This window comes from Haliotis rufescens, unplaced genomic scaffold, assembly GCF_023055435.1.
Source record: "Haliotis rufescens isolate VD_foot unplaced genomic scaffold, xgHalRufe1.0.p SCAF_19, whole genome shotgun sequence".
NCBI classification, from domain to species: domain Eukaryota; kingdom Metazoa; phylum Mollusca; class Gastropoda; order Lepetellida; family Haliotidae; genus Haliotis; species Haliotis rufescens.
In genome coordinates this window covers 20,293,749-20,365,837 of record NW_025963879.1, presented here as the reverse complement: position 1 = coordinate 20,365,837, position 72,089 = coordinate 20,293,749, and the positions used below count along the sequence as shown (strand labels likewise).

General features: G+C 40.4%; 4 protein-coding genes across 5 annotated transcripts in view; 2 read left to right on the top strand and 2 right to left on the bottom strand.

Annotated features, from left to right (window-relative positions):
* The first annotated feature begins 12,500 nt into the window (after positions 1-12,500).
* On the top strand, positions 12,501-17,157 carry LOC124112839. The gene is made up of 3 exons (XM_048398706.1): positions 12,501-12,575; positions 14,096-14,194; positions 16,567-17,157. Exons 2-3 carry the CDS (start codon positions 14,174-14,176, stop codon positions 17,155-17,157), a joined length of 612 nt encoding a protein of 203 aa, XP_048254663.1. The 5' UTR covers positions 12,501-12,575; positions 14,096-14,173.
* Positions 17,158-25,396: 8,239 nt separating this feature from the next.
* Positions 25,397-27,673, bottom strand: LOC124137546. Of its 2 annotated transcripts, XM_048398750.1 has the most exons (3): positions 27,585-27,673; positions 26,816-27,088; positions 25,397-26,490 (listed from the first exon to the last, which is right to left on the bottom strand). In XM_048398750.1, exons 2-3 carry the CDS (start codon positions 26,863-26,865, stop codon positions 25,557-25,559), a joined length of 984 nt encoding a protein of 327 aa, XP_048254707.1. In that variant the 5' UTR covers positions 26,866-27,088; positions 27,585-27,673; the 3' UTR covers positions 25,397-25,556. The 2 variants fall into 2 exon arrangements, with proteins under 2 accessions (XP_048254707.1, XP_046359850.2); XM_046503894.2 differs by having other exon boundaries at positions 25,397-27,088.
* Positions 27,674-45,350: 17,677 nt separating this feature from the next.
* On the top strand, positions 45,351-61,753 carry LOC124112862 (cathepsin Z-like). Its single transcript, XM_046473031.2, has 8 exons — positions 45,351-45,441; positions 45,934-46,059; positions 46,577-46,695; positions 55,597-55,821; positions 56,555-56,705; positions 57,894-57,969; positions 58,724-58,816; positions 61,566-61,753. The coding sequence occupies exons 2-8, from the start codon at positions 45,944-45,946 to the stop codon at positions 61,668-61,670; spliced, it is 885 nt and encodes a 294-aa protein (XP_046328987.2). The 5' UTR covers positions 45,351-45,441; positions 45,934-45,943; the 3' UTR covers positions 61,671-61,753.
* A 1,968-nt stretch (positions 61,754-63,721) lies between these two features.
* Positions 63,722-72,089, bottom strand: part of LOC124112863 (cathepsin Z-like) — a 10,011-nt gene continuing 1,643 nt past the window's right edge. Inside the window, exons 2-7 of the mRNA XM_046473032.2 lie at positions 69,132-69,250; positions 67,558-67,782; positions 66,216-66,366; positions 65,363-65,438; positions 64,610-64,702; positions 63,722-64,015 (exon numbers count right to left, since the gene is read on the bottom strand). Of these exons, the coding sequence (XP_046328988.1) occupies positions 63,902-64,015; positions 64,610-64,702; positions 65,363-65,438; positions 66,216-66,366; positions 67,558-67,782; positions 69,132-69,250 (778 nt within the window). The 3' untranslated portion in view covers positions 63,722-63,901. The remainder of the gene's footprint in view (positions 64,016-64,609; positions 64,703-65,362; positions 65,439-66,215; positions 66,367-67,557; positions 67,783-69,131; positions 69,251-72,089) is intronic.

Sequence of the window (72,089 nt, the reverse complement as noted above, 5' to 3'; positions counted from 1 at the left end):
AAACCGCATGTGGGCCTTTTCGATGAAAACAAGGAATCACCATTGGTCTCAGAATCTCATCCCCGAAGCGAACAGTATTCAAATTCCCGTTGATGATCTACAGAGTGGTTCTGGGATGAAATGAGAAGGCGACCCACACCATGAAAAACGTTCCCCACGCCGTCTGTAGACAACAACACGACCGCCATTATGCTGCAGTGAGAACCGAGATTCGTCAGAAAAAAGAACTGCTGACCACGGTTGCCTTGTCCACTGTCGGTGTTGCCGTGCCCATGCGTCTCTGGCTGCTCTGTGACGCGGAAGAAGAAGCGGTCTAACGGCTTGACGTCGGGGCCTGATGTTTCTTTCCCTCATACGGTTTCTTATGGCTTGGTCACTGACATTTGTTCCTGTAGCAGCCTTCAGTTGCCTTCAAAGATGGTTTGCTGTGACTGTTCTCCTCCTCAATGCTTCAACAACGACGTACCGGTCTTCTCTTCCTGTTGTCACACGAGAGCGTCCTCACCTTGGTCTATCACGTACTGTCTGTGTTTGTTGGAATCGCTGACGTAATCTGCAAATGACGGATGGACTAACATTCAACCTTCGAGCAGCTTCCCGCTGTGAAACATTCTCATTTAGCCACCCAATAACCCTGGCTCGTTCTTCAATCGTGAGGTGTCGACGTTGTGGCATGTTGAACACAGTGATGCAGTTTCATAGCGACCTGCCTTTATCAACCCAAATTTCGCACAAAAATTCCTTGTAACTCGTGCTTCATGAGAATAAGTGAGCAAATGCACGATCTCCATTTTTTATGGAAGCTGTGAGGAGGAGATTACAACAAAAATTTCCATGAAAATGAGTGCTGGTCAAAAATGAACGTTCACGAGTCCAGTATGATTCAAATTCTTTGTTCTGGTCATGAAGTCACTCGAGTAAGGGTAGTCTTCAATATCAGTACGTTAGCCGCCGATCAGGAGGCCATATACCAAATTTGAAAGGAATCGAATGAACTGTGCTACAAAATATCAGTGTTCCCTAAATTGTTTTGACGAGCATATATCAGAATCGTTTATAGGTAGTCATTTACATATATACAAGGGCCCTGAAAAACTATTCGTTACATAGATACAAGCATTGTGGAACCATTTTTACATCTGTACAGGTTTATTTACATATATACAATCTGCTCTGCTGGTTGCTGAAATAGATTCTCGCTGAAGAAAAGAAGTGATTAGAATTCAAGGTAAAAAGGACACATACCGGCTGAAAGGGAAAGAAAAGGAGTGGCAAGCTGGGTGGGGAGGGTGGGAAAGTGATTAGATACAGCGAAACACGTGTGTATTTGAAGAGAGACGGTGCAAGAATGGTGGACTGTAGGAAGTAACAAACGAGGGATGACGCTTGTGCGGGAACTATTGCCCCGGGCACGGTGCAGGGTGCTGACCCGGGGGTGATTCAGTTACAAGGGTTGATTAAGTTACGGACGTAATTAGCCAATGGTTTGGATACTTGTACTGAATGCAAGTATCTATGTCAAACGAACCTAACAAAACAACAGAAATTTGTACATGTGTATGTACGTATAGTGACCCGTGATTTGAATTAGAATAGGTCTTCAGCAACCCATGCTTGCCGTAAAAGGCGACTACTGTGCTTGTCGTAAGAGGCGAAGAACGGAATCGGGTGGTCAGGCTCGGTGGCTTTGTTGATGCATGTCATCTTATCCCAAATACGTAGATCGCTGATCATGATGTCAATCACTGGATTGTCTGGTCCAGACTCGAATATTTATAGAACCTGACGTTAAACAACAATAAAACAAAACATGTGAGACAAAGGTAAAGTTTCCATTAAACGTTTGATGGCATCTTTCCAACGATTACCCATCATGTAGTTTCTCAAACCCATAACAAATAAGGCACGTCGCCGTGCAATGACTAAGATACATGCGTGATTGATCACTGTATGAATTAATTGCCAAAAACGTTTCACTATTTGTCGCAGAAGTAGCTTTCACAAGTGTGGCCACGACATCTAAACGTGAGTCGACGCCATATTGTAACCAAATTGTGCCAAAATCGGTTTCACATGTTGTACCACTGTCCCCTGGATATGTATAGGTGTGTCACTGTCACCTGGATATGGTTGGCGTGTCACTTGTCACGGGGATATGGATAGGTGTGTCACTGTCACATAGATATGGATAGGTGTGTCACTGTCACCTGGATATGGTTGGTGTGTCACTGTCACCTGGATATGTATAGGCGTGTCACTGTCACCTGGATATGTATAGGCGTGTCACTGTCCCCTGGATATGAATAGGCGTGTCACTGTCACCTGGATATGTAAAGACATGTCACTGTCACCTGGATATGTACAGGTGTGTCACTGTCACCAGGATATGGATAGGCGTGTCACTGTCACCTGGATATGGATAGGCGTGTCACTGTCACCTGGATATGTATAGGCGTGTCACTGTCACCTAGATATGTATAGGCGTGTCACTGTCACAGGGATATGGATAGGCGTGTCACTGTCACCTGGATATGTATAGGCGTGTCACTGTCCCCTGGATATGTAAAGACATGTCACTGTGACCTGCATATGTATAGGCATGTCACTGTCACCTGGATATGTAAAGACATGTCACTGTGACATGCATATGTATAGGTGTGTCACTGTCACCTGGATATCGTTCGTGTGTCACTGTCACCTGGATATGTATAGGCGTGTCACTGTCACCTGGATATGTATAGGCGTGTCACTGTCACCTGGATATGAATAGGCGTGTCACTGTCACCTGGATATGTATAGGCGTGTCACTGTCACCTGGATATGTATAGGTGTGTCACTGTCACCGGGATATGGATAGGCGTGTCACTGTCACCTGGATATGTATAGGCGTGTCACTGTCACCTGGATATGTAAAGACATGTCACTGTGACCTGCATATGTATAGGCGTGTCACTGTCACCTGGATATGTATAGGCGTGTCACTGTCACCTGGATATGTATAGGCGTGTCACTGTCACCGGGATATGTATAGGCGTGTCACTGTCACCTGGATATGTATAGGCGTGTCACTGTCACCTGGATATGTAAAGACATGTCACTGTGACCTGCATATGTATAGGCGTGTCACTGTCACCTGGATATGTATAGGCGTGTCACTGTCACCTGGATATGTATAGGCGTGTCACTGTCACCTGGATATGTATAGGCGTGTCACTGTCACCTGGATATGTAAAGGCGTGTCACTGTCACCTGGATATGTATAGGCGTGTCACTGTCACCTGGATATGTATAGGCGTGTCACTGTCACCTGGATATGTATAGGCGTGTCACTGTCACCTGGATATGTATAGGTGTGTCACTGTCACCTGCATGTATTGATAAATTGGCTGAGAGGAAGTAAAACGTACGTGAGTATAAACCTGGTGTTGCGTTTCTTTATTAGGCGAGTATGAATGCTGATGGAGACAATTTGGAGTGAGCGTCGTTTGACCAATCACTCCTTGACATAGCCTAGCCGAGGCTCACAAGGCGAGTTGCACAGTTATGGCTTAACTACACCATGATGACCAAGAACGGCAATACTTTTAGTAACTGTAGTAGGGTCGCACTGGACACCCGATAGCAGTTACGACAATATGTATATGCGTGTCACTGTAACCTGGGTATGTAAGGGCGTATCACTGTCACTCGTTCTGTATCCGCATGTCTCATGTTACCAATATTTGTATGAGAGTGTCACATACCGCATAATGTATAGGCGTCTGTCAAGATCGAAATATGTTCACCTTAATAATATGCATGATAATTAACGTGTTTTGTGACGATTTCATGGCTGTAATTTTAACATCAGTTTTTTCTGTTTATTTAAATTAACTTTTTTATCTCAAATTCAAAGTCAGAATCAAGGAGAAACAAACAAAGGAAAAGGCCTTGGCAAAGTCTCATCAACTGGAAATACAGAAACTATTCTCCCATACGACCATTATCTCTTGTCATTTAAAATAGAAAAGTAAGACTACATTTTACAATTTTATTAACTTTAAATAAATATGACGTAATATAAAACATGTGAAGAGTAATCACTCCCTTCCATGTCAATATGACACTTGGATGTATTCAGACATGGCACACGGGTACGGGTAGGTATGTCACATGAAATCAACCCAGTTATGAGTAAGGCAGTAGATGCATGTATCAAGTGATAAATATAAGAAACAGCGTTGCAACGCAATATCGTTTCATACGCGTATCTAAAAATAACGTAATGGACTAATGGTCATCCTGTCATTGTAGTATTAAATTTGATATCTACTGAGCAAGATAATATCCTTAACACTTATCGTAGTGACAAAACCTCCTTCATTTATATTTCGCCATTCTGTAACATCACTCTGCAATAGGAATTATGGAGTGCTTGAATTCATATGTAGAGTAATCTTCTTCTATCCAATACCCATATTGCATATGGATATGGTAAACAGCACACAACGGGCGAGTATAAGAACACGTCTTGTTTATTTCAATTCAGACTCAAAACTAACCGTAATACATCCGTTACTCCCTTGACAACCATACATCAATATCCTAGCAATATCCCTACAATATCTATCTCTTAGCAACTTCCGAATCCATTCATTCATCGAACTTCTATTTACATTCGATACACTTCCGGTAAATACTCTTCCGGTAATCAGAGTTACTTCCCTTAGCCCATTCGCACAATGCTAACATCACTCCCTCCTAGACAATGAATGCTTATTGCTAAACTATAAGAGTAACCTATTCTATGTACACTTCAAAAATGCAAATTAATTAGAAAATACTTAAATACAATATATACATTTAATTATCAATAACACTTTTTACAAAACACCTAATTATTCAATTTAGAGTTCATAATCTTTTTGCCATGATGGGGCATGTCTCAGTCTCCTTGAACTTCTCACTCTCCGACTAGTCTCTTCATCACATGTGGAAATACAGTCCAACGGAAACACAAACTGCTGCGCACTGTCACACTGATCACTTTCTCTTTCAGCAGTTATCTGTTTAGTTTCACTTGTCACAGTCTCTGATGGCACACACTGATCATGCTCAATAGTATCACTATCAGGTTCCTGGAGGTGGCCTGGTCGACTGAAATGTCTCTTAAGAATTCTAGGATTCACCACTCTTGTGCGACCACGCCCCTTAAGAGGTACTATCTTATATATTGTCTGTCCCAGTCTCTTGATCACTGTAAATGGCCCTGACCATCTATTACCCACTAACTTTCTAGACAGTCCATTTCCCTTATGTGGATGATACATCCACACTTTCTCCCCTCCTTCATATGGTCGGAACTTCACATTCTTACTCTGCCTTTCTTTTCTTCCCAACTGTTCTCTTACAATCCTAGACCGAACTTCTCCTCTCGTCTCTTCAATGTTATGGGTTTTGTTTGACGTGAACACACTTGCCTGGTTTCTCGGCTGAAACCCAAACAAAACTTCAAAGGGTGTCTCTTTAGTTGAAGCACTTGGAACCATTCTTATCGAAGATATTGCATAAGGCAATTTAACATCCCAGTCCTTTTGATCCCTTGCCTCGATCATCATTAATAGTCTCTGCTCAAATGTTCCGATTCATCCTTTCAACCTGCCCATTACAAGCAGGGTTGTAAGGTGCTGTGCGTGTCTGTCGAATTCCAAGTTTTTCACACAAGTCTTTCAGCACTGCAGATTCAAAATGTGTTCCTCTGTCTGAATGAATCTGTTCTGGTACTCCATACCTACTCACTATCTCCCTCACAATGACATTTGTGGTTGTTTAAAATGTTTGATCCGGAACCGGAAAAGCTTCTACCCATTTACTCAGAGGATCAGTCATAGCAAAAATATATTTGTTTCCACGTTCAGTTGTAGGAAACGGTCCCGCAAAGTCCATATGCCATGACTGGAGTGGTCTCACAGGAATGTCAAGATTTCCTACTGGTTGCTTATCCGGTTGAGTTGGATTTTTCCTTATTTGACATTTCTGACAGGACTTACACCATGAAATCACACCATTCCTCCATCCGAACCAGAAGAATTCACTTCTAACAGCATCTTCAGTTTTGTCTGGTCCAAAATGTCCCATCCTGTCATGTAATACTGTTAGTATAGTCTTTGCTTCACTCTTAGGACACACAGTTCTGTGTTTACCATCTACCGCTTCTATCACCAGCACACCCTCCAATATTTTCAGCATCTTGCCCTGTGCAGTTAGTAGACTATTCACATGTGTTGAGATATCTTTAGGTTTATTACCCGTCTCCAACCACTCTTTCGTTGCCTGTATGTCTTGGTCACTGTCTTGTAACAACACTATTTCTTCTTTTGTCCATAGACCCCCTAGGCAAATAGCATCAACCTCAACATTTTGCGGCGCACGTGACAAGGCATCCAGTACAACCATTTCTTCGCCTGGATGATGTTGAATCTTGAAATCATAGTTCTCCATAGCAACACACCATCTGGCCAACTTCCCTTTTGGTTCTTTCAACTTCAGCAAGTAGGACAATGGTTTATGGTCACTTATCACTGTAAACTTGTTTCCTTCCAAATACATGCAGAATTTATCTAGAGCCCATACTACTGCCATTCTTTTTCTGTTGCTGAATAATTTCGTTCAGGTGCCGATAATGTCCGTGAAGCATACTCGATCACTCTACCAGACTGACTAAGGACTGCCCCTAACCCGATGTTGCTAGCATATGTCTCTACCACAAATTCTTCCTCAAAGTTTGGATATACAAGCACAGGGGTACAACTCAATTTCTCACCTAACACTTCAAATGCTTTCTCACATTCATCTGTCCACACAAATATAGCATTTTTCTCTGTCAGTCTATTCAGTGGTTTAGCAATTTGAGAAAAATCACGCACAAACCTATAATAAGATCCTAAACCTAAGAACCTTCTCACTTCAGTCGCGTTAGTTTGTCGAGGAAAGTTTTTCACTGCAGATATTTTCCCTGGATCTTGTCTGATACCACTCTCATCCACTATGTGACCAAGGTATTTCACTTTCTTCTTGGCAAAGTTGCATTTCCACCCATTCAGTTTCAGACCTGCCTGTCTAAGTCTACCACACACTTTCTGAATATGTTCAAGATGTTCGTCAAAACTTCTTGAGTAAATTATAATATCGTCCAGATATATCAGCACAATTTCCCAATTGAGGTCACCCATTATATTCAGCATCATGCGTTGAAATGTTTGTGGCGCACCTTTTAGCCCAAAGGGCATCACATTAAATTCAAACAATCCTTTATGACACACAAAGCCTGTTTTTGATTTGTCATCTTCATTCATGGGAATCTGGTAATAGGCCTTATTCAAATCTAACGTTGTGAAGGTTTTGGCTTTGCCAAGGGCAGCTAGACTATCGTCGATCCTTGGTATTGGAAAGCTGTCGCCCACCGTCCGATCATTCAAACGAGTAAAGTCCACACAATAGCGCGTACTTGAATCTGCCTTCTGTACAAGCACTAAACGACTGGCCCAAGGACTGTTGCTAGGTCTAATGAGTCCCTTATCCAAACTGTCCTGAACAAATCCCTCAATATCTTTCAATCTATTGTGGGGTACCCAGCCTGGCCTCTGTGACACCGGTGTTGAATCGCCAGTTGGAATACAGTGTTCGATTACATTTGTACAGCCTAATTCCCCATTTATCGAGAACACATCAGAATTCTTCTTTATGACTTTGTAGAGTCTCTTTTGTTGATCTGAGCTTACATCAGAATCATTCGACAATTCTCTCGCCATCTTGTCAATCTTCTCTCCCGTAGATATCTCAGTTGTACTTGCTTTCTCAGGAATGCTTGCAATAACAGGATTATCAATCAAGTCAGGAGAAAATGTCCCAATCACTGTTCCAGCTGTTATCTGAACACTATCATTGTGTGGGTTAGTCATGTGCAACAATATGGTACCATTATCTCTGACCTTCTCTAACACTCTGCCACATCCAATTCCAAATCGTTCTGACCCTCGATATCCAGCCGATTCAACAAGTCCAATATTTCCAGACATTTCTTCTCCATTTGCAACAGTACCTCTCACAACTACAAACTGACGAGGTGAAAATGTCACATTACTTGTAGCATAAATCAAGTTGACTTGTAGAGATGATGAACTTTTCTCTGATACAGTTTACTGATTCGACGAGTCTCTCACTTCACAACAGTCATCACCCAGAGTATATTTCAGTCCTAGTTTAGATATGATATCCATACCAAGAATAGCTGGGTAAGCCGATTTCCTCACTACTGTAAACCGTCGTGAATCCATATAATTTGACCCAATCTTGCAGTCTGAGGTTAAATCATACACAACAGATATTCTCTCCCCATCTACAGTTCGGTGTGAAGAATGAGGTTTGTCACGTTTGCCTCTCATATGCATGTCTAACTGTTCAGTAATAACACTGATCTGAGCTCCAGTATCTAACAACCACCTACACTTTCTCCCCCCCCCCCCCCCCCCCCCCCCCCCCCCCAATATAACCAGGAATTTTAATCTTTGAATAATCACATATATTTTCAGATATTGTAGCAGATACAGTTCTTTCCCAGTTATTTGTTGGCGAAAAATCATTAGCCAGAAATGTTCGCCCATCATTTGTAGGGCTGCAACGATACACCTAAGTCACGATACGATACGTATCTCGATACTTACATCACGATTCGATACGTATCTCGATACGCTACGATACACATAGTGACAAGAGAAGACAAGAGATAAATGAATTAAACTTAGTTTATTAAAATGAAAAATTAAATGAAAGTGAATGAATGTTCATGAATCATAAAATATATACTGTAATGAGTAATTTAACTAAATGAATCATCTGCCATTTCCATGTAAGGGCTAGCAAACACAAAAGTAACAGTCCTACACATTTTGAGTTGTGAGTGAGTGAGTGAGGTAATGCTTTACGTCACATCGGCAATATTTCAGCAATATCGTGACGAGAAGTTAGACATGAAATATACAAATATTTAAACGTTATAAAAATCTGTCATCGAAGGACAGTATGAGAACTAGAATATCACAGATAAGATTTAAAACTAGTTGCGGAACATTTAAAAGTATTAAGTATTAAGGAACAACACAATATAAAAATGGGCTAGAGATCGTCAGTAACTAAAGGGAGATCACCACACCAGGGACCATGGGGACTTATTGTGAGTTGTGACCAGATGGTAGGTGTAATTACTAAATGTACCAGTGTCCAGTAACTAATGATTCGCCATTTTCATGTATAAAGGCAAAAAACAATTAAAAATAATTATAGCAACAGCCATGTTATACAATATTTGAAAGGTCTAATCCTAGTGTTTATAATTATGAAAGTTATGCTTATCACATTATTTAAATAATGCATTGACAACTTAATTAAGTTCGTTGTAAATTAAAAAAATGTGAGCGAACACATTCATAACGTCTAAATTAAGGATCAAAGAAGCGAAAATTTGACGATTTGGGGCAAATATAAGATTTTTTTATTTTATAGAAAGCTTGTTTTTTTTCATCTACACGCTCGTAACATTGCCTGGAGTCTTTTCGTAGCTATAACATAAGATTTCATTAACCTATAATATGGTATTATGAAACATATACAACAATATACCTAGTTAATCAAAAAGTTGACCACAAGTCATGTAAATATGAAAAGTGGAGTTATTTTTCAAGAAACGGTTTCAGCTGGCTGATCCAGTTTTAAATGACATTGTTGCCCTTATACACAGAGTTAAACGGTGAGGTGAGGTGAAATTGGGTTTAGCGTCGCGTCCAAGATTATTGCACTTATATAACGACGTGCATGCACGTGTGTGTGTTGCTGCTTGTACTAATCCGGACTGATGCCGATTTATAGTGCTAGCTCGCTGAGATACCATGCCGCAGTTTAACATGAATACCCCACTCAGACACAGTATACTGACTCCGAGCCGACCAGACCTTGTTTAAACCCCTTTATACCGAGCGCCAGACAGGGTAACAACAAGTACCATCTATTAGCGTCTTATGGTATGACGCGGCCGGGGATCGAACCCCGGACCTTCGGCTCTCCGGGCGGACGCTCTACCACCATACCACGGAGGTGGTCCAGCTCCATAGTGGGGCAAATATTAATGGAGAAATCATGAGAATCTGTAGTACCGGAATTTCGGATCTTCTAGGTTTACCAGTCTTGCTCAAAATGCACGGTCAGAATGACCAGTGAATTCCTGGCTCAAAATCAACTACAACAACAATAGTGTGATGTCATCATAATAGTTGTTAAATGACAGCGAACTGTCAGAAGTATTCATAAACCCGTCTATTTGCTCAACTTCATGGCTGGTTTCAAAGGTCGAGAGAACTCTTAAAGACCAATATATTCAACAGTGGCGATAATGTCTCTTATCAAGTTCAAAAGGTTTATACCACCAACATTTAAAAGAATTACCCAAATTCGAAAATTTTCTATTACTTCCCAAAACTATCTACTTGCCAATTTTACAATTTCGCACATCGAATCATCATTTGCCCATTGAAACCGGCCGATGGAGAGGGTTACTGAGAGAAGACCGTGTCTATACACTATGCAATTCATCTACTGTTGGAGACGAGTTTCACGATCTTTTTAGGTGTGAAGCACCAAAACGACTTTACATCCCAAAGAACTGTTATATCTGGTCAAATATGTGTAAACTGCGTAAAACGTTATCACCTAAAATATATATCCACTTTGAAACATCTGTCCAGATTTATTTTACATTTGAACACAACATTACGTTAATATAAAGTGTCTAAATTATTGATTAAGACATGTTACCGTCTTGATCTGCATTGAATATATATAGTCTCTGAACAAGAGTATATATATATACATATATTATTTATCAAGACATTAAGACAAGAGTATATATATGTATGTATTATTTATTAAGACATTAAGACATGTTACCGTCTTGATCTGCTTTGAATATATATATATTCAATGATCTGTGATTTTGGGGTTTTATATATATATTCAATGCAGATCAAGACGGTAACATGTCTTAATGTCTTAATAAATAATACATATATATATATACCCTTGTACCACCGTTTTTCAGAGACTAAATTGAACTCGAACTGGAACAGTCCGCAATGTTGTAACGAAGCTATGAAGTTACCTCAATGTGTACAGCTCATTATGTGAGGCCGGACACCTGGTTTAAAATGTACCCGGGCCATAGGCTATACCAAGAAGTAGCTACTTTAGGTCTTGTAAACTTGGTTTCTTATAGTTCTCGTTACTTCCCGCCTCAACTTCCTGGATCAAACCATACCTTGTAAGTAATAAGAGCTTTGTGGTCGAATTAAAGGGGGTCTACGCTCCTTTGTCCTGTGCCCTTATTAGTCTTGGTGGAAACCTCGTAGTTATAGTGCCGTGCGTGACTTCGTATCATTGCCTCTATGTAAGTGGAGTAAACACTAACTTATATTGACCTACATTATGGAATCTGAGTAAATGTGAGTGAGTGAGTGAGTGAGTTGGGTTTAACACCGCTTTTAACAGTATTCCAGTTATATCGCGGTGTGTCAGCTTAATGTGTGGGGGGCACGGGTGGCCCAGTCGTCTAAGGCGCCGCGATTCGCTGTGCAGAGTTGCGTCCCTTGGGCAGAAACCTATGATAGTGGGTTCGAATCCCGGTTCGCCCCGATTATGTTTCTAGGTTTGTCAGCACCATACCCGTGCTCGTGGGTTTCACCAAAGTGGTAAACGTCTGAGACCTGCATCACTTCGGGCTTTCCTCCCACATTAAGCTGTCACGCTGTGATATAACTGGAATTCTGTTAAAAGCGGCGTTAAACCCAACTCACTCACTCACTTAATGTGTGAGTGAGTGAGTGAGTGAGTATGGTTTTACGCCGCTTTTAGCAATATTCCAGCAATATCACGGCGGGGGACACCAGAAATGGGTTTCACCATATCGGGAATCGAACCTGGGTCTTCGACGTGACGAGCGAACGCTTTAACCACTAGGCTACCCGACCGCCCTGCTTGTGTGAGGAAAGCCGGAATCGATGCAGGTCTCAGAAGTTTACCTGAGTAAAGGATACACAGGTATGTTTGACGGACCTGAATCAATCATACCAGGCCTGCTGACTACCCTCCCGGATCTAGTGTCCTATTCAACATGCTTCTGGCATATCAGACATGCTTCCAACGAACGTAAGGAGGAGAGGGTGGGGGTGGGGGTGGGGTGGGGTGGGATTGCGCTCAAAGTGTTCTCATAATGTCACCCGAAGCAGCATTAGACATTTTCTTTTGTGTAGCCAACGTTTAATTAATGTAATTAATTTGATACAACCTTAAATAGGCCCCTAAAACTACAAGTACTGGTATAGATATGAACCTCAACACATGTGATCAAGACGAGATAATACATAGAAATGTCCCTAGTATCGTTGTCTGACTATACTGAATAATGGTTTTATAGTGTTTGGGGGTGATTTATTGTAGTGTTGTACAAACACTAGTATGTTTATCCTGTCAGGTATTCGGCGGATTAAGAAGTAATATAAGTAGTTATATGTTGATATTCATTGTTTTATTGGCATTTATACGGTTTTTAAACAATTCTTTTTAATCGGCATTTTCATTATTATATATATCATTTTCTTTGTATCAGTATTTCATGTCATGTACCAGTTCGTTCGGTATTCCCTATCGGAGTATGATTTTTTGTTTTGTTTGTTTGTTGTTTAACGCCGCACTCAGCAATATTCCAGCTATATGACGGCGGTCTGTAAATAATCGAGTCTGGACCAGACAAGCGAGTGATTAATGTCATGAGCATCGATCAACGCAATTGGGATCGATGACATGCATCAACCAAGTCAGCGAGCCTGACCACCCGATCCCGTTAGTCGCCTTTTACGACAAGCATAGTCGCCCCTTACGGCAAGCATGGGTTGCTGAAGACCTATTCTACCCCGGAATCTTCACGGGGCCTATCGAAGTATGAATGGCTGATTGTTTGATATACTCGAGGTAGTATTGGTGGTTGAGTATATTCGAGGTAGTGTATGGTTGATTGTTGAGTATACTTCAGGCAGTGACTGGCTCAAGGATGGGAATACTCAAGAGTATGAGTGGTTGATATTTCACTATACTCGAAGTGGTTAATGGTTGATTGTCAGTATAGTCAATGAATGGTTGATGATTGAGTATACTCGCGGTTGTGAATGGCTGATAGTTCAGTGAACTCGAGGGATGAATGATTGATTGGCTAAGAATACTCGAGGAGTGAATGGATTATGGTTCATAAACCTCCAGGGGGTGAATGGTTGATTGGTTCAGTGTACTCGGGTGTTGGTTGGGTAGGGTAAATGATTGATTGTTCAGTATACACGTGGGGTGGATGCATGGTTGATTGGATTTGTATATATTTGGGTGAGTAGTTAATGGTTCTGTATTCACTAGGGATGAATAGTTGGTGAACCAGAACCAGAACAGAATGTATCCCTCCTACGAAAACCTAATCATACCACTTTTGTGCCATAATTATTATTATTTTCAAATCGAGATTGTTTTAGTTATGTCAATTATTTTCTCGTTACTTCGACTTTTATCTCGTTACTTTCAATTATGTTCCTGTCACTTCGATTATGTTCTCGTTATTTCAATTATTTTCTCGAAATTTCGAGGGGTTTTTTTTGCGTTATTTCGATTATTTTCACATTCATTTCAAGTTCACCTCTGTAAAACGAGAAAACTTTCGAGAAAACAATTGAAATAGCGAGAAAATACACTTGAAATAACGAGAAAATAATCGAAATAACAAGAAAAAAATCAAGGCAACGAGTAAACAAAAATCGACATTTTCAGAAAATAATTGAAATAACGAGAAATTTCGATTTAAATAAAATACAATTATGGTACCAAAGTGGCTTTCGTACCCTTCTGTCACATTTGTGGTGTTTCTTGAGTGAACACCACCACTCAGTAATGTAAGAAGTAAATGCAAGACCAGCACCCATTACTCATAGATAAATAGTGTTGGTAATAGATATATGCATCCTCTTTGTTCCAGAAATCCGGGTTCTGTGGTGTTTCCGGGAAAGGAAGTATACATAACTAAGGTGACCCTGACCTTCGCACTTCCTGGATCATGGATCGCCAAGCAGAACTCGTACGTCAAGAATGCCCGTCTAGTGACTGCACGCAGTTGTAGCCTTCTTTTGAATTGTATAACCAGGAGGTATAGTGTGACCTTATCGTTCTTACCCCCACACAGTACAGTTGCGGATCCAGAGGGTGTTGATGGGGTGTCTCCTGTATTGACCACCCACTTTATAGACTTCTACTTAAATATGTGGACCCCCATTAACCTCAAATCCACAACATACCTTCGTTATAAGTGTAGGAGAAACCATGTCTCAGAGGGATTACTAGAGATTGTAAACCCTCACATGAGGGAACGTCCCGAGGGGGCCTACTGCGGCATAGACAACGTTTCTAATTGAATAACTGTAATAAAAACTCTCAAATGTATAACCTGTATCGGAGATGAAATATCGCCTGCAGTCGTGAACTCGGTTCAATGAAACCGGTGACCTCACCACGTGCGTCTCGCAATGGCACGAAATCTGCACGTGCGTCTCGTAGGCTGTTCGTAGTTTTTGTTCTATCAAGGGTTTACAATGATTGTAAGCCCTCCTGCGAGGTGTTACAATCGTTGTAATACCTCCTGCGAGGTGTTACCACAATTTCAAAAACTGCATATCGAGTTACACAAACAGCCAGTAGGTTTTAAATTGTCTTTTTGTTATGGGCACATATGAAGATCCGGGAAGAGAATAGGTCTTCAGCAACCCATGTTTGTCGTAAGAGGCGACTAACTGCATGGGGTGGTCCGGCTCGCTGACTTGGTTGATGCATGTCCTCGTTTCCCAATTGCGTAGATCGATGCTCATGATGTCAATCACTCGATTATTTACAGGCCGCCGGCATATAGCTGGAATATTGCTTAGTGCAGGGTTTAACAACAAACCATACAACCAACTGTTTCTTAAGGGCGTTTTCTGTCAAAATCATTTTGTGTTAATGTCATTCCGTGTATGTAGCATATTACTTTGAGCCTTAACGGACGGTATTTGAATTGAAACTGGTTAATGACAAAGCTCTTATTTCGGGGTCTTTAAAATGCGATCGCGAAATCCACAGAATGCTTGAGGGCAAAAAAATATCTTACAGAGAAAGCTAATAAAAGAGACTAATATATCAAAACAAGAAGTCTTGGAGGATCAAATTTGCATAATTTAAGAAATAAGCAAGCTTTTTAGAAATCGACATGAAAATCTTACCTGAACTGTTGTCATCACTGGATTTCTGTAGTCCAGTCATATAATAAGAGTAAATCAGTGATGACACAAGGTGTTCGCGAAAGGGGAAAGTAGTTTTTTCGCCCCTGTTTCCGTGACACTCACCCATCCCTACGTTTACACTTGTTCGTAGTTATTTCCACACGTAGTCCATCCAAGATTGTTATTCCCTACCGGTAACACCCGCAAGTTATCCGTAATTTATACCAGGATATGGTTAGTGCCCTTTTGGGGCCACAGGATCTACATAAGTTTAAAAATTAGTTTCAAAGTTATCAGATAAGTCAATATGAATGATAATTAGGCCTGAATATGTATAGGTAAGATTAAAGTGTCGAACAGGCTTTTTGAAGAAGAACAGTTCTTTGAGCCAAGCTGATTGTCTTTGGAAAGGCGATTATGACAATGAAGTAAAATATATCTTGGGTCAGGGATTTTCTCACAGTTAGATTCCCCCTGACGTATTTTTCTCTCTTTTTAACCATACTAATGTACTTTACATGTCAGAAGTTTTAAACGTGAAAGTGAAAGAGAGAGGCTAGTTGTCAGCCACTGGATCCCCGTTCGATGTTAAACAAAAAATAAAACTTTTAAGTAACTATTCAATCTGGCATTTCCCGTCGGCCGAAAAGGGCTCTTATCCTATATCGTACATTGTCATTTCCATTGCATCGGGCCAACAATGGCCCTGAATATACCTTGTCCTTTTAGGCCAGGCGTTTTATATTTTTCGAATTACGGACCCGCCGACTCTTTGAGAAAATGTAAAAAACAAAATCAGATTTCCATTTTTTCCCCCGCCGATAGCCACGTAGTCAGTTGTTTTATTTGTTATCATCACCTTTTAATAAAAAAAAACATATGAATTTACCGTTGTGAACTAGTAAAGAGATACATAATCGATCTTTGTTGATCTCGAAGCCGAACATGAATAGCCTCCCTTGACAATTGTCCGTCTTGTAAGTGGTAGAATTTTTATTGTTAAAAGTGGCTTTATCGTCACACAATGCAGTCTTTTGAACACAGAATATGTTCATAAAGTATGCCAGAGGCATTCTGCATAAAAAAATGCATCTGGCTTTTTTCCCCTCCTCCAACCCTGGACTTTGGGCTGAAAAATCCGTAATACTAAAAATAAAAAAAGCCTGGCCTTAAAGCCTGATATCTTGTCTATCCACAGAGTGCAACAATGAAAGACACGTGTGCAGCAACTGTAGAAACACCCAGTCGTCTGCTTATCTTCTACCAACCAACCCTCAACACCAGTATCTCCGCTTATCTCCCTTCTTACGTCATCAGACGACTTGTTGGAGAGAAGGTGACAATAGGTCGACGCTCGAGTGCAGACGTTTGGTTGAATGACGAGCGTATGTCAAGAATGGACGCTGAGATATGGAACGATGGTAGAGATCCGTTTGTCTTCAAAATCCGTAATATCAGCGAGAGGAAGATGGTGATAGTCGACAGCAAAGTACTGAATAAAGATGACCAAGCCTCTTTCAAAGACAACTGCACCCTTAAACTTGATTTTGTAGAACTTCTCCTAAAGGTGTGTCCTGGGGATGCCATTGCGGCGACCTACGAAGTCAGCGTTATCAAGAACGCTGTCGTTGGCAGGGGCCCTCCTTGTGACCTCGGGTCTTCCCACGGAGACACGTTCCGATCAACCGCCCTCCTGCGCTGTCTTATGCCCCACGCAGACACCGAGGGGCGTCCTGCGTCTGGGAAGGGTTATTCAAGTTCACGCCAATCCCTTCCCCCGAGCCTCTAGGTAACTGTTCAAGAAATGACCTTGACTCTAGTTGTGTCTTCGATACAAGTGGAAAGTACCGCCCAAACATTCCAGCCAATCAACATCCAGCATCCACACCACGGTGCCACACCTGCCTAAGAGCGGGTCCTGATAGAAGGCGATAATCTCCTTGCGAAAATAGTGACGTCATCAACAGACGACAATAATGCATTTTGATATCTGTGTGATGTGTGATGCTGTTAATGCGATGGAGGCTATATCATTATGTAAAGTCAAATGGTCATACTCAATAGGTAATCTCGGATTGTCTCAAGCGTGCCAGTGATTGAGTATGGTTTTACACCGCTTTTAGCAATATTCCAGCAATCTCACGGCGGGGGACACCAGAAATGGGCTTAACACATTGTACCCATGTCGGGAATCGAACACTGTCTTCGGTGTGACGAGCGAACGCTTTAACCACTAAACGCCCCTCAAGCGTCCAAGAGACGACAACATGGATGACTTCTAATGTGTACAGGATTGTTTCCCTCCCGGCTGGTATTAATACCGTAGCCAGATCGTACCATGATGGACCTCAGCTTGTGATCTCACAGAACACTGGATAAAGTCTCAACGATTTCATAATTTTAGTAAATTGTTATTTGTGAAACATGTATGCATTATCGAGTAATTGACAAATAAATTGGCTAAACTTCCAAACACAAATTGTTCCGATTTCTTTACGTTTATTAAGCTTGCATTAGTGCACCATTCGGGGGCTCGACTGGCCAAGCCGTCTAAGGCACCGCATATCGCTGTGCAGAGCTGCATCACTTGGGCACGGCAGTAACGTCTAAGACTTGCATCACTTCGGTCTTTCCTCCCACATTAAGCCGACACGCCGTGATATAGTCTGTTCAAAGATTAGATGAAGCCATGTACAGGCAGCTAAAGATTCGTCACCAAGTCGGCTTTTCTTTTCTTTTATTATACTGGAATACTTCATTAGTACTTTGTACTTTCACAAAGCCATAAACAACAGCGCTGGAAGAAGCAGCAAGCTTTTGGTGTTTTAAGCCAAAAGATGTAAATGTCTGGTCCGTGAACCAAAGAAAACACTTGAATTCGAGCTGTCACAACTAAATAACAACGACGTCAAACAGAACTTTCTAATCTTCCATACTGGTTGTCAAGCCGCACACAAAACTCGGAGAAGACACCAATGCCGACCAGCCTAGCCTAGTGGTTTAAGCGTTTGGTCGTCACGCCGAAAACCCGGGTTCGAATCCCGACATGGGTACAATGTGTGAAGCCCATTTCTGGTGTCCCTTGCCGTGATATTGCTGGAATATTGCTAAAAGCGGCGTAAAACCAAACTCACTCACTCACTCACCCAAAGCCGACCATCGTCTTTAGAGGTTGCGTTGCTTGACGAGGGTTTCAGTTTTGTCAGATGCTCTCCTGCCCATATACAAATGTATAAGTATACGCAGTTACTAGGTATAAGACCCGTGAAGATTCCGGGGTAGAAGAGGTCTTCAGCAACCCATGCTTGCCGTAAAAGGTGACTATGCTTGTCGTAAAAGGCGACTAACGGGATCGGGGGTCAGGCTCGCTGACTTGGTTGATGCATGTCATCGATCCCAATTGCAGGGATCGATAATCATGATATTAATCACTGGATTGTCTGGTCCAGACTCGATTATTTACAGACCGCCTTCATATAGCTGGAATATTGCTGAGTGCGGCGTTAAACAACAAACCAACCAACTACTAGGTATAATATGGTAGTCGCAAGAATACCGTTTGTACTCCAAGACTGTGTTTGTGAATACATTAAACTGGCTTTTTTTCCCTGTGGACAAACATGTGTTTACCTTTGGTGAGTTTTGACGATGTTTTTGAGGACTGCCACAATGAAATACATTGTACCGAAAACTCGATATTTCTTATTAGTGAAGCCTAACTTGCATGTACTCTATTTAAACACCGCATAACTAAATCAAATTTCTAACATGAAATATTGTATTATGAATAAAAAATATGTAGTAAAATACATGTAATAACAAACTGTCTGTCATCATTGTCATTATCATGTCCTAGGATTAGCCTAAGGTTTGTTACGATTGGTATGTTGGAGAAGTCCCAAACACAAGAGACGCCTTACTGTCCAGCGTGTTACTTCAGCCTATATGGAGATATCTAGGACGATGATCATGACATCAACCACCTGGTTGTATGATTCAGTTATTTACAGGTCGCCGTGACCTACCTTGCATATAGCTGACTATGGCGTAAAACAACACACAAACAAATAAACACTAAGTTACCCGAACACATTGACATGCTGCATAGTAATGCTTCATTGACTGATGGTTCGTTGAACATGCTTGATGTCCTTAAAATAATTAGATTTGACAAAATACATTTTGGCTTTTCCTTTCAGAGAAAAAATTATGTTTGACTTGAAAAACATGCTGAACAGTAGCCAATACAATTTTCTCTGTCAACCAAAAATCCCAAACTACTGCCGCTACTTCTGTACAATACATGCATGTCAACGTGACCTTCCAACTGAAAGTGTCAATCAACTGTTCGAAACAGAAAGTAGCTTTCAGGACGCAACAACAGACAAACATTCCCCGGCTGAGTCAGTTTGGGCGGGGAATTTACCCTATAACCACAGAAAATTTCAGGTAGGACCTTAATACAATATGAATATGTATACATATATTGATTATATGTTGTATATACGTTAGTATTAAGTCGGTATTGCACTCGTCATAAAGAAACCAATAACTGACATGAGGTAAATCGATACCGTAATTCGATTACTGAAATGGGCAAGCAGTGTCGCTGTGTATGACAACTGTAAGCCACTTATATAAAACATAATAACCAACATTCACACTTCGTTTCTAAATGAAATGCTATTTTCGAACAATTACAGTGATGCGTTCCAGGAAATCACGTTAGATTTCCAAGAAAACGCTCGCTGTCACAAGCCGAGGTAAGCTATCATGAGATCGTCAGTACATAATGCCACGTCACGACGACCTTGTAGGCAATACCACCTCGCTTCGTTGAAGATTGGGTTGAGTTAAAACACATCTGTGACGTCATTCTATTGTTTGAACGCTCCATTATTTTTCAGGAATGGAGAGTTGCTTGTCAACTGTACATTATCTTGAAGCAGCATTTGAATTTTTCAAATATTTTCAACTACAGAATATTTTGTGAAAGTGTAAAAGTAGGGATGAGTTTTAAGTAGGGGAATATCCTCGTAACTCTCAATTCCTTAAAAATAATGGGCCTCGGTCCCTGCGGGGCCTCTGCTCCATTATTTTTAAGGAATGGAGAGTTACTCGGACATTCCCCTCTACGTAAAACATCAGTTATCAACTTGGAACCGCACAAACGACAGCCTGGGGGATGACACGGAAGATCGAAGAAGATGATTGGCAAGATTCATCTTCAAGATGATCCAATTCCTGCCTGATGAACAGTAGATAATTCAACTCAGGCAAGCTGATCTCACACAGGACCTCCAGAAGAACCTCAGCGGGATCTCAAGGGGAGATTGACCAATGTTTCTGTGCTGTATTCAAATATAAAAGTTTGGATAGAATTTCGAAAGGTTTAAGCTTGCGAATAAGGATTTATCTCTTTTTACATTGTACTATTACCAGCTGTTGTTTTTCTTCTTGTATCGCCAATCCCAGTAATATGACAGAACATAATGGTTAAATCGTCATTTACATATTTCATTTTTCTACCACTTCGCTTTTAACATGACCCTAAAGTACTCATGGAAATGCAAACAAAAACAGGGTTTTTTTCATTTCCGTAAGTACCTTTAGTGTTTGTAATCACACTGGCTTCCTATTGTTTGAGATCACCAGACCTTGAACACATGCCCCTTGCACTTTGTGTAAACACCCCGCAGTACCGTGCTTACTCATAGCCTAAAGTCTAGTCGAGGCTTTGAAAAGTTAACAAAAGGTAAGTTCGTGCATGGCTGCTTGCTAATGCAGGGTTATCAGTTCAGTTCAGTTTATTATGTTGTTATAATGTTGGGGTTGTTGCCGGGGTGTGCCGTGATGCCGAATGACGTAACCATGTCGCTGTAAATGCACGCATATGCTATACACAATACCAGTCCAAAACCTTTTTAATACTTTGAAACATTAAAATGTTCAAACTTATGAATATACATTTAAACGTTATAACACAAACACATAAATTAGTCGTGTCAGTATATGTATAAACTTTGAAGGTTCGAACATATCACTGTGAACAGCACCGAGTTCCCTGTGTTCATAACTAGCAGAGTGACACCATGCCGCTTGAAGTGGATTTATGGCGTCACTTATGCATGCTGCATAAGCACGGTCACCTCAGAAGAAAAAACATTCACATGTATATAACTGAAAAAATACAAAACATCCTACACTTAAAACAGTAATAGGTTATTTTACTAAACCGACTGACCAGTAAAACTATATGCCAAAATAACTAAATTTATATAAAATCAAACCTATTGGAGCACATAAAGCCGTAAATCACGAGATAGTACAGCGTAGCCGATGGTCAATGTAATGCAACATTTTTCAAATAAGAGTATATTTCTAAATCAGCATGTTGTTAGTCTTTGAAAATACAACATGAATTTAAAAAGCTTTTACGACTGGCACAAGTGAAAATATCACGTTAGACCGATCAAAAGTGCGCTGTTCATGTTGAAAAGAAAAATATTTATCGCATGCATTTTCACTGGGCTAACAATTTATAGGATCACGTGGGGATTCAAGGGGAGCAGAAGGCCCTGAACATTATGCTTACCGTTCGAGGCGACTACAAAACGAATATCGGGTGGATCGTTGGTCTTGCCATCAGCTATTGGTGTGCCTTGCCCAGACTCGATAACTCACCGGCCACCATCAATAAGCTTGAATAGAGCTTCAAAACGCCATCGCCAGAGAATAATCAGTTTCTCGAATCTGCGAAAACAGACTTCAATGGCATAATACGCAAAATAGTGATGGAAATTTTATGAACTCATCAATGCAAAGCAGTGTTGACACCAGGTGTTCCCGAAAAGGGTAACCATTTCCCGTTCGACTGGTAGTACCCGCCACCCAAATGACTTTTGTCGATGATATACAATACGAAAACAATACAACTGCTGAAAAAATCAACTTTACTTCTAAATGATGACAGCAATAGAAAATGGAATATTTTATCATAACACAATAGGGTATGTACAGGCGCGTCACTGCCCACTGGATATGTATAGGTGTGTCACTGTCACCTGGATATGGTTGGTGTGTCACTGTCACCTTGATATGAATAGGTGTGTCACTGTCCCCAGGATATGGATAGGTGTGTCACTGTCACCTGGATATGTATAGGCGTGTCACTATCACCGGTATATGGATAGGTGTGTCACTGTCACCTTGGTATGTAAAGGCGTGTCTCTGTTACCTTGATATGTATATGCGTGTCACTGTAACCTGGGTATGTACAGGCGTGTCTCTGTCACCTGGATATGTATAGGCGTGTCACTGTCACCTGGATATGGATAGGTGTGCCACTGTCACCTGGATATGTATAGGCGTGTCACTGTCACCTGGATATGTAAAGGCGTGTCACTGTCACCTAGATATGTATAGGTGTGTCACTGTCACCTGGATATGTATAGGTGTGTCACTGTAACCTGGGTATGTACAGGCGTGTCTCTGTTACCTTGATATGTATATGCGTGTCACTGTAACCTGGGTATGTACAGGCGTGTCTCTGTCACCTGGATATGTATAGGCGTGTCACTGTCACCTGGATATGGATAGGTGTGCCACTGTCACCTGGATATGTATAGGCGTGTCACTGTCACCTGGATATGTAAAGGCGTGTCACTGTCACCTAGATATGTATAGGTGTGTCACTGTCACCTGGATATGTATAGGTGTGTCACTGTAACCTGGGTATGTACAGGCGTGTCTCTGTCACCTGGATATGTATAGGCGTGTCACTGTCACCAAGATATAATAGGTGTGTCACTGTCGCCTAGATTTGTATAGGCGTGTCACTATCACCTGGATATGTATAGGCGTGTCACTGTCACCTAGATATGTATAGGTGTGTCACTGTCACCTGGATATGTAAAGACATGTCACTGTGACCTGCATATGTATAGGTGTGTCACTGTCACCTAGACACCTACAGGCGTGTCACTGTCCCCTGGGCATGTAAGGGCGTGTCACTGTCCCCTGGATATGTATAGCTGTGTTACATGTTACACACACACACATATATATAAATATATATAAATTGGCTGAGAGGAAGTAAAACGTATGTGAGTATAAACCTGTTGTTGCGTTTCTTTATTATGCGAGTATGAATGCTGATGGAGACAATTTGGAGTGAGCGTCGTTTTACCAATCACTCCTTAACATAGCTGAGCCGAGGCCCACAAGGCGAGTTGCACAGTCATGGCTTAACTACACCATGATGACCATGACTGGTTTAGCAACTGTAGTAGGGTCGCACTGGACACCCGATAGCAGTTACGACAATATGTATATGCGTGTCACTGCAACCTGGGTATGTAAGGGGGTATCACTGTCACTCGTTATGTATCCGCATGTCTCATGTTACCAATATTTGTATGTGAGTGTCACATGCCACATAATGTATAGGCATCTGTCAAAATCGATGTTCACCTTAATAATATGTATGATAATTAACGTGTTTTGTGCCGATTTCATGGCTGCAATCCTAACATCACTTTTTTCTGTTTATTTAAATTAACTTTTTTATCACAAATTCAAAGTCAGAATCAAGGAGAACAACCAAACAAGGGAAAAATCCTTGGCAAAGTCTCAACTGGAAATACAGAAACTATTCGCCCGTACGAACGGTATCTCTTGTCATTCAAAACAGGAAAGTAAGACATTTTACAATTTTATTAACTTTAAATAAATATGACGTAATATAAAACATGTGAAGAGTAATCACTCCCATGTCAACATGACACTTGGATGTATTCAGATATGGCACACGGGTACGTGAAGGTATGTCACATGAAATCAACCCAGTTGTGACTAAGGCAGTAGATTCATGTATCAAGTGATAAATATAAGAAACAGCATTACAACACAATATCGTTTCATACGCGTATCTAAAAATAACGTTATGGGCATCCTGTCATTGTTGTATTAAATTTGATATCAACTGAGCCAGATAATATCCTTTACACTTATCGTAGTGACAAAACCTCATTCATTTAAATTTCGCCATTCTGTAACATCACTCTGCAATAATGGATGAAGGAGAAGGGAGTGGGAATGATGGTGTATGCTTGAATTCATATATAACAGGTAGAGTAATCTTCTTCTCTCCAATACCCATATGGCATATGGATATATTTAGATATACAAGATAGCTACGCGATACATTGCGAAAAGCAAAGAAGAACGAGGCTGATCTATTTCACGATAAAACATTGTTCTATCATGTCGTCATTTTGAGAGATTTGAATATACACTTGCAACTTGATGACGTAACATATTGGATGACAATATTATTTGAAAAGGAAGTATCTAGTGAGTCGTTCGCCATAGATGTAGCTGGGGTACGCAGATAAACGCGGTGGCCGAACAGTCGCATTCAAAAGTGAGAGAGCTATGACAATGGGTATTGGGAGAAAAGGTACAGATAATCAACATGGGGATTGTGAGAAAAAAACAAACTTAACCCACCTGTTCATAAAATGGACTTATCTGACAATGCCGAGGTCAAATTCTATTCAGGGAAGTTATCATTATTAAAGTTAAGGTAACTATTCTTAAAGCTTGCGCATTTTATCAACACGATGTTGGTATCTCATAAAAGGAAGAAACGAATAGTGGGATATTATCGTAAAATAAAATACTGCAAGGAGATTCAACCATGAGGGCGCCGTTTAATCCTTAAGTATCACAGGGATATATGTAGGTTAAAACTATGTACAAGTAATGATGCAGAATTATGGATATCGATCAGAATCACACTAACACCTCTTTTAGAATATAATATGAACATATGTTCATATATATTCAAATGTCAGTGTATGCGCACGTTCAATATATTGTAACAAATGTTATATTTGAGATAACACTTACTGAGTACAGTACAGATTCTCGTACTTTTTGGGTGGAGTCCCGTCCGGGATTCGAACCCACACTGCCAGAATGAGGCACCTAATCACCAGCACACACAGTCAGCGATATGACCCACTCAGCCACCGAGTACGAGAATCTGCACTTTACTCAGAAAGCGTTATCCCAAATATAACATTTGTTGCATTTAACCACTTTCTGAATGGCACTGTGTGTTAATCGTTCAATATATATTGTCAAACACATATTTATAGTCATATGTGACAGTGTTTTCTCTGACTATTGTTGGCATTCATTTGTAGCATGTCCTTGATCATGACACTTCCAGCATACCTGTTCTGCTTTACTGTGAGCAAACAGACATGCCTTTTGATGTCGGCAAAAAATACCTAAGACAATGTTGTTGCACATGACGGTCTTGTACTTATACAAATTGTCCTGGGTCTTATTTGTAACATATTCATTCCGCTTTTCCAAGAACAACTTTTCTTGTTCCGTGTGAGAATGTTTACATTTTCTACCACTGTCACACTGAAAATGATATTCACAAGGGGTAGTGTACCGCTGGTGCTGTTTGCGCTGTTTGCGCTTAACTTGCTCAAATGGAACCTCGGTTTGTTCGGTGAGTATGGATTGGTGGCTACTGCTTCTTGGAAGTACAGGATCCTGGTATTGTTGATGGGTCATTTTCTGTGTTGTATCGTGTTGTGTGGCCCCGCTCGGTGATATTCGACCAGAGGTACAATCGGGATTACTTTCTCCATCAGCAGGTCCGAGGACTTTGTCAGTGCCAGATATGTTGGCAGTGGCAGCGGATGGGGTTGACATTCCATCGGCATCTTCACACCCCAGAACAGTATACCTGTTAAAACATAGATCGGGAGCTGTGTCCTTGCCGGGAGTGCTCTTAATGTAGTCAAAGTATGTCAGAACTTGTTCGCATAATTTAGGTACGCATAGAGTTTCTAGTTTTGGCTTATAGAGCTTTAAGGGAGTATCGTCATCCAAAGTTTTATCTTTGGACATGAGGAACAGGATTGCTAGGTCCTGACCCATAGCAGCCTCTGATGACTTTCGAAGTAGCCAGGCATGTTGCCAAGGCCATTTGAACTTATCAAGGGTTTTCTTTAACTCCATGAGTTCTTTGTTTTTCTCACCTTGAAGCTGTCTGACGCAATTTCGTAGCACGATCCCACGACTTAACAGCTCATTTCTGAAATGTTTGGACATAGTAAACCTTTCAGTGGTAAAAGTAAAATTATCGAAATAATCTGGATGTGAAAGATCATGAGTTGTCATTAATTGAGGATTTTTATCGCGAAGACGCTTAAGGTCTCCACCTAAATTCTTTTCCAATGCCCAAACCTCTACATTCCACCTTTTCTGGATAGCCTTTTCAATGCATGGAGACATGTCATTGTCACCGCTAACTATAACAACGGTAGATCCATCTTTCCTGTTTTCAGTATCATAAACTAATGCTGTCACATCAGCAACAATTTGGGTATCAACTTTTTTCTCTTTGTTTGTCCACTCACTTCTCTTGTGTTTCTTGATTTGCCAACCCTTTTCCTCTATTTTCTTCCATACTGTGTCTATTGGCGGCGGCTCTGATCCATACAAAGTTGCATTGTTCACCACTCTTCCATTGCTTATCAAATTAGCTAACCTTCCAACATCTATTCTCAAGCGAGGGTCTTCTGTAAACATTTTGTTGAGCCTATGTCCTTTCACCTTTTTGGCTTCTATCCATAAATTGGAATCGTCCAGAAAGATCCATATGCCTTCAGCAGTCATATCGGATTAACAATCTGCAATTGCAATGAATTTATATCTATGAGGGTAAAGTTATATATGCTTCAAAGTGCTTTTAATTTCAGTTTACACCAAGTAAGACCATCCATAATACTTTCTATGTTTCTCATTTCAACTCACTTTTTGAATTTTATTTAATATTCTAAATAAGGCTGAGCTTTTAGGAGGTAAAGCTGAAGTTTGTTCGTTTGTTATTTAACGCCGCACTCAGCAATATTCCAGCTATATGACGGAGGTCTGTAAATAATCGAGTCTTGACCAAACAGTCCAGTGATTTACATCATGAGCATCGATCCAGGCAATTAGGATACGATGACATGCATCAGCCAAGTCAGCGAGCCTGACCACCCGATCCCGTTAGATCCCGTTACGACAAGCATAGTCGCCTTTTACGGCAAGCATGGGTTGCTGAAGACATATTCTACCCCAGATCTTCGAGCTGAAGATTCATATACACATATTATGTATTCATATAGGTAACAGCTTACTCACCTTAGTGCGCCTCACTATACCAGACTGTATATACCAGACTGAGTGTTGAACTTAAATATGGCTACTTGCCTTACGTCATGCCTTAACTTATGTGTTCCAGTCATAGGCATGACTGTGTGTATCAAAATAGGCATACAATAGCGTGTTATGAATGTAGGGCATTATCAAGTGACTATGTCACACTGTTTGTAATTTGACCTTCACAGCATTATGAATTCATAATCACATTTGCGCTGTATTACCTTGCTGCGCACCGTATGCCACTGTGAATGGGTCATTGTTTTTTACAAGGAAGGTTTGAATTGCGTGTTTATCTATGTAGTCGACTCGGGGTTGTATTGCGTAAATTGATGTATTTATAACCGTGAGTGGTGGGTAGGGGCAATTAGTAGGGTGTGTGTGTGTGTGTTGGGGGGGTGGGGGGGGGACCTGACGTAGTACCTACCTTTGTAGTCATATATTGCACATGCAGGTTTTGCCCTTATTTCTGTAATGAAATGAACTTTAAATTAAACTTCATTAATTTTTTTCTATAATCAGAATTTATCAACGGGCGCCTTATAGACCATTTTAGCGAAGGAAACACCAGAAAACATCTGACCTTTGCCATAAATCTATATTGTTCTGCTGACTAATGTCTGGAGTATGATTTGTGAACGCAGTTTTATGTAAGGAAATAGGATGTGGGGGAGCTAGTTAGATCATCAGCAAAACAACAAACCTCTTTTTGTCTGTCTATCCAAACTTTTCGCCTCATCGCCAAGCAATAGGGAACTTGGGACCTATGGCAGTGGAATCTGTCTAAACCGAACTTCTGTAGCAACCGAGAATTTAATCCGGCTTAGGCTTCATGATAAATCACATAGTATATTTTGGGCGCCTAACTTTAGTCCGGTATTTGCGGAGATTCGAATTAGTAAGAATTTGACAGATTCAGGTGTATTATGGATTGAATTAATTCACCGTTGAAGGAGCTTAACGCCGCTCCGAACAGTATTCCAGTAATATCCTGTTCTCCACGTTTGCGTATCAAAGTCTGGTCAAGCTGATGAAGGGATCGAACATTTGACGCTCTGTGGGTGGTTGGGATTTTATTTTGAGATTAGATTTTTAAGCTACAGGTATTTTTTATTTATAAATATGAATCTGATTTTTGTTGTTGCAGGCACTTTATTTTTTTCAACAGTCTGAAGCACAATTATTCTTTTCAAGAATTTTACCATACCCCCAACCCCAACCCCAACCCCAACCCCAACCCTCAAAACCCGACTATCCAATAGTCGGTCAATAATAGAAATGACGATCACTACTATTGATATACTTTAACGATGAACAAAGTTGTTTTGGGATGACAAGAAACAAAACTAGCACAGTCAATTGGCCCTTGAAGATATCACGCAGTCTCTGGTCATTTGCCTGTACAGTTTGAATGTGTGTAGCGCTGGATCAAACTGCGATCTGAACTGAGTGCAGCGTGACGTCATTATCGATGAAGATGAATTCAGGCTGTGCTCCCTCAATTCTCTCCGATAACCTGCACCGTCTTACATCATTGACAAACACCTGCAACAAACACAAGATAAGTATTGATACTTTTAACTATGGAATCTTGTACGTGACACCTTCCCATATTCAAGATAGTCTACCTTTGTCTTTGAATAATAGTTCCATATACACAAACGACCATATACTAACCCCTTATAGCTACTCTCCATATACTGACGCTTCATACACAACCTCCATTAACAGGCGCTGTACAATCAACGTGTACGCCCACCCTCCTGATATTTACGCTGTTTACTTACCCTCGATATACTGACGCTGTATACCAACACTCCATGTACTGACACTGTATACCCACCCTCCATATACTGACACTGTATACCCACCCTCCATATACTGACGCTGTATACCCACCCTCCATATACTGACACTGTATACCCACCCTCCATGTACTGACACTGTATACCCACACTCCATATACAGACACTGCATACCCACCCTCCATATACTGAAGCTGTATACCAACCCTCCATATACTGACACTGTATACCCACACTCCATATACTGACACTGTATACCCACACTCCATATACTGACGCCGTATACCCACACTCCATATACTGACACTGTATACCCACACTCCATACACTGACGCTGTATACCCACCCTCCATATACTGACACTGTATACCCACACTCCATATACTGACGCTGTATACTCACCCTCCATATACTGACACTGTATACTCACCCTCCATATACTGACACTGCATACCCACCCTCCATGTACTGACACTGTATACCCACCCTCCATGTACTGACACTGTATACCCACCCTCCATATACTGACACTGTATACCCACCCTCCATGTACTGACACCGTATACCCACACTCCATATACTGACGCCGTATACCCACACTCCATATACAGACACTGTATACCCACCCTCCATATACTGACACTGTATACCAACACTCCATATACTGACGCTATATACCCACACTCCATACACTGACGCTGTATACTCACCCTCCATATACAGACACTGTATACCCACACTCCATGTACTGACACTGTATACCCACCCTCCATATACTGACACTGTATACTCACCCTCCATATACTGACACTGTATACCCACACTCCATATTATGACGCTGTATACCCAACCTCCATATACTGACGCTGTATACCCACACTCCATATACTGACGCTGTATACCCACCCTCCATATACTGACACTGTATACCCACACTCCATATACTGACGCTGCATACCCACCCTACATATACTGACACTGTATACCCACCCTCCATATACTGACACTGTATACCCACCCTCCATATACTGACGCTGTATACCCACACCACATATACTGACGCTGTATACCCGCACTCCATATACTGATGCTGTATACCCGCACTCCATATACTGACGCTGTATGCCCGCCCTCCATATACTGACACTGTATGCCCGCCCTCTATCTACTGACACTGTATACCCACCCTCCATATACTGACACTGTATGCCCGCCCTCCATATACTGACACTGTATACCCGCCCTCCATCTACTGACACTGTATACCCACTCTCCATATACTGAAACTCTATACCCACACTCCATATACTGACGCTGTATACCCACCCTCCATATACTCACACTGTATACCCACCCTCCATATACTGACACTGTATACCCGCCCTCCATCTACTGACACTGTATACCCATTCTCCATATACTGAAACTCTATACCCACCCTCCATATACTGACGCTGTATGCCCACCCTCCATATACTCACCATGTATACTCCTTTTTTTAGGATGATTTGGATGTTGGATTTTTCCCCGACTTTCATTTGATGCCTTCCCCCAAGTGTCTCGCTGCCCCATGTATTGTTGATGTACGTGTTACAATGGTTACAATGTTTCTGAAATCCATACTTGAAGCGGAAATCAGCGTAGAAGATCGTGTCCTTGCCTTTTTTCACATAGACATCAAATCTGAATATGAGAAATATCTTTTTACTGATTTTCAGAATCAGACAACCATACATTATCAAAATAGTCCTCGTAACTTGAAACTTGAAGAAGTAAATTATAACGAAGATAGTCACATGTGCGATGGGTTTTAAGGGAAAACAACACTGCTCATAATTCTGCTTGAAGTGAGTGAGTGAGTATGGTTTTACGCCGCTTTTAGCAATATTCCAGCAATATAACGGCGGGGGACACCAGAAATGGGCTTCACACATTGTACCCATGTCGGGAATCGAACCCGGGTCTTCGGCGTGACGAGCGAACGCTTTAACCACTAGGCTACCCGACCGCCCCTCTGCTTGAAGAAAAACGTTCATTCAACCTCATCAATACATTGTTAACATATTTTTCTTTTACATCGCGACAACAGCGTAGTCTTTCATTTCAAATCTTTCATTTCATGATGCCATATCATGACTGTCACTGTGTCGTATCCTTGGACGAGGTTATTGACTCCATTTGTCCAGCTGTGATATAACTAAAACAGTTGTTGGCTGTGATGTGAAATGCCCTTTAAACATATCGGCTCTCTTTTTTATGAAGAAAACAATCTCAGCCTCTAAAATGAAGAGAACAAACACTCTAGACTCTACCTAAAAAACACCATTTTACAACTTTTTAGGTACAGTCGATAATGTTCTTTATCCGAACATTTCAAAGAGCTTCATATTGGTCATGCTAAATAATGTTTTTGATGAGGGTTACACATTTAAGGCCTTAGTAAAGTTTTCACGTAGTTTTATGCTAGACATGTGGAGGACATTTCCAAATTTGACGCGTCAGTGACCAAAATTATGTCTGATGAAATTCTCTACTTTCACTTTTATCCATATGTTCCCGTGCTTATTTTTTAAGTGTACAAGTGACTTGCCTTTGCATGTGTTTGTGAATGGTGATATGGGACAGGATACGCTCACATTAAAGCGAACACTTGGTATTATCACTATTTGATGGTGATTCATAAACACATACTCATGACATAGTCGGTATTTTACAATGGCCTCTGTTTTTATGCTTTTAGCAGGGATTGCATTTAATGATTGACAGGGTTTTGTCGCTTTTATTTCAGTGGAAAGTATGATCAGCGACCCTCGCCATCGGGGCCCCTTGAAAACCAATCAACCTTGTGTCACAACTCGACCTAGTGGTTTTGTCGTTACAGTTGAAACATGATTCCACGGTTTTGGTTGAAAATGAACAAACCTCGAGCGAGGAAAATGCACCAACCACGTCAGTGACATGGACTTTTACATTTTCAACCAAAACCACGGAGTCGTTCCCAAACCTGGTTTCAATAAATGCATAACCAAAACCTGATTTCAATAAATGCATAACCGAAACCTGATTTCAGCAAATGCATAACCAAAACCTGATGTGAACAAATACATATCCAAAACCTGATTTCAACAAATACATATTCCAAAACCTCATTTCAACAAATGCATATTCCAAAACCTGATTTCAATGAATGCATATCCAAAACCTGATTCCAACAAATACATATTCCAAAACCTGATTCCAACAAATACATATTCCAAAACCTGATTCCAACAAATACATATTCCAAAACCTGATTTCAACAAATACATATTCCAAACCCTGATTTCAACAAATGCATATTCCAAAACCTGATTTCAACAAATGCATATTCCAAAACCTGATTTCAATGAATGCATATCCAAAACCTGATTCCAACAAATACATATTCCAAAACCTGATTTCAACAAATACATATTCCAAAACCTGATTTCAACAAATACATATCCAAAACCTGATTTCAACAAATACATATTCCAAAACCTGATTTCAACAAATACATATCCAAAACCTGATTTCAACAAATACATATTCCATAACCTGATTTCAACAAATGCATATCCATAACCTGATTTCAACAAATACATATCCAAAATCTGATTTCAACAAATGCATAACCAAAACCTGATTTCAACAAATGCATAACCAAAACCCGATTTCAGTAAATGCATAACAAAAACCTGATTTCAACAAATACATAAACAAAACCTGATTTCAACAAATGCGTAATCAAAACCTGATTTCAACGAATGCATAGCCAAATCCCGATTCCAATAAATGCATAACAAAATCCTGATTTCAACAAATGCATTTTCACATGAGGTTTCCAATTACCCCCCTCCCGCCACCCCCACCACAACACCAACACCCCCCACCCCCACCCCCACCCCCACCCTCACCCCCCGAGGAACTCCATCTTGATTGAACATTGATTGACATTACCTTGTATTTTTGTTTGGTGTTCCGCTTATGGTGACACTGAACTTACTCAGAGAACGACATGGCAGCAAAAGAGGGTAGCGTGTGCTCTACAAAAGGAAGTGAATGATTGAATTAGTGAGTTAACCTTTAATTTACAAGCGACTGTTTGCAATATCCAAGTTATGTTACGGCACCCTGATAACAGTTTGGATGAGGCGAATAAATAAACGCAACAAAATGGCTGGATATGCTTTGTTTTGTTTGTTTCCTTGTTTGTTTAACGCTGCTTTCAGCATCATTCCAGCTTTATGACGGCGGTCTGTAAATAATCGAGCCTGGAACAGACAATCCAGTGATTGACATCATGAACATCGATCCACGCAACGGGGATACAATGACATGGATCAACCAAGTCAGCGAGCCTGACCACCCGGTACAGTCGCCTTTTACGACAAGCATAGTCACCTTTTACGGCAAGCATGGGTTGCTGAAGTCCTATTCTAACTCGGATTTTCACGGGTAGGGTTGGTTGCGGAAGTGCCTCAAATATTTGTATTCCCGTGTCAGACAGACAGTGGAAATCATTCCGAAGGAATCGCCACCTTCTATGTGGAGAAAAGCGTAAATTGAACCGAGTGTTTTTCAATTTTGGAAAGTTCTGTTAGTGGACTCATCAACATTTCAATTTTAGCAACCAACTTTGTGGAAACATTCAATGGGAACTCATGACAGCATATGAATCCAACCCCTTCTCTATCTCAAAAAGGGGGACGTACCTCGAGAACTGTCCAAACATACCAGTCACACGGACATACAGACAGTGTGACCCCTTAACGTGCTGGGGCGTACCTCGAGAACTGTCCAAACATACCAGTCACACGGACATACAGACAGTGTTACACATCAACTTACTGGGGCGTACCACGAGAACTGTCCAAACATACCAGTCACACAGACATACAGACAGTGTTACACCTTAACGTGCTGGGGCGTACCACGAGAACTGTCCACACATACCAGTCACACGGACATACAGACAGTGTTACCTCCTAATGTACTGGGGCGTACCACGAGAACTGTCCAAACATACCAGTCACACGGACAGACATACAGTGTGACCCCTTAACGTGCTGGGGTGTACCACGAGAACTGTCCAACCATACCAGTCACACGGACATACAGACAGTGTTACACATCAACTTACTGGGGCGTACCTCGAGAACTGTCCAAACATACCAGTCACACAGACATACAGACAATGTAACATATCAACTTACTGGAGCGTACCACGAGAACTGTCCAAACATACCAGTCACACGGACAGACAGACAGTGTGACCCCTTAACGTGCTGGGGCGTACCACGAGACCTGTCCAAACATACCAGTCACACGGACAGACAGACAATGTTACACCTCAACTTACCGGCTTCTTCCACTTGAACCGTTCACACATACCAGTCCAATTTTCCCACGTCCCATTACATTGGCGGACGCTGACAGTCCTTTTCAGACAGATCTTGAAGTCCGGATTTTCACACGTGTATCTAGCATCTCCATTCAACACCTGTTTCCTTGCACTTGTCAGATCTGGCGGCACAGCACACACTCGTGACTCTGCCAAGAAAAATCAGTCTCTAGAAACCGAGATCCGTGTCTTAACTATTTCAACATTTTGCTTCTTGCCAAAATCGGTCAAACAAACACATATTTTGCAGTTACAATAAGCATCATACCTAGCCGACACCCTGTCGTTCATGCCAATGAAACCAGTTCAGCTAGCTTCTAGTAATGTCTTCCCTGTACTCATTCACCCGACTCACCGAGTTCGGTCTTGGCTTCCGTCGAGTTCGGACGTCTTTTGCTTCTCAGCAACTTGTCTAGTGTTATACAACACACTTGATTGTTTATGATACTTCCTCTTTGGTTCTTTTGGCTTTTGATTTCTCATGTGTTGGAGTGCATTCCACCTTTTTAATTTCTCTTTGGTGTTTGCTGATTGTTACAGTCAGTTGTTGGGGATTGTCCTCGGCAATGGCTGACAACAGAATGGAATGTGAGGAAGGATTTAAAGTGGTGGCTTCAGGGAGAAAGCGAATCGGCCGTATTCCAGATGGTACTTCTAAAAAAGCCTGTGTTGCCAAGCAACCAAATACTGTTCCTCCTACAGCAAGGTCTTTGATGAGCTAGCGGGTCACATCAACCACTGTTATCATCATCTTATGATGATGGTTCAACAACCCTGCTTTGGCTGGAGCCTTGGCTAAGATCACTACAGAAATAGTTAGATGTTAGTGTCATTGCAAAAACCGTTGAGGCTGCCAAATCACTTTTGCAAGTCACAGAACTTGATGATCATTTTGTCACCCCTCATGAGCCTGAATCCTTACTGAGAACACGTGGAGTCATCTATGGTATTGATCTGGATATTGAGATGAATGAAATTGAGGACAAGTTGAAACCTGTGTTACCTCTAATGTGCTCTGCTGTGCGTCTGACTCGTGGGCCTGATAAAGTTCCCACCAAATCTGTTCCTCTTACATTTACTGGCCAGTCTTTACCGGATCATGTTTTCATTTTCTTCCAGAGATTTCCAATCCGGATGTATGTTCCTCCTGCTCTGCGATGCTTCAAGTGCCAGTCCTTTGGGCATGTCTCGGCTAAGTGTAGGAGCACTCATCATGTGTGCGCTAAATGTGGAGGGAAGCACAAATACGAGGAGTGCATTGAAAGTTTACTCAAATGTAAGAACTGTGGTGGTGCACACTCTGCGGCATACAAAGGTTGCATTAAATACCAGGAATCTGTCCAGATTCAGAAAGTCCGAGTGGAGGGTAAGTTGTCTTATTCTCAGACTGTTCGACAGGTGCATGGAGATTTAGATGTCAGTCCCTAAACCACCTCCTGCAGCTGAACCACTGTCCCAGGTTGTTACAATTTCAGATGTTGTGTCTTCTCCAGTCATGGTGACTGCTAGTACTCAGACTGAAACTTTGGAAGTTGAATGTCAGACTGATCCTGTTGTTGACATCATGTCTGAATCATCTTGCAAACCTATATTTAACAATGTCTCACCTGTTGATTTTCTCAACTTTGTTATTTGTATAGTTGCTAATCTTGGCTCTACTCGTGCATTCAAGTCTGATGGTCTCCAGACGATAGCGTCAGCTGCCCAATCCCTCTTGGGGTTAAACTTGTCCCCTGATGATGTGACGAGCATGGTTAAGGGTCAACAATGGAAGTCTTAATCCATCCTTCTTATGACTCTCTTGATGCTAGATCACTAAGTGCTAACGGTCCAGGATTTAAAGTTTGTATTAACAGTCTTGACCCAAAGCCAGATGTTTTGTCTTCAGGAGACATTCGTAACTCCTAATATAACCAGCAATTCCGTTGGGAAGGTTATGTCTGCCTACGTAAAGATCGTCAGTTTGGTTTTACAGGTGGTAGTGCTAAACTCACTCACTCACTGTCGTTTAGTTAAATAAGGTTCCACCATCCCAATTACAGGGGAATTGAATTCCATATCATTTGAAGGATAAAACATCAGTCTCCATTTTTCATATCTATAACAATGCTATTGCTATCTATGATGACCATAGGTCTCTGTTGAATATGTCAGCCAATCTTACAGTAGTGTGTGGTGCTGTCACTACTCTATGACCTATCTAGGTAATTAGCAAACCTTTATTATGGGCAAGGTGTAAATGGGCCTAGTTGCCCGAACACCTATCAAACTTTCTAAAAATCAATCAATCAACCCGACTCACCCACCCACGTACGCACTCACTCAATCGCCTCCGTGGTCTTGTGGTAGAACGTCCGCCCGGAGAGCGGAAGATGGGGGCTCGATCCCCGTCCGCGTCATACCAAAAGACGTTAAAAGATGGTACTTGTTGTTACCCTGTCTGGCGCTCGGCATTAAGGGGCTAAAACAAGGACTGGTCGGCTCGGAGTGAGTATGCACTGTCTGAGTGGGATATTCATGTTAAACTGCGGCATGGTATCTCAGTGAGCTAGCACTATAAATCGGCATCAGTCCGGACTAGTACAGGCAGCCACACAAACACACACACGTACATGCACGTCGCTATATAAGTGCAATAATCTTGGACGCGACGTTAAACCCCATTTCACCTCACCTCACCCACTCACACACTCACTCACTCACTCCGCCACCCACCCACCCATTCACTCACCTACTCACTCACTTCGGACTAACAAAAAAACAACAAATCTGCTCAGTCCATTCTTGTGTAAAGAATATACAAAAGTCTGGCATTGTCCAGGATGAACAGCTGTACCTTTAAATATGAAACACAGAAGAGGCAAATACATAATCTGCATTTAAAGATCCTGAAGACGTATCATTGTTAGATGCACCCAAACCATATGATGCGTGTGTATTACCTGATACGTAAGGATGACGTCGAAATACTTGATGTCTGAGGTCAAGGCCGAGTGAGCATCCGTCAGCAAGACACTGGTTAAAAGGAAATATCATATGTTAATCAAGACTTAAAGTCACTTACCTAAAGTACGTTTGCTGCAATGGCCAAAATGTCGCGTCGTCGTGCCTTTGTTCATTGTGACACTTTTTGTTTGTTTGTTTTCTTAAGAGCTATGTTGTGACGACAACACGACAATGTCCCTTCTCGGTTCCTTAGCGGTTTAAAACAATGAGTGAGTGAGTATGGTTTTACGCCGCTTTTGGCGATATTCCAGCAATATCACAGCGGGGGACACCAGAAATGGGCTTCACACATTGTACCCATGTCGGGAATCGAACCCGTTGGAAACTATGAAATACATACATGTATGTTTAGTATATTTTCAGCAGTCACATAATAAGAATTTGTCACTGCCGCCGGAAACTGTGTAAACGATATGTGCACTTTGGTTGTTGTTGTTGTTGTTGTTGTTGTTGTTGTTGTTGTTGTTGTTTAACGCTGCACTAAGTAATGATCACCATAATGTCGCTCTAAAGACCAATACAGATTGTATTGCGAAATGATGACACCAAAGGATGGAGTTGCTGTAAAATTGCTGAAATAAAGGAAAATGTAACTATTGGAAATTTATTCTTCTTGTCAAACAGTTTTGTGGAGGGTTTTTGGTCACTCTGAATCTTTGTACAGAAATCTAAACATGAAACAGATGAGGCAGCTCCACTGATCTCTTTTATTGGTAGCTCAGGTCGGGAAATCAGTTGAAGGGACAGTTTTAGACATGATATCTGATGAATTGATACCTTCATGATTCTTTTCCTAAAACGTCTCTATTTGGGAAGCAAAGTGAAAAAATAATTTCTGAATAAGAAATATTTTGAGAGAAGATGAGTGTGCATTGTTTATAAAAATAAGTATAGTCGAAATATTATTACAGAAACCTCTGATTGTGGGTTTGAATCCCAGTTCGTCCAAATTATGTTTCTAGATTTGTCAGCACCATATCCGTGCTCGTGGGTTTCACTAAAGTGGTAAACGTCTGAGGCCTGTTCACTTCAGGCTTTCCTCCCACATTTAGCTGACACGCCGTGATATAACTGGAATAATGTTAAAAGCGGCGTTGATCCCAACTCACTCATTCACTTTCCTGAAACTAAAAACATCTCCTGTGACAGGGGCCGGCGGAGCATTCTGTTGATAGTAACACACTGGTTACCATGTGCTTCCTGTCGCATTTCACTAAAATAGGACTAGAAGTGAAAAGCCATAATCACTCACCTGTCACATGGCAAATAGTTATCAGACATGATTTTTGAATGAAACTATTCTAAAAATTCACATTTTCTTTTGTTTGCAAGGTAAAACATATCTTCTCCTGGAATTTAATTAGGTGCTTTTGACTGACAAAGATACTTGGGTCAAGAACATGCAATATTCAGTTTTGAAAGTCTGAATAACTAAAGTGATTGATAAACCAGCTTATGTTGTGAGAGAAAAAAATATTAAAATTTTGGTTTGGTTTACTTTGTTGAATATGAGGCATCCGGTTAATTTTAGATAGCTACATATCAGGCACTCACTAATATCCAGTCATTAGATAAATCAGAATCATTTAATTGAAACAACAAACATTTTATTTGCCTGTTCTATATATAATAATTGATTTTAATTGTTTGGTTGACAGGTTGTCCAAATAAGAATAGAAGTGATTCCTAAAATGCATTGTCAGGTTTTTGAAACATACGAAAAATACCAATGTTTGGGGATGATATGTCAGATCGTTATTTCCCTGCCTCGCTTTGGCATTTTCTTACTGACTGAACAGATTGCGGGAATATCAGTAATTCTCAAATATTATAATTTATTCCATTCTGAGGTAAAATTTGAGTCTTGTATGTTCATAGACCAAGATAATATAAAACACCATTTACATATTTGCTGGCAGATAATATCATTAGCTTTTGGAAAAATCTGAAGAAAAAAAACATAAACATGGTGAAGATATTGAAAGTATGCTGAACCTTTTGTGACATATTTCAATAATTTGATAATTGAAATCAACTTACAATGACATATTTTCAATACTTCCTTCCAATCTCAAATTTTCTCATCATGAAAATTGATGATATACATGTATGATATGGTACGTATGATCAGTCTTGGATAATTCATAAACAATGTTTACATATATCCAGCGTTCAAGACAGACTGCAAATAGACTTAATATTATATATTTATTTTTGAAACTTTGTGAAAAGAATACTTTGATATTTTTGTTTGGTCGTGAGTATTATCAAATCATAAATTTATCTGCATGAAATTCATCATTTAGACCAGACACACTCACTCACTCACATTTGGAAATCTGTTTCACTCTTATCCTGGAGGTTGCAAAGTTTAATTTTCATATTCCACAATATTTGTGGAATTTTGTTCACTAGACTTGATGTATGAATAGTTTGGTAGCTCATGGTTTTGTGACCAGTGTCAAAAAGGAATACAGTAAACTACGTTTATATGGAACACGCTTATAACGAACTTACCGATATAACAAACTTATTTTTTAGTCCCGGTCACATGCTGTATATATGCTTATAACGAACTACGGTTATTACGAACTAAAATTAGCGGTCACCTTGAGTTTACTGTATAGAAATGTTTGTAAGAAGACAATTTAAATTTATTCTCGTCACTATTAAATGAAGCGTAATAAAATTTAAATACAGACCCAGATTGCAACCTTACTTTTTATATTAGGTTTCTGTTGTCATTCTGAAATTGCACAAATAATTAATAGTGGTCCTGATATTGTTAAAAAGGAACAGCCAACTTCAATTTGATGTCATAAATGACACATCACATATTTTAACCTCTTTACATGGATTGATATTTACTGATTAGTTTATGTTAATTTTATCTCATTCCATGAACATAATTAGTACCGGTACATTTATTTGATCTGGGTTTGTTTACCGATTGAAGTTGATTCCTTTTCATATTTTGTTATTTTATCTGTACACACATCTGATCAAGATACTTCACACAATTCAGGATAATTGTATTAGTAGCATCCTTTTGGTATATAATTCCCTATCATCATAGGATTTGGTCAGGGGGTTCAAGAAGTTGATTTTTGTATCAATTCTTCTATTTCTTCTATTTCATGCGATATTTATATAATTTAATGTTAGGTTTCATTTAATTTCTTCAAACATTTGTCACATTCTTACTTTTGTCGCACACGATGAAGTCTTAATTCGTTATATCAGTGACGTTTGAAGGAAAAGTAAAGTTTCTTCTGCCATTGTATACTGAATGGAGTTATCGCCCCTTCTTTATTTTGACGCACGAGCTATGTTGTAAACTATTTTCATTTACACCGCAGAAAAAGTGCCTTATGTCACCTGAACTCATGAAAAAACGATAGGGCGTGGTGCCGCGAACACCACTATACCACGTGAAATGGACATGACGACCTCGAGTTCGCCAAGCCACGCGTTGACTAAGCAAATTAGCAAAATACACGGACGTGTTTCGTGTTATGCAGTTGAATTACGATAAAAAATATTTCTGTCAATAAATATGCTATCACATTGTATACATATGCCGAAAATAACATATTTCCGAAATACGTATCTCGAAATGCACCTTTCGATTCACTTCCGGTATCCTGACAGCAAAATGCGAATCCCAGTGCATTACAAGCATGTTTTAGTTGGACCTCAGTATTAAATGTGCAATATCTTCTGTCCTTCAATGGAAGGCGGAGACATCACAACAAGCTCTCTGTTCTTTATCAGTTGATGCGCCTCAGGCTGCATGGAGCTATGCTCTCCAAGCCTCGTTTTCGATCCAAAATGGCGAAAGTGTGAAAAAGGTCAATACAAAATCCACGCGGGTGTGGCTTAACAATGCTTTGAACAACATGTCAGTTGTATCCCCTGTGGAGATTCCGGTTAAGAATATAAGTCACAACAACATAAGAATCGACAGAATGGATCGGGTGATTAGACTTTGTCGATTGCATGTCATCGTATTGCACTTGGGTTGGTCGTTGCTCATTATGTCAGTCACTGGATTGTATGGTGCAGACTGCATTGTTTACAGACCGCCGTCATATTATTTGAATGTTGCGGCTTCATATTCTTTTGTTTCAGCTTGATGTGGGGAGAAAAAAGTGACGACTGGTGCTTATAATTAGTGAGATAACGTCACATTGACCAATACAGGCACGGGCACAGGAACAGCTGACCCGTGAAGATCCGGGGTAGAATAGGTCTTCAGCAACCCATGCTTGCCGTAAAAGGCGAATATGCTTGTCGTAAGAGGCGACTAACGGGATCGGGTGGCCAGGCTCGCTGATTTGGTTGATGCTTGTTCATGATGTCAATCAACTCGACTATTTACAGACCGCCATCATATAGCTGGAATATTGCTGAGTGCGGCGATAAACAACAAACAAATAAATAATCACAGGAACAGCTGTTGCTAACAGATCACTACAGCTCATAGCAGTCAAGTGGCGCACATATTTACGCCAATGGCCACCATCTGAACCCCTATACTATAATGACGAATTGATAAAAAAAAACAATATAAAGATAACACTTACCTTTGCATATTCCGTCTCTGTGCCAAGAACAGCGTTTCTGAAAAGACAGACGCGTGTCTGAAGGTCGTAACTGAATGAGACACAGTCTACACTCAAGCCACAGACTGCTGCGCAGCTACAAGAAGAAGGCCTCACGGACTTCAAAGTTCGATGGTTTTTCGTACGAAGATAAAACAGCCATGCATCTTCACGTACACCATTACAGTTAGCGAGTTGCATATGCATCCATATTAGTAAACCTACTTTAAGTCCAATATCGAAGGCTTTCATTTCAACACCGAATCCTAGGGCTTGAAAACAGAATCTTGTATTGTTGCATGTGATGTCCGTGGTTACAATGACGTGTTGAACTGTCTCTTTATCTGTATCTCGATACCATGTCGTGACATAACGTCACAGAACCTGAAGGTTAACGAATCAAATCTCATTCCTAAGATTTGTAATAAATCCCCTTTCATTATAATAAAAGTGAGCTATCTCTCAAAGGAAACATAACTGCACATCGATTTCATATTTCATTTCCTTTATGTCCATTTAAGTTTTTCATATCAGGCAAAAAAGGATTTTGAATGTTGTGCTTTGCTCATTATACAAGAAACCCTCTATAAGGACCTCTACAAATTATCAGAATGTGGACCAGTTTTTTTTGTGTCAGAATCTCTACAGCCTTGATTGGTAATGATCTATTTGGCATAATTTATCGACAATTTGGAGGAAATTATTTTTTTTATAATATAGGAGTGTGCCATGGTTTCCTCCCTCTATAAGCCCAATATCTTGACTCTGTTCCCTATGGCATGAGTGAGTGAGTGAGTGAGTTGGGTTTAACACCGCTTTTAACACTATTCCAGTTATATCGCGGCGTTTATGGCATGACAAAGAATTCTTGAGTGAGGGGTTTACGTCACTTTTAGCAATATTCCAGCAATATCATGACCGGACATCCGAAATGGGCTTCACACATTGTATCCATGTGGGATCGCGTTTGTTGCTTTCAGACAAAATCGTTTATGAAATAATCCTTAAACCCTTGTAAATTGGTTCTGAAATATTTGTGAAATTCTTGATTGCTTTCAAACAGCATAAATATCCCCATTTCTACATAATTTATGTATCAGACAGATAGCTGACGATAAAGAATATTTTTAACAGTTGAACCATTGAGGATGGTGTATTGATCCATGCACATGATCATGCATGATTTATTATCTGTGGAGCGTGTAGCAGCCAGAGTAGAATATTGAGTAGCAGAGTTACCATATTATAATGGTTTAGTCTCCGTAAATACGATCCGTCAAGTCTCTTATATATAAATAATAAATATTATAATGTAAATCATATAAAAGTTGTCCTTTAGAGGGATGAAGCTTCAATATAGTTCTTGCATGGCAATGGCTTAAAATATAATTTATATATCATCTGGCAATTCATCAAAGATTCCTCACCTTGGCGGGGAAAGAAGGTCACAAAAAGAGACCCGTGATGATCCGGGGTAGAACAGGTATTCAGCAACCCATGCTTTTACCGTAAACAGGCGACTATGCTTGTCGTAAGAGGCGACTAACAGGATCGGGTGGTCAGGCTCGCTGACTTGGTTGATGCATGTCATGATCATTGTATCCCCATTAGGTATTAAAACCTCTAAACATGAAAAAGAGTATGTTATCTGCAAAAGCTTTACTGAGCGGTAATATATGGAACCCTAGAAGGGACATTACCGCGTTGTCGCATTGTCGTACTTACAAAAACAAGCAAAAAGTGTCAAAATGAACCAAAGCCAGACAATCCCGACAACGGGAACGAGATCAATTGTCTGGTTCAGACACGATTATTTACATGCCGCCATCATAAAGCTGGAATGTTGCTGAGTGTGGAGTTAAACATCAAGCAAACAAACACAAAGACAGATGGCACTTTTCCTTGTTGGAAAAGCGCTGAAATTAAGCGATACTCAATAGTTAACGTTGCAACATTGCCAACATCAGCGTATTCAAGTTGTCAGCATTGTTTAGTAGAAAACGTCAATGCCACAGATTAATCAATCTCGATTATCCCCTAAACAGATTCCTTTGAGCGCAAAAGGCAAAATAAGGGTGAAAATTATATAAATGGATCACTGAAAACTAGCGATGACACTAGGTTTCGCAAAAAGGGTAAGCATGTCCTGCCCTACTGGTTATATGGCTGAAATAAGGCCGATACGACGTTGAATTTTAACTCACTCACCGGTAGCGGTCACCACTCATACAATATGTATAATTAAAAAAGTGTCTCCTGCTTGTAAACAAAACAGACAATCATGGTCGCAGGGTCTTCAGGGATGCTATAAGTCAGTTACAGGCTCGCTTACTTGGTTGATGCATGTCACCGAATCCCAAATGCGTTGATCGATACCATGATGTCAATCACTGGATTGTCTGGTCCAGACTCGATTATTTACATGCCGCCGTCATACAGCTGGAATATTGCTGAGTGCGGCGTAAAGCAACAAACAAAATAATTTATATTTTGTTTTGTTTGTTGTTCAACGCCGCACTCAGCAATATTCCAGCTATTATAGACGGCGGTCTATAAATAATAGTCTGGACCAGACAATCCAGTGATTGAAATCAGTGATTGAGCATCGGTCCACGTAATTGGGTTACAATGACATGCATCAACCAAGTCAGCGAGCCTGACCACCCGATCCCGTTAGTCGCCTCTTACGACAAGCATAGTCGCCTTTTACGGCAAGCATGGATTGCTAAAGACCTATTCTACCGCGGATCTTCACGAGTCAAAACTACTTATATATGAATATTGAAACAGCTTGGTGCATGTGACGTTTGATTGTACTATTACTTATTTTGAGTATATCAGCGTATATCAGGTGTATGGAGGTCCCTGTTATCGCACGATAGATGTGTTATCAGTGAGTCATGGGTCAGTAGGCGCCCGTCAGTGATGCAGCCGACAAGCGTATAACTCTCCCGAGTCACCTGAGACTGTCCACAACAGACAACGGGGGCACGCATAGCAAGGTACATTTGGTGCATATTGTATAACATACCCGTGAAGATCCGGGTTAGAATAGGTCTTCAACAACCTATGCTTGCCGTTTAAGGCGATATCAATCCACGCAATTGGGATCAATGACATGCATCAACCAAGTCAGCGAGCCTGACCACCCGATCCCGTTAGTCGCCACTTACGACAAGCATAGTCGCCATTTATGGCAAGCATGGGTTGCTGAAGACCTTTTTGTAGTTTCGTTCCCTTTCGAATAGGGCTCGAAATAAAGGTATCACAACGAGTGAGTCAAGGGTACCGATGAAATGCAACATCGATATAAATCCCAGAGGAACAATTCGTCCTTAATGGTACGAAATTGGTTGATTTATCCATACAAACTCGTCACCATAATTTGAGACATTGTCATGATGGGTGGAAACAGTTGTTTATCAAACGATCATGTGTTGGTGTTTCATTGCCTGTTGTTACAAGGGGGTGTGATGTTCAATCTGTCATTGCAGGAACGTTACCATGGCAACGCGGTTTATCTACTTATTTAGTATTTTGGCGTATGCGTCTGGTCACATGACAGAAGAAGTTCCGGCATGCTACAACCCGAAGTTTGACGAGGGTGTCGAAGAGGTGAGGTAGGTGCAACGTCATTCGTGACCAACTCTTGTTATTCCGGGACAAGCCGAATAGCAGGTTACGGAAAGGGGCGAGTGGTGACGAATGGTGCAACGTGACACTCTGTGTACAGTACCGAGCAGAATAATGTGTTACATACTTGCATGTCACTAGCAGGGTGTACCGGGTGTAAGGACCTCAATGAAGGATGTAACATCCCCTACACCCGCTACTGGATGTGTATTTGTTTGTTTGTTGTTTAACGCCGCACTCAGCAATATGACGGCGGTCTGTAAATAATCGAGTCTTGACAAAACAATTCAGTGATAGACATCATGACCATCGATCCCCGCAATTGGGATCCATGACATGCATCAACCAAGTCAGCGAGCCTGACCATCTGATCCCATTAGTCGCCTCTTACGACAAGCATAGTCGCCTTTCATGGCAAACATGGGTTGCTGAAGACTTATTCTACCCTGGATCTTCACGGGTCCCTTAAACCCACTGTGCGATTAACTGAATCTATCTGTTCAGAACGAAGCCCCGTCCTTCTGATTACATGAAGCTGGCTGATCTGCCCAAAGCCTTGGACTGGAGAAACGTGAACGGCACCAACTACTGCAGCCCCACCCGGAACCAGCACATCCCGCAGTGTGAGTGATACATGTTGAATATCCGTTGCATTGGTGTTTCTCACCACTTTCTGTAAATGAACAGGTAGGCTGAATATATGTATAGTTTGAATCATGGAGAATAATAACAATTAAATTATGAATTGATATCCTTCATTTACACACACAGACAACTAATAAGTGTTTTAACAGGGTTAGAACTAAACTCAAAGCTTTACTAGCCCGGGTAAAGAAAAAATGCACCTGTAATGTTAACACAATGGGGAAATGGGGAAATTTGCCCTCGCCTGTTGGAATTTGTACTATCCCCGGGCTAGCGGGCTAGTTTTAAGTTCTAACCCTGGTTTATTCTGGTGTATAATTTAGACCAATAAGAATATTTAACACAACAGTAATTGTTGAGAAGTTACACAGAGAATCTACCCAAGTTTCTCTTGATATCAAACGTATTATATACTTCAGTGTGAAAGTGATATTTTCATTGGGGTGAACATTACACTTATTATTTTACTGCAGTGAACATAACACTTTGACGGAACTATTGTCATACAAGAATTACCTCCCCTTAAATTGTCTCCCTTTATCGTAAGTGTCTACCCGTACACAAACTGTTGACGTCCTGTTTACGTTAGTTCCACATTGACAAGGCAAAATAATGACAGATGGGCATTTATGGAGTGGATATAACTCCTCGGCGTATGGTACATATCCTGTTATAGGAATATAAACTATGTATTTACCTCGCCAAGGCTCGCTCAATACAATGTGTATTCTTAATACAGGAGTTCGAATCCCGGTTCACCCCGATTGTGATTCTAGGTTTGTCAGCACCATACCCGTGCTCGTGGGTTTCACCGAAGTGGTCAACGTCTGAGACCTGCATCACTTCGGGATTTCCTCCCACATTAAGCTGACACGCCACGATAAAACTGGAATAATGTTAAAAGCGGCGTTAAACCCATTCACTCTTAATACAGGGTAGTTACCATCCCCAAACACACTCGCGTGATGACCTCTATATATTCGAGTTGGTGAAAGATTAGTGATGTGCTTTGATTGTGACGTCATGTTTACCGATGACATCACAACGATCTACAAAGCATGGTGGTGTAATTTCATTTATTTTAGGATTGACTGATATTTTTTCGGTTCATTGAGGTATGACTCGGAAAACCCATGTGCAAACTGTACGAATCTACAATAGTTTAACCAAAAACAGTTGTATATATATAAGCAGACAAAAATCACTAGATTGATAAACATTCCAGATGTAGAAATACATACTGTGGCGTAAAACGAATCAGATGATTGTTTAATTTATGCACATATCTTGACACGCCTACAACGTCAGTAGCCAATCAAAGGAGAGTGAGATCAAAACAATGTTCATAGGAACTGTCAGTCTGTCGGACTGTAACGAGCAGAAACAAATATATGTCCGGGAGAAGGCGGCTGTTTCAGAGGGACATATATGTCCCTCCTCTTCAACCCTCACTTTGAAGTCGAATATAATTCAACACACAGCACGCACACAAATAGACTTCATGGTTTTGCATAATGTGGAAAATTCACTGTTCTGTGATATCACCCACTGTCATTTCTGTCAAAGCAAAATTACTGAAAACGACATCTGAAAATTAGGTACATCGATGATTGATTGATTAGTAAAAAAATTTATAGGTGTTCGGGCAACTAGGCCCATTTACACCTTGCCCATAATAAAGGTTTGCTATGTACAAAGATATTTTTTAAAGTATCAAAACTGCCACACGCTTTAATATAAGCGAGAATGACATTCTGAACATCATGGTGAACAATATTCCTAGAACATAAAATACCAGACAATGAGAAGTCAGTATTGAGACATTATCCACACTCACTCACTCACTCACTCACTCTTCGTGAACAAAACAGCACCAAAATAAAATGTCCTTATCCACAGCTTATTCTCACCAAGTGACCTGAGTGATCACAATAAACTAGTGCTAAGCATAGCGGGGTTTATCCTCTTTTCGCTGTATGTGTGTAACCTCTCTGTCGTCTTTTGACGTCATATTTTTCATTCTCAATAAACCGTTGTATTTGATTTGTCAACATTTCAAAAAATAAACTTCATGCTTGAAATCAATTATTTCTCAAAACATAAGTGTGTGACGTAACTAGAAACAACAAAACTATCACATAATTGCGTTTGTTTTTCATACAATCAGCATTTGACATTAATGGAGAAAATTCACCAACAAGACACACAATGTACGTGATACAATGAGTGTCAGTTTTTAAAATGCTTTAAACATGAAAGAAATATTCCTTTTCAATATTCAACTTGAAAACAACATTAACTGTAACAACAACTCTCAAAATTGATTAAAGGTAACGATATCGTATTGAAACACTGACAAATACAGTCATTTCAAAATAATGTATCATTGTCGACCAAACAAATAAACGCAATATCTTTCTTAATTATGTTGTGTGTCGTTTTTTATAAGAAATTACTGAAAGTTCTTTCAAAGAACATTAAGGAAAAACATAAAAAACATCCACAGTATAAAACTTTGAAACAATAAATGTTGAATTTCTTTACCACTGATTAGAGACAATCAGGTTTGAATACAAGCCTTCAAATGTAACATACATTATTGAAAGAACAGTACACTTTTTAAACATCTTCAAAATTTCAAAACACTATTTTAAAATAAAACTAAAAACTTCTTGATTTTCTTATGAACACTCGCTTTAAAACCAAATATTTTTTTAACAAAATAGAATCATGATTTTGCTTTGGTAACGTACATTTCACTTTTTTTTTAAAAATAGAATCATGATTTTGCTTTGGTAACGTACATTTCACTTTTTTTTCAAAAATAGAATCATGATTTTGGTTTGGTAGCGTACATTTTATAAAAATACTCAATGTTTGCAAATTTACATTAACTGGTCGCTATACATGTTCCACTTGTCAGACCTATTACATTCTGATTACATCAAATACAATATATGATAGGAATAGTTCCACATGACATTTTACTATGATGCTATGATTTCCTGATCGCAATCCCATAAGTCATGGTAACGTACATTTCTGTTCAAATTACACCTTGTATCTTGCATGTCATAAATTAACAATTTGAAAACGTTTTCTTTTCAGAAAATAAAACATATTTTTGGCAAAAGTACAATTCATATTTGTTACCAGAGCTAATTATTATGATGAAATGCACATCAGATTATGAAGGTAGGGTATCAACTCACCTAACAGGTCTGTTTGTTGTTTTGTAACAAGTAGATAATTGAATATAAGCTTTTTATCTCCAATAATATTGCAGCAAAATCTTCAAAATTAAATTTGACCATAGTATCTATCTCTAGTAAGTGTTAATAACACAAAAATATCACACAGATATGCCCTTTGTTTATATGTAATGTACATTACTAATGGTAGCGTACATTTCTGTTCAAATTACACCTTGTATCTTGCATGTCATAAATTAACAATTTGAAAACGTTTTCTTTTCAGAAAGTACAACATGTTTTTGGCAAAAATACAATTCACATTTGTTACCAGAGCTAATTATTATTATGAAACGCACATCAGATTATGAGGTTAGGGTACCAACTCACCTAACAGGTCTGCAGCATCATAAATACTCTTCATGACGTCAATTCAACGCATATAAAATGGCGGCAACGCCCCACGTTGGAATCACAAAGCTAGAGTTTATTTCATAGCAGCTTGGTGGTAGTTCGTATTTTGGGTAACGTACATTACAACCAAAGGTAGTTTTTGACCATAGACTTAAATAGTAGCGAGATATAGTTTGGAATTGTCACTATATTTCCTCGTGTAGCTAATGTTTATCGTTTGAAACGCTAATAAAATCACTACACTATTATGTAAGAGATGGTCACGTACATTCTTATCCATAACCTTCAAATTCTGAGTTAACATCCTCTCTTTTTTTCCCTGATCATGTTTTTTATTAGATTTTGATTATATATGAGTCAAGAACAAGGCTTATATTAATTGATTTTAACAGAAATATTGAAATGATTGTTTTGATAAGTTATTAAAAAATGATGTTTTATAAAAGTTCCTTTTAAAATCAAAATTAGAAACAAGCATTCAGTGGCAAAGAAATAAATTGGAATGAGGTTGACATGACTTTCTCTGATAGTTTCATGAGAACTCGGGTATGTTTCATAAAATGGATTAGGTTTAAACCTATAAATTATGTTATGTATTCTCAAGTAATAGGGTTAAACTTTTAAAACCTTTCGGGCGACAGTAACGTACATTACAAATTAGGTACATTAAGCCCAAAAAAATATTTCTTTCTTTTCTTTTTTTAACCAAACGAAAACGTGTGTGTTATAGGTAGCATAGATGGTCATGTAATTCATAGAAACAATAATTTCTGGTTACTCAATACAGTAAACAAGAGCAACGCCAGAGACATTAATGCAACAGTTTATTGAGAATGAGTGCAGGAAAATGAGTTTTCGTCATTTACGGCAAGATATTTTTGGTATTGAAAGTATAACCTTATACATAAGCATATAAATCCATTTCATATATATTTATGTCGTTCGGATATTAGGCAGTATTGTGTTCGCTCACAGTTTCTGTAGAGCTGCTAAATAAAAAATATCGTCGCACAGTACTTTTATCGGTGTACGATAAAAAGCGGAGATATATTCTGTTTTTCAACGCAGAATAAATTCTCGGGTAACACTTAGCAGTGTCTTTTTTTTCAAACCGGTTTAATATTTGCAGTTGAATTTACACCATCAGTCTGGAAATATAATATTCTGTAACTTTGCGTAATTTTATTGCCGGAGGTAGATCCATTGCCGCATGAGCGCAATTCGTGCACAACCTTCTCAAATCTGAAACCGGTTTAGAAGATTGTCATTAATCCGGAATAACACAAGGCGAGAGTCACGAGCCTCACGTGCAATACGCGGGTTTCACGCACGTGGCTGACCCCAGTCTTCAGTGACGACCATGACAGATGGACGTGGGAAAGATATGCTTTGTTCCATTCGAAAAGTGGAGATTTCTAGGGTGGAGATTTCTAGGGTGAGTAATTTTCTTGCAATGGAGTAATGTTCTCTTAGTGGTGACTGTCATTGAATGTGGCAGAGGTCCGTGTTTCGTTTGATAATTCAGCTTTCGAAAACATTAAGTTAACCCAGAAATCTGTACGTAAATTAATTCAGTGTGAAACCAACAAAAAACAATGAAATGGTATACAATTAACAATTGTATCATATGATTAACAAAGTTTACAAATCAATACAAATTACTGCACAGCAATTACAATGACTTTACACAATAGAATGGCAGTACAAAATTCAAGTCGACCACTGGATTGTCTGGTCCAGACTCGATTATTTACAGACCGGCGTCATACAGCTGGAATACTGCCGAGTGCGGCGTAAAACAATAAACCAACCAACAAAATTCAAAATGGCAGTACAAGTACAATGGCAATATAAATTATGACAATATGAGAGAAGTGGTAATAATATTCACCTAACAACAACAGTTGTCAAGCTTCCAAAATAGGCCTAGGCTGGATATCTAGGATGAAAATAAACATTTTCACACGACCGCTTGTCTTGATGTAATGTGAGATGAGAGGGACACGCTTATGAACCCCTTCTATAGTCTAAATCCGCTCTGGAAGGTTCTGGGGGCGGTCGGGTAGCCTAGTGGTTAAAGCGTTAGCTCGTCACGCCGAAGACCCGGGTTCGATTCCCGACATGGGTACAATGTGTGAAGCCCATTTCTGGTGTCCCCAGCCGTGATATTGCTGGAATATTGCTATAAGCGGCGTAAAACCTCACTCACTCACTCACTCACTGGAAGGTTCTGGTTAGTCTAGCTGCACTAGAAAAAAAGATTCTAGACACTTGACTATACAAGCATCTAAATATAGCAACTTCAACACTACTGCTGCTTAAATTAGACAATAATACATTCCTGACAACTAATTGTTATATCAAAATGTTATGAATTACTTCTAAATCTTAGCAGAAACAATTCAATACAATTACAACATTGTTTAGCAGCAGATTACACTGCCATATAACAACTGTAAGTACACAATTGCTATGTAAAAAGTGGATAACATAAAATGCTGTACAGTAAACTACGGTTATAACGAACTCAAATGAACCACTAATTTTAATTCGTTATAACAGGAGTTCGTTATAAAGCATATGTACAAAATATAAACACAACATGGACGGAACCAAGAGACAGTTCGTTATATCCGGAAGTTCATTATAAGCGTGTTCGTTATAAACGTAGTTTACTGTATAATGTTTACAATTTAGTGCTCCGGTATCTGAAAACGAAGGAAGCGTGCCTTATTCAACATAAATATCTACACTCAGAACTTGTAAGTGACTTGTCACAGAAGAAGTTATCAGGATCTATAAAAGGACCAATGATGAACAGAAAGTAGGCCTTTCTAACATATACTACTCAAAGAAGTTAAAGAAAACCCGATTCTTTCATATTACCATATACCCGTGGTGATTCCGGGGTAGAATAGGTCTTCAGCAACCCATGCTTGCGTAAAAGGTGACTATGCTTGTCGTAAAAGGCGACTAACGGGAACGGGTGGTCAGGCTCGCTGACTTGGTTGATGCACGTCATCGATCCCAATTGCTTGGATCGATGCTCAGGACATTAAGCACTGTATTGTCTGATTCAGACTTGATTATTTACAGACCGCCGTCATATAGCTGTAATATTGCTGAGTGCGGCGTTAAACAACAAACCAACCAACCAATCATATTACCATAACTAATCTAGAAACACAAATAAATCGGGTGTTAGGTCTTTGAATGGCATTTAGACATGATATAAGAGATATTTATGAATGGCAACCTCATTATGAGGAACACAACGTTTCGGAGTATATGCTTTCTCCTTCACCACCTGATGGATTAAGCATATTCTAATACTCTGAAAAGTGGTGTTCCTCATTATAAAGACGCTGACATCGATAAATTATCTTACGAATCTGGTGTTCTTTAACTTCTTTTGAGTATGTTCTTCTAAGAAGCCTAGGGGCGGTCGGGTAGCCTAGTGGTTAAAGCGTTCGCTCGTCACGCCGAAGACCCGGGTTCGATTCCCGACATGGGTACAATGTGTGAAGCCCATTTCTGGTGTCCCCCGCCATGATATTGCTGGAATATTGCCTAAAGCGGCGTAAAACCATACTCACTCACTCTAAGAAGCCTAAGACAGAAGCCCAAATCAGGATGTGATGCCTGTTCCATCAACGGCTGCTGTGGCTGGAGATGAACCTGTACAGACATCAGGGTCAACTGAATGTATGGTTCAAAATAAAGCATGTCAACCTCGTGTCTTATTCGTGTTTTACAACTGTTTTTTTACTGAGGTTTTCCTTTGAAGTAAAACTTGTAATTGGTTTTTCTATTTTCCTTTGGTTTTACTTATTTGGGCAGCAACCCATGTCTTTAGGGGCGACTAACGGGATCGGGTAGTCAGGCTCGCTGACTTGGTTGATGCATGTCGTCTTATCCCAATTACGTGGATCGATGTTTGTGATGTTCAATCACAGGATTGTCTGATCCAGACTCGATTATTACAGACTGCCGTAATATAGTTGGAATATCGCGGCGTTAAACAACAAGTTAACAAGGTAAAACTTATTTGGGCATCAATATCCTGTACAATGACAAAAGCCCAACTACTCAAGAGACGTTAAAGAACACACCATTTCTTCATATGATTAATCTGTCATATTTCAGATTAGTCATAAGGAAAATGGGCTTTAACCTTTTGAGTCGAATAGTTTTGAATGCACTCTTAATACCAATAGAATCATAAACTGTTCTCGATCTTGTATCCTGCCATGAGTCTTTAATGAAATATTCACAGACAACAATTGCCTCATTGATAATGAATCCCTTATTTAGTATATATCGACAAGTCAAGACTCGATAAGTGATAAGTACCCAGTTGAGCCCACTGTAAACACATTGACGTTTTTGATACGCATTTAGAGGTTGGGAGAACATGAATACATGACACTTGTTTAAGGATAGCAAGTTCTTATTATGTGTACGACGTATCAGAGCTACTTCTTGCTCCTTCATCAGGTGAATGCCTAAAGTACTCATGGAAATGAAAAAAAACCTGTTTTGCTGGATTTAATAATCGACACAAAGCATTGCGTAGATGTAAATACGAAATAACAAAACTGGAAAAGTACTAGTCTGGATTTGCTTGTTTTATCTCAGTGCTCAATACAAAATGTACTTTACAGGAGGTAATTTGTAGGCACTTTCAACATTCAAAAATAAAACTAAGTCCAAATTGACATGGCAGAAACAGGCTATAGGCATTATGCAAATTAGCCTGGAAAAAAGTAATCAGAACAACAATAAAAATATCAGCTATGTTTATGTACATAATAATAATGACATGTAAGTTGTTTGAGAAGTGAATATGTTGCTTTTACGTTCTGATATTTTGACGGTGATTCACTTTCCCACAATGCCACTCACAAATCACTAACCACTGACAAATCATATGCACGTGGGTTTCAAGCACCTGTTTTCACCTGTCGTCAAGGTGTCATAGGTCATGGACATTCACCTTGATCTACTAACACCTGGTTATGCTCAGTTTCACAATAGTCTGTTTTGTTCATATTTTTACACACTTTTACGTGTAAAAAGACATAAAAACCTTTGATACGCTGTATTTGTGCCAAGGCCCAATTAGTACTAATTGAGTTGTTTGAATATTTATATATTTTGTATATTAACTGCATTTATTTAAAATCTGCGATCGAAAAAACAGGGGTTTTTTCATATCCGTGAGTACTTTAGTAAGTGCATCGAGTCAATTATTTTAATTGTTTCATTTCTTAGTCTGTGCGTCCTGCTGGGGAATGAGTTCTACAAGCTCATTGGCTGACCGCATCAATATACTCAGGAAGGGGGCGTGGCCATCAGCTTACCTCTCGGTCCAGAACGTGATCGACTGTGGAGGGGCGGGGTCTTGTGAAGGGGGTGGGGATCTGGCTGTGTACAGATACGCCCACAGAGACGGTATTCCTGATGAAACGTGCAACAACTTTCAAGCCAAAGATCAGGGTTAGCATATTCTCTTGTCCGGCACGAAGATCCATCGTCAAAACGTCAAGTTTGTATACACTACGCTCCTCCTTAACGCGTGAATACATACGGCCTAGCTGCTATTTTTAACAAACGAATCAACCACAGCATGGTCCAACTTGAAGGGCAGCGAGTGTTCTGGCCAATGAGCGCCCAGATTACATCGTACAAGCTCCACGCAGTGCTTCAATATCGGTCAACGTTAGGGTTCGTAGAAATTCCATGCGCGTTAAAGGGCTCATTTGACGTCCTTGAGTTATGCATATCTTATTTCACTGGTTGATTGACCCGTGAAGATCCGGGTAGAATAGATCTTTAGCAACCCATGCTTCCCGTAATAGGCGACTAACGGGATCGGGTGGTCAGGCTCGCTGACTTGGTTAAAGCATGTCATCGCATCCCAATTACGTGGATCGATGCTCATGAAGTCAATCACTGGATAGACCGCCGCCAGAAAATGGAATACTGCTTAGTGCGGCGTTAAACAACAAATATCACCGGTAAACAGTGACAAACTTTCCCTTCGTTAATTGTGGTACGTTTTATTAAACAAATTGTTTCCTTAAATACTGAACACAATTGGCTTCGAATTGTACACCAAAACAACCGTTCATTGGACGTTCTGAGAAATATAAACTGTTTTGGTTGGTTTAGTAGCATATGGCCCAAAGGTATTTGAAGCGTGCGTAATATGTTTCACAATGATCTACAGAGTGCAACCAGTTTAACCAGTGCGGAACGTGCCACCCTGGAAACCAGTGTGAGTACATTCAGAACTACACGCGATGGTTTGTCGCTGATTATGGTACCATCAGTGGAAGAGAGGTGTTGATGGCGGAAATATTCAAGAACGGACCAGTAAGGTAACTACCAGAAACATTTCATTATTCGACCCGTGAAGAAAAGGTCTTCAGCAACCCATACTTGTCGTAAAAGGCCATTAACGGGATCGGGTGGTCAAGCTCCCTGGCCTGGTTGATGCATGTCATCGCATCCCAATGGCGTGGATCCATGCTCCTGTCAATCACTTGACTGTCTGGTCTGGTCCAGACTCGATTATTTACAGACTGCCGTCATACAGCTGGAATATTGCTGAGTGCGGCCTTAAACAACAAACTTTGGTGAAACTCACGGACACGTATGGTGCTGACAAACCATGAATCTCAACCAGAACGCATCCACAAAGAGCGGATCTTGAAACCTCTGTGTATTGGAGGAAGATCCGTTGTTAAACCTATGGCGCCAGTACCAATGGCCACATGATATGCATTTAACGAAACCATTCACAGTCGGGAACACTCTAAATTTCACACTGTACAATCCCTCATTGCCATCTCCGTCATACAATGTATGAATCCGACAAAAGGGACCTGTAGCGTGTGCACCGGCTCACAATATTAGCCTGGTCATAGCTGACAAATTCATTCCCTCAGAAGTATAAATAACTACCAGTCCTGTGGCCAATTCGTGTCGTTTAATGCTACAGGTATTGGGTTTGGGTGAAATTGTCTAGTAACGTCATCAGGGTAGGGCGGTAGTTTGTCCAAATTATTTTATGCCCTGAATTATCTAGTGCATTATAACTCCGTTTTAATTTTATAAATTCCCATGACCTATTCGCCACCATACCTTCGTTTTGAAGCCGTTTCAATGGCACGAAACGTAAAATAGTCATCCAATCAGATCGCTTTCAGGAGCGAGAAAATGTTTGTGGTACGTTCGAGATAGAAACGAAGGGGTTATGTCACTTCTCAAAAGAAGCTATGGTGGCAAATAGATCTTGGGTATCTATCATGATATACTGCACTTCTTTATGCATCATGGAAAGAAGAACAAAATATCCCTAGAAAAAGTGGAGTAGTATAGAATGGAGACATAGTGCGCTCAGATCGTAATAAACTAAACTCATCACATATTAATAGGTACGTGTACATATTTCAGTTTCCAGTTTTTGAATAGTGTTTGTGTTCCTATTTACAATAGTTTGAATTGACAATAGGCTACCGTCGATGAGGTTTTGTTAATTATATTGTATTCCTTTCATATTACAGTTGCTCTATCGTCACAACAAAGAAATTCCATGCTTATACTGGAGGAATCTATCGAGAATTCAACTTAAACCCTCTGGTATGTTGATCAATTGTTGGAATGTGATTGTTTTTACCCGGCGTATTTTTCAACTTGATCGTGAAGATCCGGGATAGAATAGGTCTTTAGCAACCCACGCATGCCGTAAAAGGCGGTTATGCTTGTCGTAATAGGCGACTATGCTTGTCGTAAAAGGCGACTATGCTTGTCGTAAAAGGCGACTATGCTTGTCGTAAAAGGCGGCTATGCTTGTCGTAAAAGGCTGCTATGCTTGTCGTAAAAGGCTGCTATGCTTGTCGTAAAAGGCGACTATGCTTGTCGTAAAAGGCGACTAACGGGTGATCAGGGTCGCTGACTTAGTTGATGCATATAATCGATCCCAAATGCGTGGATCGATGTTCATGTCAATCACTGGATTGTCTGGTCCAGACTCGATTATTTACAGACCGCCGTCATATAGCTAGAATATTGCAGAGTGCGGCGTTAAACCACAAACAAACTGCTTTTGGAAGGTTAGCAAAATCCGTCAAACGATCTAGTGCTGGTCTCGTATTATCTCGTATTATCTCGAACGTTTTGCTTCTACGAGTGAGACTGAGAAAGTGTCGATTGCATTTTGCCTCTTTTGCTATTTGTATTGTCGGTGTGTTTGTTTTTTATGGTATTGTTTGTGATAATAAAATGTAAACTCCCAACAGGATGCATTGCGCTCACGGAGTATTTGCTGTTTCCCACGTGATTTCTTTCTCCCCGTTGGGGTCTCGAGAGTCATAAGCTGTCTTGTATTTTTCAGAGTAATCACATGATAGCCCTGGTAGGATGGGGCGTGGAAGAGGGCACGGGTACCGAATACTGGATTGGTAGAAACTCCTGGGGAGAGCCATGGGTAGGTCTATCCTCACACCTCCTTCTCATCATGACAAAACGCCACTCACTCAACGTGGTATTGGGGACACGGGTGGCCCAGTCATCTGTTTGTGGGTTCGAATCCCGGTTTGACCCGATTATGTTTCTAGGTTTGTCAGCACCATACCGGTGCTGGTAGGTTTCACCGAAATGGTAAACGTATAAGACCTGCATCACTTCAGGCTTTCCTCCCACATTAAGCTGACACGCCGTGATATGACTAGAATACTGTTAAAAGCGGCGTTTAACCCAACTCACTCACTCACTCACTCACTCACTCACTCACTCACTCACTCACTCACTCACTCACTCACTCACTCACTCAACATGGTATGGCATGGACTCCATAGTCTGCCGTAGCCTCTTCGAGGTAGGGTCAGGATATATTCCAGGCTTGTCGGAGCTGACTAGATTGGAGATGGGGGTCAGGATCTGTGTCACCGTTCCCCGACAGCGTGGGTGTTGATATTGGTTTGTCTGGCCCAGATCTGAATATTTACTTACCGCGGTGCCCCGTGAAGATCCAGGTTGCAATTGGTCTTCAGCAACCCATGCTTGTCGTAAGAGGCGATTAACGGGATCGGGTGGTCACGCTGACTTGGTTGATGCATGTCATCGCATCCCAATTGATTATTTATATACCGCCGTTATATAGCTGGAACATTTTCTGATGCACATTTTCCTAAGATCTGAGACCCGTGAAGATTCCGGGGTAGAATAGGTCTTCAGCAACCCATGCTTGCCGTAAAAGGTGACTATGCTTGTTGTAAAAGGCGACTAACGGGATCGGGTGGTCAGGCTCGCTGACTTGGTTGATGCATGTCATCGATCCCAATTGCGTGGATCGATGCTCATGATATCAATCACTGGATTGTCTTGTCCAGACTCGATTATTTACAGACCGCCATCATATAGCTGGAATATTGCTGAGTGCGGCGTTAAACAACAAATCAACCAACCTTAGATCTGAAAAGAGAAGGTTGTGCAGGCGCTCATGCGGCAATGGATCTACCTCGGACTATAAAATTACGCAGAGATGTAGAATATTAAATTTCCTGTCTGATGGTGTAAATTTAACAGCAAATATTAAACCGGTTTGAAAAAGACGAAGAGTCAATCTCATTAAAATCAGATCTAAGTTCTCGCTGCCGCTTAACAAAGATCTGAGGACATCCAATTACGGATCACGTCAGAACGACTTCCGCAAACTTTGACCGACCACTGAAACGACCAACAAGAAGTCGACATCAGCCAATTAGAAAGCAGCTTTCTCGAGCTTTACAGTTTCAACCTGGCGACTTCCATTTCAGTAGAAAAATATGTTGACACAGTTCTCGATTACATTTTTGAAAACTGAATGTCTACCATATGGTTGAGATTGTATAGCAGTACTTCCCACATACATCAAATGTTTATCTCACGGAAGCGAGAGATAGACGATAATTTTGACGGAATCAGTCGTGCGGTCCGTAACTGTCGTTCGGAATACCCCGTGTCCACCTTTTGAGGTTGCATGATTAGAAAACACATTCCGACTGTCACTTTCATGATCTGGTAAGCAACGCTTTGAATGGTCGGATGAAAAGTCATTCTGACATGAGCCCGTAATGGGAGGTCCTCAAATCTTTATTTATTGATAGCGAGAACTAAGATCTGATTTAAATGAGATTGGCTTAACTCCGCTATACTTCGTCTAGTTTATTGTAACTCAGGCAGCTTATTGAGAATTAGCTATGGATATAGGTATCGCAGGTGCTTTTGAAATATTACAGGCGCCTCATAACCGGTATATGTGAAACGTGATTTTGTAAACACTGTCCAGAATGGCTACACCTTGTGGCAATTACTTCTGCGTTCGTGTTTGCGTATTTACCAAAACATTCTTCACGATTGGCTATCAGCGACATTTTGGAATGATCATTAGTAATGTCAAAAATTGCGACATTTACGATGTACCTCATTTTCAGAGGTCATTGAAAATAATTTGGCTTTGCCTAAAATGACAGTGGATGATATCACAGAACAGGGAATTTCCCACAATATTCAATACTGTTACTTGTATCTGTGTGTGTTATGTATGTTGAATTTCATTTGACTCCAAAGTGAGAGTTGAAGAGGAGGGACATATATTCTGGGTCAGGCTCGCGGACTTGGCTAATGCGTGTCATAGTGTCCCAATTGCGTATATCAATTCTCATGAAGTCAGTCACTAGATTGTCTGGTACGTACTGGGTTATTGACAGATCGCAGTCATATAGCTTGACTATTGCAGAGTGTGGCATTCAACAACAAACAAAAACATACATTACAACCCCCAACCTTGATATTGCTGGAATTGCTGTAAGCTGTGTAAAACCACTCACTCCACGTTAATTGGATCTGATATAACTGAAATGCAGTTCAGAGATAAGTAAAACATACCCATGAAGATCCGGGTTATATGGTCTTCAGCAACCCATGCTTGCCCTAAAAGTCGACTATGCTTGTAAGAGGCGACTAACGGGATCGGGTGGTCAGGCTCGCTGACTTGGTTGATGCGTGTCATCGATCCCAATTGCGTAGATCGATGCTCATGATATCAGTCAATGGACTGTCTGGTCCAACCTCGATTAATTACAGACGGACGTCATATAGCTGTAATACTGCTGAGTGCAGCGCAAGACAATGCATTCTCTGCAACTGATGTAACAAATGTCCAATTTTATTTTATTGTTGTTCATGTATTTCAGGGCGAACATGGATGGTTCAGAATTGTGACGAGCACCTATCGAGATGGCCACTACAACCTTGGGGTTGAAAACCGGTGTAATTTTGGCGACATTATACTGCCTTGATCCAGGTTTTAAACCTGATTATGTAAATATCCAACTTTCATCGTAAGAAAAATAAGACCATTCTGAATAAATGTTTAGTTTTATATTTTACTTATTTCGACTTTTTATAAAACATAATTGATGCTTTATGCACGCCTCTTAACACGAAGATTTCCAACTATTTAAACATTGGAGCAAGTATGGGGTGTTTGTAAGACAGACTATTCACTTATTCGGTCACAGATCCCAACATTGCAAGGAAGAGCAGATTTATCAAATATATATTTTAGGACATTCAGCGAAATTATGACAAAACCTTCAAATATCCCAATTTACATAGACTTCTGTGTAAAACTCAAAGAAAACATCGTTTCCATTTGTCTCTGGAATAAATTATATTTTTAAATATCCCATTAATTTAGTGGCTTCCCTAATGTAGCTGAAGAGTGTTGAATGTGGCTCACGAGGGTTGGTAGGTTCTGAGCCTCACATGTGGAAAGGACCCGTGAAGATTCCAGGGTAGAATAGGTCTTCAGCAACCCATGCTTGCCGTAAAAGGTGGCTATGCTTGTCGTAAAAGGCGACCAACGGGATCGGGTGGTCAGGCTTGCTGACTTGGTTGATGCATGTCATCGATCCCAATTGCGTGGATCGATGCTCATGATATCAATCACTGGATTGTCTGGTCCAGACTCGATTATTTACAGATCGCCATCATATAGCTGTAATATTGCGGAGTGCGGCATTAAACAAACAACAAACAAACATGTGGAAAGACTTGACCTAAAGACATAAAAAAATATTTATTTATTTTACATAATCCCCTTCCGCTTAAATACTATTGCTAACAACTTTATCCAAGTTATGTAGAAGTGCTCTCTGCTGTACAAAGCTGTCTCCATAGCAGCTACGACAACATCATCTTTCCAGTCGAAATTGATTCCAGCTAGAGGTTGTTAATGTTTGACAGATGGAAGTCTGTCAGAAACCAGATCAGGACTATAAGGTGGGTGCTAAAGCAGTTCAAAGGTCACATGTGGCAATGACTAATTTGTGCACTGGCACATTGTGCTGGTGGAAGACCATGGCTACCCAGCCTCTTAGTCTTGCCACAAAGGTGCAGCTTCTTGTAATTGCCACACGGTGCACCCTTTCAGAAGGCCTCAATGCTGACACCTGGGGCATCCAAGAACAATGTGGTGAAAGTTTTCATCCATAGATGGCGCTCTGCATTAAGGGACTAAAAATGAGGACTGCACTGTCTGAGTGGGGTATTCATGTTAAACTGCTGCATGGTATCTCAGTGGTCTAGCACTATTAAATTGGCATTAATCCCAACAAGTGTGCACATGCACAGAACGCAATGTTAAACCACATTTCACCCACCGCCATAGAAACAAATTGTTGCAAGAACCTTTCTCAATCAGCTTCTAACAGCTAGGTTATCAAGTAGCTGATACTTTCTTCATTGCCAAAGTTTGTGATAAGGGAATCTCTCTCTCTCCTGCCCACCTCTTCATGATGGCAAAGAAAAGGGAATCCTTCCCTAGTGTTCGTATCTGCTTTTGGCGTAAAGCCCTTATCTGCAAGTACTTGATCAATGTACATTCCTCAAGATGGTCTACTTTCAAAAGTCACCGAAACCAACTTCATTTAAGGAAAGCAATTTGTGGATATACCTCTTAACATGTTATGTCTACAACACATTTCACTATTACCCAATTATTTCTATGTGAAGCTCAATACTTATCAATCACCCCTCAACTTTAGACATCTGAAATAACTATTGTCACACTTTAGTGCAGTGGCAGGTACACATGACATAACCGGAAGTTATGCATTAAATAAGGTCACTTGAATATCACAGCAATAAAATTAGTGGTTCATTGCCCTTCAAATTAGTTTCATAAGTACCAGGACATCCTGACTATCAATCCCCTCCCATGCTTTGATAGTAACAGCGCTACTTTAATGTGTCCTTTCACGTTCCTTGAAAGGAGGATATATATGGCCCTGAAGTAGTATGAAACCCTGGCTTTTAAACCAGGCAAATAATGAACAAAATACACACAAAACTGGTAAACCTTTAATATCACAGCAGATTTCAAATATTCAGGAATGCCGTCTAAAAAATCTTCAATAAAAATGTGATAGTAAGACAATGTGGAATAGTTACAAAAACATCTTAAAACATAGGTGTAAAATAGTTTCTAGCAAGTACTGCGGCTGTATGAACACAACGGGAATGATGTTCAGGCCACGATGACGTCACCGTAGGCACATCCGTCTTCTATACCAAGATTGTAGTGTTTGCCCTCTCCATTCTTGTACTTGCTGGTCACTGTACGGTACCAGCCATGCTCACCCTGAAAAAGCAGAAAGAGTTAGTGAGCCACAAAACATGGCTTTTCCTTGGAAGAGAAATTAATTTTTCCTCGAATAAACAAAATTGACAGTCACAAGAGTCGAAAGCTCACTTGTGAATAAATCAATCGGTTTCGGATAGTCAGGCTCACTGACTTGGTTGATGCATGTAATTGTATTCTAATTGCCTAGATCGATGCTCATGATGTCATTCACTTGATTTTCAGTCCAGACTTGATTATTTACATGCCGCCGCCATATAGATGGAATATTGCTGTGTGTGGCGTTAAACAACAAAGAAACAATTGTCCTCCGAGGTATATAAATAAAGCTATCCATTTTACATGAGTATTTTTTTATACCACTTTCAGCCATATACTGGCAGCTATATTCCAGCAGTCTGTAAACATGCACTGGATTGCTTGTCCGGACTGACACAATTTTGATATGATGACAGCCTGATAACCCAATCACAATCAAGTAGGTCACACACTCTGATCGTCAGGTGACCTAGCTCATCATGGCCTCCTTGCATGGGTAATAACCATTCAGAGCTGTCCAGCCCCACTGTTAGTTAGAATGAGAAGTCTAGTTACCCATGGCTCTCCCCAGGAGTTGCGGACAATCCAGTACTCCAGGCCTGATGCTTTATCAACACCCCATCCAGCTACCGAGATCACATGGTTAGGCTGAAACATATAAAAATTATATTGAAGTTATAAACAGGCATTCTGTCAACCTTGCCAAACTCCACGATGACAGTTACATCATGATCATTTGCCATCACACTTTCTTGTGGAAGTATCATGTTATTTTTTAGTCCTATAAAGCTCTCGAAGCCACACGACACCAGTTTGCAGGGACTAGATGAATAGTGTTTTTTGATATTTAACTTGAATACCCACATGTGTAAAAACTAGTGGGTAACCAAAATTTGAATACCCAGATAGAATTACTGATACCCAAAACACCAGAAGCTTATCTGGAGCTCTGATATCACATGGCTGTTTGATGTGGGAGGAAAGCCAGAAGTTATCACCACTTTAGTGAAGCCCACACACATACATATGGTGCTGACACACCTAACTCAATTGAATCCACAATCAGGTTACAGACACACCTAATTGTTGTGCTTTGAAAATCTTTGAAAAGATTGTTTCATACAATGAAAAATATTAAGGTGATTTCCAGGCTTAAAAATTACGCATGTTAACCAATGATCTCATGTCAGAAATATTTTGTTTAACCATGCCCTATTTGTTTTTCATTCCTAGAAATATGATCACCACTCCACCCATTGTGACATCTGAGAATGAGGTATGGCCCGATGGGCAGTGATAAACACTCACCATGTTCATAAGATGAAACTCTTTGAATATTCCCCCAGTATACTTCTCCAGGCTGTCGGTGGCCATGATGGAACAGCTGAAACGTAACGAGTTCTTACCATTACTAATGAACAAAAAATTAGCCTGATCAGGTGAGGTGAAGTAGGGTTTAATGTTGCATGTGCGCGGGCTGTCTGACTGGACCAGTTTTATCATGCTAAACCCCACCCACCCCCCCCCCCCCCCCCCCCCCAAGGCAAGGGAGTTAACTGACTTTAAAAGTCCAGTTTCCATCCTTGCCAATCTAGGCCGGAATTATGTTGTATATTGGTTGGACTAACAAGTCTATGCATAGTCATCAAAATTGCTTAACAAAATAGACATCTTGTTAGTAAACCTATGTGCAGATTTAGGTCAATTGCAGGATTTGCAAGGCATTTCTACAAGCAACTCGAAGTCAGATATTTTCCTTCTCATGTTTAATCAAGGTGCTCTTTTCAAGAAGAAAGACCCATTTCGTATCAATATAGATCTTGATTATCGCTCAGATCGTCTTCACTGGGAGACACCATTTTATGTGAAGCAAATGCAAGTGATATGAGAGGTGGCATCTGATTGGTTACTAGGAGGGACATAACTCGTAATAGCCACTGGTGGCACTACGCTTCGGTAAGAGGCGACAAACGGGATTTAGTTGTCAGACTCTCTAGCTTGGTTGATGCATGTCATCGTATTCCAGTAGCAGATTGATGCTCATGATGTCAAACACTGGATTGTGTCTCCATATTTCGGAAGTTTACAGACCACCGTCATATAGCTGGAATATTGCTGAGTTCGCATAAATAAACAAAAACAATCCAGGATGAAGCTTTACCTGATGGGTCCATTCTTGGATATCTCGGCCATCATATTTTCCCTGCCCTTGACACTGCCGAAGTCGCCAACCTTATAGCGGGTATAGTTCTGAATGTTGGCACACACCCCGAATGTTGTGCAGGTTCCACACTGGTTGAACGTCACACATTCTGAAGCAGATCAACACAGGGCTGCAACTCTATACTTCGCTTGTATACCATCACACACGTTGACACATGATAGCTCGACACGCGAAGGACGTGAATAGCAACCCAAATAAAACATTTCAGAGGCTTGGTACACCCACCTTATAGTAGCTCTCGTACATACAAAAACAATCAAATTTTTGTGTTAACGTTCATACTGACAGGGTTATTTTTATCTTTCCATGCTTCTCATGTCAAGTGCATAATTAAGCATGACGACAAAAGTTGAGTAGTATACAAATCAGGGGTCGATTTAACTGATAGCCAGTTAAAATTACCAAAGGCTTGCTGAAACAAAGTAGATGGCCTGTCAAAATTTCCTTCCTTGTCTCTGTAGATTTAATTTTTTTAATTGAACACTGCTATGACAATGTATGAATGAGGTAATTTCGATTTAAACATTTAGGGGGGATGAGGACGTGTGAATGGTTGGCTCAAAGATCAATTTGGTGGAACCAGCAATAATATTTTCATTTCCTCATAAAATAACCAAGAAACGAGGCAAATGGAAGCCAAGATTTCAGAGGGCAGGAAATGACCTTTTGGGGTAAGGAGTTCTAAATTTCTGAGTTTGGAGAAGGGCCAGTAATTATTGAAAGGAGCAAGCCCATCTGAGTGTATATATAACTTCGTTGTTCAATCCCCCCTGCAAATATTGGTTTATTGATGCATGACCGCATGATCATGCTGATGTGATACTCGTATAATGGCAGTATTGCCAGAAAATGTGGTGAATTGTTACACCCCTAACTCAAAGGTCAGTAGGCTCTGTTGCTAAAAGCAGCTGTCAGCAATATTCCAGTTACATGCTTCTCAAAACAAAACACCAGAATGTTACTTTGTTCTTTAACAATTTTTGAGCAGTATATATTGGTATTGAGTGAGTTTAATGCTGCATTTATCATCATCACAGAGACACCAGAAATGGACTTCACACATTGTATCCATGTGGGGAATCGAATATGGGCCTTCAGTGTGACATGCGAACACTTTAACCCTCAGACTACTCCACCGCCCCCAACTTTCCTAAAGAAAAGAATGTGTACTACTACATGAATCGTTGCACACATAACTAATCACTGGTTCATCTGGCCACATATTGCTGAGTAGGGTTATTTACAACAAAAGAACAAGTGTGGTAGCTCTATCACTCACTCTGGTCCTTGGCTTGGTAGTTGTTGCAAGTCTCATCAGGAATACCATTCTTGTTGGCGTAGCTGTACACCCCCAGGTCCCCGCCACCCTCGCAAGAGCCTGCATTGCCACAGTCGATAACGTTCTGTACCGACAGGTAGGTGGATGGCCAAGCACCCTTCCTCTTGATGTTGATGCGGTCGGCCAGAGCACTAGTAGAACCCATGGCCCAACAGGAACCACAGTCTGAAATTGAAGGCTAAGAGTAAGCAGCATTAAAGTGAGATTGGTTTTACGCCGCTTTTAGCAATATTCCAGCAATATCGCTGCAGGGGACACCAGAAATGGGCTTCACATATTGTCCGTCCAAGCAGCATTAGAAACTCCTGTTGTCCATGTCAAACTGCCCAATAGTTAAGGTATCAAAAGAACTTGTAGAAATGTGCCATTAATAAGGGTTTTACTATATGTTATCATTATAGGGACTGGTAAGTTAATGTAGTTTCAGGCCCAGAGTATGAAATATCTGCTCTCCCGTGGCTGGTAACATGAAATGTATACCTACATGCCCGACTACAGAGTCAAAATTATTGCTACACATAGCCTTGTAAAAATGATTGAGTGAGTAAGGTTTAACGCAGCTGTTTTCAGTATTCTGGTTACATCATGGCGTGTCAGCTTTGTGGGAGGAAAGCCCGAAGTGATGCAGGTCTCAGACGTTTACCACTTCGGTGAAACCCACAAACATGGGTATCGAGCTGACAAACCTAGAAACATAATCGGGGTGAACCCACAATCATTGGTTTCTGGCGTGTCCAAGGGATGTAACTCTGCACAGTGAATCATGGCGACTTAATTGAAGTCTTAAGACTGAACACATATTTTTGGGAGTCATTTTCTAAATTTGGGAGTCATGATTTCCCCAGCCTTGCTTGTTTACTGTTTACTGTCCAATACACAGTAAGTTAGAAATACTCCCAGCCAATGTTTGTTTCAGGTTGTTTAACTCCGCACTCAGCAATATTCCAGCTACATGACAGCAGTCTGTAAATAATCAAGTCTGGACCAGACAATCCAGTGATTAATATCATGAGCATCGATCCACACATTTTGGATACAATGACATGCATCAACCAAGTCAGCGAGCCTGACCACCCGATCCCGTCAGTCGCCTCTTACGACAAGCGTGGGTTGCTGAAGACCTATTCTACCCCGGATCTTCACGGGTAGAAGCATAAGGCATCACACATACATGCAGCTTGTATTATCTAGAAACATTATCTGCATCATAATTCCAGTCACAAATAGTAAAAATCAAAATACAGAACTTTCCACTGTTTGAGGACTAAATCTGATTAATTGGCAAAATCTCATCACTCCCCTAAATCTCACTCTCCCCTAAATCTCACCACGCTCCCCTAAATATCATCGCGCTCCCCCTAATCTCATCGCGCTCCCCCTTAATCTCATCACGCTCCCCCAAATCTCAACACGCTCCCCTTAATCTCATCACACTCCCAAAAATTTCATTGCTTTGGACCAGGGGAGATTTTTCTCTCCCAGGTAAAATACTTAAGTGCTAATCCTGCACTCACACTGTGGGATGTGCTGGTTCCGGGTGGTGCTGCAGTAGTTGGTGCCGTTCACGTTCCTCCAGTCCAGAGCCTCGGGCAGGGAGGCCATGTCCATGTACTCATGAGGACGAGGGTAGGTCCTGAAACAGACATTTGTTTGGTTGGTTTGTTGTTTAACGCAGCACTCAGTGACATTCTACCTTGTCAGTCTGTAAATAGCATGGAACAGACAATCCAGTGATCGATATGTCATCAGGGTATGATCAAGCAAGTCGACTTAGAAGATCTGGGGTACAATAGGTCTTCAGCAACCTATGCTTGCTGTAAAAGGCGACTAACAGAATCAGCTGGTCAGACTTACTGACTTGGTTGATGTCATTGTATCCCAATTGCGTGGGTTGATGCTCATGATACCAATCACTAGCTTGTCTAGCCCAGACTGGATTTACAGACCGCTGTAATATAGCTGGAATATTGCTGAGTGCGGCGTTCAACATCAACCAACCAATCGAGCAAGTCAATGAGTCTGACCACCAGATCCATTTGGTAGACTCTAACTACCACTAGGTTGCTAGGGACCTATTCTAACCCAGAATTTCATGGACTGAGACAGATATACACACATGGGGGAATTTATTCATCGATCTCTCGCCCTCCTGGTTTCCAAACCAAACAACAAAACACATTGATAGTGATTGAGTTAGTATGGTTTTACACCGCTTTTAGCAATATTCCAACACTATCTTGGTGGCACCCACCAGAAATGGGCTTCACGCATTGTTCCCATGTCGGGAATCAAATCCAGGTTTTCAGCATGACAAGCGAACGCTTTAACCACTAGGCTCCACGACCGCCCCAAAACATTGAAAATATATCATCTGTTGGTTGTTTAACACTATCAAGATGGTTTATTGTATTCAATGCATCAAGTTCATAAACAAGAAGTAATAAAGTAATGTATGAATTGTATAACAATATTTATCAAGTTCGGGTCAACAGTTGCTTTCTCAATGAAATCAACAATAAAAAGACATTAATTAACAATATGTTCATGAAAATTTTAAATTGATGATAATCATAACAGTCTCATTTAACAGTTTCTATCATAAGTGTGCAAGTACTTAACAGGGATGTAGTTTTATGTCAAATCATTATAGGATTCATACAAGAAGACAATTTTGCACTGATAATTCAATTACTGTATCAGCAAATTATCAGTATCACAACCATGTCAAGATAGGATTACTCATCTACCCCCACATGGAGCTTAAACGCGTTAGAGATGATGTTGAAATTGAAACCTGCTGAAGACAAACATTTTGATAAATGATGGAAGACTAGGGTCAGTCTTTATAAAGTTACAGGTATTAAGGACGAGAATTTATGGATGTCAACTTCTTTATTATGAGGAGCACAACATTTCAGAGTATATGTTCTTGCCTTCATCAAAAGAATAAATGCTGTCGCCGAGGACCAATTATCACCAACTCCCCGTTATAGCTCACATGATCGCATCTCATTTTACTTTTGCTTGTTTTCATCCGAAAATGAACAAAACAGATTCTTGTGAGAAAATTAAAAAAACACACACCATAATCACCTTGCTCAAATACAACTTTAGAAAAGTCATGTGAAAATATAAATGAAACAACATGATGATGCATTTTCAGTTCTGTCATTGCTTTCTATCTGTCTGTCATTTCTTCCCCAAAATACAATTCTGAAACCCATTTGAGCTGTTTTACATAAATGCATAGCCTGTATATACATGTATCACGAAATCCACAGTACATAGTGTTAGGGATAAGTATGTGTAGATCGAATTTGGGGAATATTGGTTCCTGGCAGTTTGCAGACGACAAATTGATAATCATGATAATAGCATTCTTCATTCATTTTGATGTATAAAAACAATTGAGTGTGATACCTGAGATACTAAAAGAATTTACTATTTTGTATAACGTGCTGTTAAGACGATGGTGATAACTAGTACTTTAAGTCAACGGGAAAGTTCTATTTCCACTGTTTTGATTCTATATCGTAGCATTACAACAGAAATCAACTGAATCTTATTCCACGGACAGAAATAAGTGCATTTGCTCATAGTCTCACAAAAACTTAAAGGGGCACTGATCTAACGCAATACCCCGGACTGGTTGTTGCCTTTGTTATTGTTTTTTCCCATGCAGTATCCATGCAGTGAAAGCATTTTCGGATTTCGGATTGTGTCGATAATACGATTACTACCCCCTTGTTGTCATCCACGTTTTCTGGTATAACCCTACACTTGTGTATTTGTCGTCATTCACTTGATGCTCAGTTAATGAATTTATAACAGGTACAATTAGTGGTAGCACCACTAAGATTACCTGACAAAGGTTCCGATTTGGCATTTATTGTGTCTGGGGTAATTATTCAATCTAAATCCAGGTTTGAAGTGAGGTGAAATGTGTGTTGTGTAATATGCACGTGGCAGCCCAGCAAGAGATGAATGATCAGTTCATTTACTTTTTTTGTAAATCAACGGATCGTTCCTAGTCATCAAAGGATTAACAGAAAATACGTTGATTGAGTGGATATGTCAAAAGGGAGTGTTTACATGTCTAGGTTTACTAAAACAAAGGGAATACACTCATATCATGGCGTGAAGTGTCGATGTAAAAACAACATACTTTGTTCAAAGGGTTAACTAATAATACGTTGATTGATTGCTCATTGTTATCTATCACTCAATGGATTTTTTAGGAACCGTGGACGTTATGAAAATAGTTGTCACGTGGGCTTTCTCAGCCAACCCTTGAGACTTGACACCTATGTGAAACACCTGAAACAATCTAAGTGATCAGCTGAGAAAGGAACACGGGTTATAATATCCTGAAACGATATATATCTTTAAAAATATTTGATTGTTACAGAGACACGTGACATCGAATAAGTTTTTTTGTACAGCTGCAGACGAGTGGGATATTGTTCCTTTGT

Bases quoted from the DNA above. Each gene is read 5' to 3' on its own strand.
- LOC124137546 (XM_046503894.2), bottom strand. From the start codon at position 27,074: ATGACTGCTGAAGGCATATGGATCTTTCTGGACGATTCCAATTTATGG.
- LOC124112862 (XM_046473031.2), top strand. From the start codon at position 45,944: ATGGCAACGCGGTTTATCTACTTATTTAGTATTTTGGCGTATGCGTCT. The intron at 46,060-46,576 runs GTAGGTGCAACG...CTATCTGTTCAG, and splicing joins GAGGGTGTCGAAGAGGTGAG to AACGAAGCCCCGTCCTTCTG. The intron at 56,706-57,893 runs GTAACTACCAGA...TTCATATTACAG, and splicing joins TTCAAGAACGGACCAGTAAG to TTGCTCTATCGTCACAACAA.
- LOC124112839 (XM_048398706.1), top strand. From the start codon at position 14,174: ATGGATCGCCAAGCAGAACTC. The intron at 14,195-16,566 runs GTACGTCAAGAA...GTCTATCCACAG, and splicing joins TGGATCGCCAAGCAGAACTC to AGTGCAACAATGAAAGACAC.